This window comes from Saccopteryx leptura, chromosome 6, assembly GCF_036850995.1.
Source record: "Saccopteryx leptura isolate mSacLep1 chromosome 6, mSacLep1_pri_phased_curated, whole genome shotgun sequence".
Lineage (NCBI taxonomy): Eukaryota > Metazoa > Chordata > Mammalia > Chiroptera > Emballonuridae > Saccopteryx > Saccopteryx leptura.
The window spans coordinates 16,357,487-16,429,575 of record NC_089508.1 but is presented as its reverse complement, the minus strand read 5'-3'; positions in this window follow the sequence as shown (position 1 = coordinate 16,429,575).

Sequence of the window (72,089 nt, the reverse complement as noted above, 5' to 3'; positions counted from 1 at the left end):
ACCTAGAACAAGCCTCTGTCCTTATCTCAGCTCTTGTCTTGCGAGTATTGGCTTTCCTCGTGAGGGGCAGCTGGACCTGCTTTCAGTAACAGTGCTCATTCACCATGCCTCCGTTTATCATTGAAAAGGGAGAACCTTAAGCCATCCCCAGGTAATATCTTATCTTTTTTTTCATTATCTCTTAAATGGGGAATGCTCAGAATTAAATAAATATTTAAATATAACTAGATTAATCTTCATTAAAGAAATTTATAACATTGTTATCCATATTTGTCATATACATACATAAATGTTCAAAGTCATAGCTTAAAGACAAATGGACAAGTGATTAGCTTGGTTGCTCCTAGATTTTACAAGTCCGTGTTTGACAACCTTACCTAAAGCTTCTGAAAAAATTTCTGAACCAAAAATATTTAGCCATTCATTTATTCAAGTCATTGACTTTCCAAAACAGAACCGTGTTTCTCTGAAGTTATAGAGTTCCTCTTTCCCTCCGATGCTCATCTCCGTTATCAATCTTACTCCAAATTAAAGCATGTTTATTGCTGGCTATTATGACATAATTAAGGTTTTTAAAAAAAATTTAATTAATTTTCTGTGAAGAAGCTGAAATAGGAGAAGAGGAACAAGAAGGAGGAAATAGAGGGAAAAAAGAAAGGGAAGTCTACATGTGCTCGATAAAAAATATGGTCTTTAGCGTTTAAAGTATTGGATTTGGGGTCTATGTGGGTTCAAATCTTGGTACTGCCTGACCTGTGGTGGTGCATTGGATAAAGCATCGACCTGGAAATGCTGAGGTTGCCGGTTCAAAACCCTGGGCTTGCCTGGTCAAGGCACACATGGGAGTTGATGCTTCCTGTTCCTCCCCCCTTCTCTCTCTCTTCTCTCTCTCCCTCTCTCTCTCCTTTCTAAAATGAATAAATAAAATAAAAAATAAAAAAAATATAAAAAAATATCTTGGTACTGTTGGCTTAGAGGTAACTAAGCTTGAGAAAATTATTTATCTCAGTGTGTGGCTCATTTTATCCATATGAAAGAGTTAATTGTTTACTTTTTGAGCTTTCTGTGATAACTAGATGGATTAATTCCATACAAATTTCTTAGAACCGTGTCTGGCATATAATCCTTTCTCAGGAACTCTGAGCTCTCTAAGTAGTAATAACACCTTGATTCTTATAGCTAGCCTTGGTCAGGTTTAAATCTAAACCAAACCCAGTTCAAGCCTCTGCTTATTCCATAAGAAAACAAGCCATCCGATGTTAATGCACTTTGTTGCTTTGGAATTTGGGCTCAAGATGAAGCAATTTTAATTTACAGAGTCACATTTTAAACTCATAACAATTGAAATTTAGTTCTTGAGGTGCCTTGATGACACATCTGGAAAAAATGGAATTCTCTGGCACAGAAACCATTTCACACACAGTCATGTCTGATTCGTGGCCCTGTTGTTTGGCCTCACGGTTGATCTTGTGATAGAACAATCCAGATGTGCACGGGCCCTGTTTTCAGCGTGGTCTGGCTAATGCATAGGGGGAGGGAGCGCGTCCTGGTGATGTTATCGACGGCCAGGGCAGGAGAATGATGCAAGGCAGATGGCGGATCATATTGTGTGTTTACAGTGTGAGGGTGACCACAGAACGGCCTGCTTTGCAGCCATGTTCTGTGGCCTTTCCATGTTTTAACACAGCCAGAGTGACTCATTTCAGCAGAAGTAATCCATATCTACCAGGTTGACCTACAGGCAAGAATGAAAGGTGACTGAATCAAGAAACATTTTCAATGGGAACATGCCAGCAAGGCTTTTTGGGAAGGCTGAAATAGCAGATATCGCTGGAACTTCCTAAAAATCAAAGACTTTAGATTTTCTCCTTCAAAGTCTAGCCTGGCCATTTCCAAGCCTGTGAACTTGGAAAGGTTGCTTCAAGTCTTTCATGTTTCAGTTTTTTCTTTGGTAAAGCGGAAATGGCATTAGTCCCCTCTCAGAGAGACACTGTGAGAATCCAATGAATCCAGGTATGTAAACCACTTAGAATAATGCATGGCACATAGTAAAACCCACATCAATAACCAGAGAAGATAGAAAATACATGCATAGCATGTAGTAAAGAAGACCTAAGATCTAGCTACCCTCTGGTGTGTTCTCAGGACTTGGAGTGGTATCTGATCTGGTTCAACCTCCTCATCTCAGCTCCTCAAATCAGGATTTTTATGGGCCCTTTCCCCCATAACAAATTCTATAAAGTATATTTTATAACTAAATTGGTACATAGGCAAATACACTTCATAATATATATATTAAAACATGTTTTGGCTTAAAAGTTCATTGAGGTTTTTTTTTCCTCTCTGATTTGAAAGTAAATTAAAACATGTTTATTGGTCCCTAAAAGTATTTCAGGCTCCAGGCACTGTGCCTAATGGAGAAGTCAGCCTTGCACAGGAGACCTTTATTGCCATTAAAAATCAGAAAGGTTAGGAACTTAATGCAGATTCACATATGTACTATGTGACCTAACAAGGATGTAAACTCCAGTGTAACTCGGGAGCTCATGGTCTTCGTCCTCACTCAGTGCTTCCCATGGGGAAGCACATCTGATATGACCCAAGTCCGTCCTTCACCACTACCCCCATCCCTTTCCCAGGGCCACCTTCACCTGCTGACATTTTTTGGCTGGCATCCCTTTTCTTTCTTCCTATATTTCTCGTCTCTTCTCTAACATCTCCCAAGAATCCCCCTCCCTTATTCTTCCTGGTAGCAATACATTTATTTCCTTCTGATTATTTGCCATATTTAAAACAATCTTATAGACTATGTTTCATAAAGATATCACGTCTGACAATGCACATGTGCCCCATGTTAGAGTGTTCTGCTTTTAACAAAGGAATCCTAAAGTTGAAGATCCTTTTACGTAAAAAATTGCCTTTCTCATCTTGTTACTCTGCTTGAGCTGTGGTGACCAAGTACCACAAACTGGGTCGCCTACACAACAGAAAGTGTTTAATCTCACAGTTATGGATGCTAGAAGTCCAAAATTAAAATGTTGGTGGGTTTATTCCTGCAGAGGGTTATGAGGGTGCCCCAGTAGAGCCTGCGCTCTATGTGGATCAGGCATCTCTGATTCAACTCCCCCACACAGTGGGGCACTCCTGCTTCACAGCAGGGCTGGTGGCTTCCTAGACACTGCTCTTGAGGCAGCTATGAGGATTCTACTTAATAGTACCAAGACGAACTGCCACTGAAAGAAAAACACGACTGACACACAAGTTAGTTGCAAGTATCACACAGGCAGTTTATTACTCACAGATCCTATGGCATGCCTGGGTACAGCTTCATGGGGCCCCATTGGCATGCTCCTCTTGGCTGTCCTTGGTCAGAATGGCATGGAGACAGTCCACATTCAATATTGGAGTGTGGACGACTGACTGCAGCTGGGGCCTTCTCAATTGAAGTACCCTTTTTAGCATATGACTTCTAACAGGTGTTAATCTACGGGATTATCACACCAAGCTACTTTTGGGGAGTTTCTTGCAGGGAGCTCATTTTATCTATATATAATTTCACACACACATACTGACTGGGCCCTGCGTAGAGGGTATACTCTGCCTATCATATCTGTACACACGAGATTAGCTCCCACCCAAAGAGTGTAACCTTATTCACTTACCTTAATGGCTTTTAATATTATACACTAATTTATTTCTATATATCTTCTATATTTTTCTGTATTTCTATATATTTAATTTCTATAACATATTATTGTAACAGAGGGAAAGATTTGTTATGAGACTCTCTTTCTAGTGTGTAAATGACAATCCATTTTTACCTTGTTCCCCTTGTGTGTCTGTGAGTCCAAATTTCCCTTTTTATAAGTGGGAGTTACATTGGATTGGGGCTCACACTAATACCTCATTGTAACTTGATTACATCTATGCATACCCTACCTTCGAAAGAGGACACATTCTAACAATTGGGAGTTTAGCACTTCAACATATGAATTTTGAGTGACAACCTCAAACCATAATAATAATATTACAGACTGTGTGGAAAGTTTTTTTTTGTTTGTTTGTTTTTGTTTTTTGTATTTTTCTGAAGCTAGAAACGGGGAGAGACAGTCAGACAGACTCCCGGATGCGCCCGACCAAATCCACCCGGCATGCCCACCAGGGGGCGACGCTCTGCCCACCAGGGGGGCAATGCTCTGCCCCTCCGGGGCATCGCTCTGCTGCGACCAGAGCCACTCTAGCGCCTGGGGCAGAGGCCAAGGAGCCATCCCCAGTGCCCAGGCCATCTTTGCTCCAATGGAGCCTCGGCTGCAGGAGGGGAAGAGAGAGACAGAGAGGAAGGAGAGGGGGAGGGGTGGAGAAGCAGATGGGCGCTTCTCCTGTGTGCCCTGGCCGGGAATCGAACCCGGGACCTCTACATGCCAGGCCGACGCTCTACCACTGAGCCAACCGGCCAGGGTGTGTGGAAAGTTTTGTAAGAAGGTATTTTCAAACCTCCCTGATATCATTCTAGATAGATAGATAGATCTCCTAATTCCCATGGACTATTCATTCAGACTCATACCTTTTTTCTTTAGTCTGCTATAAAAATATTCCTTTTTGTCTTTCAACTTTCTTCAATCATCATCTCTTATAAATAAGTAAATATTAATATTATGAGACTAAAGGGTTCTAATACTTCTAAACCAGGATTTCACAACTTTGCCACTGTTGGCATTTTGGGTTAGAAATATTTTAGGTATTAAGGGTTGTCCTGTGCAGTGTAGGATATTGAGCCACATCCTTGGTCTCTGCCCGCTAGATGCCAGCAGCATCCTTTACTCCCCAATTAATGACAAATAAATGTGTCTCCAGGGGATAATTAAAAATGTCTCCAGAGGGAAATAGTGGCAAAATCACCTCCAAGTGAGAACCACTAATCTAAACAAGTATAATTAAAATGCTTGGCAACAAAGTATTAACAGTTACTTTATAGAAAAATTATGTTACTGAACAGCAATAATACAAAAACTTTAAGCTCTTTTACAACAAAGCTATATCTATATGTTTTTCTCTAAGACAAAGTTGGAGCTAAAGAAGCTTGACCAACAACACCTAGTAACCAAGGCCATGACAACTTCATGGTGATTAAACAAAAAGCTGTCTAAAATTTGTCATTGAGAGAATGGGAATTCTCTCTTAGCCATACTCCGGACATCTGACTTTGGGGCTGAGCCATGTGCTCCTATGCATCTCAAAGATCTGTTGGAAACTGTGTGTGCTTGTAACTGACAAACACAATTCATTATAATGTGTTATTTGTGTAAAGTGTCAAGGAAATAGTGCCATTTTGAAAGCCAAAGACCATAGGTCTCTTATTTCTATCCTTGCCTGTTATAATTTATGGCATGCATTTATCTTTGATTGCATCAATTTATATTTTCATTCATTCATTCATTCATTCATCCAAACACTCAAGCATTCATTCATTTGTCAAATTTCATGAATACCTCCTGAAGACCAGATTCTAGGCTAGACATCATGGAGGCAAAATTATATAGATTATAGATACATTTATTATGTGATATAATTGAGGAAAACATAGGCTATAGAGGGATATGAGTACTTGGCAACTAAAACTAGTGATGCCACAGTAATTGGTTCAGAAGAAGAATAGTAACCTAGGCTTATCAAATAAGTGGTATAGGTCAAGATTTTTTGTCTGACGACTGGAAGACAAAAATATTTGTTCCTGTTAATCATGAATGAGGATGCCAACAACCTTGGTTGTTACTGGCAGCTGTCACACCAGCACGGGGAGAGTCAGCCTTAGGTTGCGAACAGACGTGCGGAGCAGAGATGAAAGGAAACTGGGTGCTCAGTGGCATTCGTAAGTAACCAGCTCTGCCCTGTTTCCGGAAGCTTGAAATGCTATTTTCTGCTACTGTGTCAATTATTTCTTTTAAAAAATACTGTGTTGTGTATCTATAACATGCTACTAAAGGCATTCTAGTTTATCTAACCCTCCTTAGACAGAGTGCAAGTTGGAGGTGAAATACCTTGAGGTTGTTTATTTTAAGGAGGTTAAACGTTTCTTTCTGGTTGACCTGAAGGATGGAAAGTATTTTATGCCTTTCAAAGGAGAAACAACATTGATGTGCTAGACCTTTTCGGTCTTCTGTCAAAGCAGAATTCTGTGAATTCTGTCTAGTTGCATCTTATTTGTGCAAAATGAAGGTAATAGCTTTGCCTGAGAACCTCTAACAACACCATATTTTTGGTCTGACCATTCTAATGGACATCTCATTATTTCTATAATTCTTACATTTGCATCTCAACTCTCAGACCTCTGACTCCTTCTGGAAGGTGTTCATTGTTGGCCTTCTTTGGGAGCTGAGAAATAAACATATTCCTAAAAAATAAAATACATTATTTTCAGCCTGAAAACTATTGTTTCTTATGACCTGAAATGCAGAGATTTCAAGCTTTTGAGGAAATTATGATGAAAAAGGATTCCTGATCTTCCTGTATATATGACCTGCCTTATAACAGCCATGGAATTGATCCTGGTCCACGCAGGGCCCTGTGGGATCTGCATGCTTTTCAGATGCTTCCTCTTCATCTGCGTTCTGGTCTTTTATCAATTTATCTTGGGAGCCTATGAAACCATACTCCTGCAATCTTTCAGCTACCCTGATGAAAGACTTTCCAAACATTCCCATTACGCCCCCTCTACATCAATTTCAAATCAGCAAGTTCTGCAGATGGCTTATTTTGATCAAATATATCAATGTAGAAGACTGCATTTGATAAAGGAAAGTATGAATTTTTTATTCCCAATAACTATCCCATTTTTCATTGTGAATTTACCATTCCTGATAATTGTCACATTTCTATTTGTTGACAAAATGCAAATGTCCATCCATGTTGTCGTAAATGGTAAGATATTCAACCATGTTTTTTAAAATCTCTAAATATTCAGGCCTGTTTCTTATTTCCAAGAGGATCTAATAATTGAAGAGTTTGATAGTTCACTACTGGTTTCTTCTATTTATTAGCCGTTCAGTTTTATTATTGAAAGATACTCATAACTTGCATAACAAACACTTGTCTACTACTGAATAGGGAAATTTGTTGATTCTGATACCTAAATAGGCTATAATTATAATCAACCTTTGTATCATTAATGTGTCTTTTACTTCACACTGATGTGGTCAATCCTTATTTTGAAAACACTGCCACTGTTTCAAACTGGTCACACCCTAGGGAATTCTACTCTTGGCCACATGAACTGGAACTTGTTCTTTAATGAGTTATAACTCTACACACAGACACACAGACACATGCAAGATACGCACACTTTCTCACCATCCACACATACCTGTTCCTCTTCCCCTTCTCTCTGTCTACATTTTCCTTCTCTTATATGATCCCAAACCTCCCAACTGTTCACACCCAAACATCTACTTCCTGTCACAAGTTCAGATATCATTTGCTGAGCAGTTTATCCTCTGGTGTTCTCTGAGTTATTCCCTATTAAAACACTTCAGGAAGCATCATCCCATTTCATTAAAAAAGTTTCTAATAACATTGAACTTCAAAAGGAAAAAGGTTACAGAAATCATCTCTCTCCTCCCAAGAGGTTAATTTAACTTTATGCAAATATACCAGTGACTTCCCCAGGGATCAGCACTGCTACCAAGGGTCTTTAAAGAGTGACCTTCATTAGATCATAAAGTGCCTGCCTCATGATGCCTACTTATCTTGTATCAGCATAATATGGAAGAGTCCTTCAATTATTCTAGAAAGAGTAGAAAGAATCCTGGCAAGGCAGTTTTTACATTCTCAAAAACTAAATAAAGTATTTGCTGTCTTTTCAAGCTATAATATTTTAAGTTCTTCACCAGGCAAATAGGTAGCTGCTTAGAACGAGTTCTTTACAGGAATACACATTCATGGAGTCATGCAAATATACCATTCATAAGTAGAGAATAAGAAGAGTTTTTAGATAAAATCTGATTCTAGATATGCATTTTATAACAAGCAGAAGTAAATTGTGATCTCTTTATAAAGGATTTGTTTCATTTAATCTTAAATTTTGATACTTGATGGTAGAGGCTTTTCATGAAGGAAAATTTTATAAATGTCTCTTTTTCCAAGTCACTGAATGAGTGACTGAAGAAAGTTGAATATCATAACTAATTTTGAGAAACATCTCCAGAGTAATTTGGGATTATAGTTATTGCTCAAAAAAGAACTGGTTTCTAGAAGCCATTTAGACACCAGGGTTTAAAAATTACTGTTATAATCAGTATAGGATTTATCCATGTATACATATTTTATGGTTGTGAAAAGAAAAAGGCTGTAGAAGTTAGGTTTGAGAGCACTCTCTTCCTATATTTAGAGAAAAATACTTATATATTTAGGGGGAAATAATTGAATTCTCAAGTGATCCCTGGACACCATTTACAGATATATAAAATAAAACCAATAAAGACTATTTAACCCTATTGGTGACCTACAGGACTAACAATTCTGGGAACTATGGCCCAATGCCTTGGCCCACAGCCCATATAAATCTGCTTTTCATTATCAACATGAGGCATCCTTTTAAAAATAAAAATTATTGGTGTAAAATTGGTTAATAAAATTATACAGTTTCGATGCTACATCATCTGTATATTACCCTGTGTGTTTACCACCCAAAATCAAAAATCACATTTCATAACCATTTATTTGACCTCTATGTGTATAGTAGTTTAGAGAAAATACCATGCATTTCTAATTAGAAAATTCTGGATTTTACATCCGTAAAAGCCACCTAATATCTCTAAACCTCAGTTTTTCTTTCTGAAAAATATAGGTATTATAATTCCATTTGTGGCAGGATTGTGAATGTTAAACTATATCAATTTATTTACAAGTATCTAACATACTCGCTATCATACAGCTGACCTTTGATAAATTATATATTTTTCTGACTTCTTTTTTTTTTTTTTTGCCATGTATTATCTCATTTCAAAAATTCTTATTAGCTGTCTCATTTTTTTTTTTTACTTCTACTTATAGATTCTCTTGGAAAAAAGTAAAATAAAACAAAATTGAGTTTGCTGGACTACTGTCTTACCCACAAATCAGATGTTATAAGAGAAAAAAAAACTATTTAAAATTATGTTTCTTTTAGTATTTTTTTTAAAGTAAGTGTTTTTGAAAGATCATGGAGATTTCACAAGGACAGAGAAGTGTGGTCAGGGTTAAGCTAGGCTGGTCACAGCAGCCGGTACATCAGTGGCTACAGACGTCATGTTCCACCCTCACCCTGAGGCCAGCATGTTCTTTTCACTCAGACTTTCACCTGGCTGCCCAACTGGCTTCCTTCCACAAGGCCCCGCATCGTGTGGACATGCTCATGCAGAGATCGCAACTAACTCACCTGGTTGCTTCTGGACCAGATTATTGACCTGATTCACCTCTATGAGTTAAAAGTCTACCTTCAGTTCAACTCTTGGTTGAATTAGGCAGCTGGCAGGAGGTGGGGAAAGGGAAGTAGGTAGCAATGTGTTCCTCAGGACAAGACCCCACTCTGCAAGATGGTAAGTTGGACCAGTTCTCTACGAAGGGAAGTGGAGACAAGGAGAAGATGTTGATCATTCCACATAGATTTGCCTGCTGTTAAGGTGAGAGGTACGCAAGATGGCTGACAAGCACTGACTTACCTTTCTGGGAGAAATAAATTGCTATCACTTTATATGACAAATCCCTACTCTGGTGACAAGATGGTCAGAGACCCTTGGAGATATCCGTTAAGCCCATGTCTTAGTCATATTTCATCACTTTTCTCACTGTTTCTCTTTATCCAGTATTTTTTTAAGTTCAAAGCCAATTTTTTTCCTTTAATAATTAGTAAATAAAAAACAAAAACTGACTTGATCATTAAAGGTATTCACCTGAGCTCAGTGATATGTGTGGAAATTAATGAAGGATATAGAAATTCATTCCTATAATACCACACTCTGTTTCTCCCCCTAAAAATAAGTTCAAATGCCTTATCTGTATTTATATTTAAATCATGGGATATTAACATGCAGATTATGAAGTGGGAGAACTAGAGCATTCTGGACTGCACAAATCATACCTTTTTTTTTTATGTCGCCTCAAGTATTTTAATTCGAAAATCTCACCAAAGAAATTTTTTTCCTCCTTCACTTCAGTGACGAGCTAATCTATATGAAAAATGTAACAGCTGCTAGAGCCATAAAACAAATGAAAAATTAATTAGGTATTTGAAGGTCTCCTTTTGAGACAATGGAGTTTAGTCATGTCTTCAATCCTCTTACAGCTTAAACTGTGTGTTCAGTCTGGAAAAGATCTTGCCTTGTTTCCCGCTCATTGTGTTTTCAGATCATTTTCTCCTCCTTGGCTGGCCTGGGAGTTTTGGTTGGAGGAGCCGCAATGCCCTTCATTAAGTTACAAATGCTTCTTCAGCATGCAGAACGTCAGTTAAGGACATCTCTCCATCTTTAATAACTTTCTTATTCTTAAATCCTGCAGTACCAAGATAACTTATGAAAACCACATTTTTAAATTAAAAAAAAAAACATATTCAGTAAGTGTTTTTGCAAGTATGCCTATTTGCAGCTTACTTACACCTACTTTTTAAACTTCTTGCTTTCTTCTGGGTTCTCTCAATTTTAATGCATCACACTTCAAGATACTTCTTAATGCACAAGCATTTTTCAAAATAGATATATTCGATGTTTTTTAAGCAGCATATAGCATACTAGCTGCCAAAATTATGTAAATAATAATAATAAACAGTTAATGCTTTCTCAGGAGTTTGCCCAAGTAAAATTTAAAGGTATAATGTATTGATATTTTATGGAAGTTTGTTACAGTATGTGGAGCTTTTTTTTTTTCCAGGGTCACATGATTCTTTTATGGGATTTATGGAAGGTTTCAAGGGGGAGGGGACTCCTGATACACATTTGAAAAGATGGGAAGTTAACTAACTTCTCGGAGTGGGTGGGAGGTGTTCCACGTAGGAAAAGAGCATGGACAAACACCTGCACTGAGAAAGACACGATGCATTTTGAAGACAGAATTATCTGATATACTTGCGACATCAGAGTGACCACCATACAGTGACCTCACAAGCGTACACATTCACACACACACACACACTCAAGAAAAGGCATCTGAATTGTATACTGAAAGAATTTCAAAATATAGTTTAGGGCTGGAGAAGAAAAGCTCTTTTTCCTTCAGAAGTTTGCGGATGTGTCCCTCAAACTCTATGGTACTCGTTTCCTGGCACTGTTGTAACCGCAATGGCGTGCACCTCAGTGCAGCTGCTCAAGACACCACTGGACTTCCCTGAGTCCTAGAATAACCTACATTCCAAGAACTGCATGAGCCTTAGCTCCAGACACAGGAGAAGGTTGTGCAGTGACGTGGCTGCCCTGCTGTTCTCACCTTGGATTTAATCACATTCCTTGAGCTCATCTCCTGGGTCTGGCCATCATGGGAGGGATCTGGTCAAAGAACTAAAAAAATCATTACAAAATTTACTTTTTCTTTTTCTACATCTGATAACCACAAAATGGTTATCCTCAGGTTAGACTTAAAATCCCTTCCTTCCTATATTTTATCAGAAGAGTAATATGAAAAATAACTGAGTCGGCAAGGAGTGATTTTTCTATGAAGCTGGGCCTGTGAGATTTGAAGATTCTGTTTTAACTGTACATTTCTAAATAAAATGTCTTGCCCTCGTGACTGACGTGTCTTGCCAAGCCCAGAAAACTTTCAAGGTTTAGGTTTTATATATTTGACATTTGAAAAATACTGCCTTTTATGAAAATCATATGTTCTTATTAGAGAAATTTTAGGGATTATAGAAAATTACATAGAAGTAGACAATCACATAAACCTTGTGGTGTTAAACTACTTTGATATTTTGGTCTATTTTTTTATAATTTATTTCTTATGTATTAGCTCACTGGGACTGTCATAAAAAAAATGTACTACAAATAGATGGCTCAAACAATAGAAATGTAGTGTTTTGCAGTTCCAGAGGCCAAAAGTTCAAGATCAAGATGCTAGCAAAGTTCATTTCTTCTGAGGGCAGTGAGGAAGTGATCTGTGTGGCCCCTTTCCTTGGCTTGTAGATGGTGTTCTCTCCCTGTTTCTATCTTATATTCCTTCTGTCTATATCTTTGTTTCTAAATTTCCCATTTCTATAAGGGCACCAGTCATATTGGATTGGAGTCCACTCCAGCAAACTTACTTTAACTTGATTATCTCTGTAAACACCCTATCTCCAAATAAGGTCACATTCTGAGGTCCTGGCAGTTAGGATTTCCACATACAATGTTGAAAGGGATACAATTCAAACTATAGCAACTAAATTGAGATCAAAATGAAGTTTGATGTTCTGTGTTTTTGTTGAACAGTATAATGTTATATTTCTATTTTATTAACATATCTTCATTAGGACAAATTTTAAAAAAATTAAATGTTTATGATAAATTAAGTGAAAAAAACAGTTTTAGAATAATAGTATGCCAATGAAAAAGAACTTGTAAATGTATTTGGGTATGCATATAGCTTTCATGTATATATTCTCTCTTTTTAAGTGTGTGTGTGTGCATGTTTGTATGTGTGTGTGTGATAGAGAGAGAGAAAGAGACAAAGAGAGAGTGGGAGAAAAAGAAGAGAGAGACAAGAGAACTGGGGTGGAGTAAGTTTATCCAGAACAGCCTATGGACATGCAAGTGATTCTAGTCCTGGATAATTTAGAGGCCGGGTCTTACAAAATTGGGAGGAGGAGATGTATTTTCCTTGTTTGCTTATTTCCCAGCTCCAATAAGAAAGCAAAGTGGAAGGAAACAAATGCTGAGTAGAAGGTTTTTCTTCTGTACGCTCTGAGCTTTTCAGTGCAGTTCTCTCTGGGGAAGCAGAGGGATGACCGATGTCAATAGTTTGTTCTCAATTCTTCATTACAAATAAACTTAACTAGAGAAACAATCTCTTCCTATGGCATGGGGTTTTTAACCAAAATTTAACTTATAGGCCTTTTATCATATGAGTTTCATTTTATATTTAATATTTATAGATATACCAATCAGCTCTCTGTAGGTGATTCTGCAATACAAAACAATCTCCGAATTTTAGTGACTTACAACATAAATATTAATATTTATGGATCAATGCTGTAACATGTTTTTCATGTTCATGTAACTTGAATTGATATTGTCGTAACTTAGATACTGATGCTGAGGATGCAATTTCTATCTGAACACGCCATTCTTGTGCAAGAGTGAAGATGAATCCAGAGAGAGAGAGATACAGAAACACAAACAAACTAATGTAATCTTACACTTTTTAAAGTCATGCTTATGTATGTCACTTCCTATCACTCCCACTTATATGTGTTGACCAAATTTTATTGCTAAGAAAGATATCAGCAGCGTGGAAATATAGCCATCTTACAGAGATGTTGTATTTTGCATGGTGTTTGGTAAGGATATATTAATTATCCTCCCATGAGAATTGTAGAAAATGATTGAAAAATAATAAAAATAATACAATCAAACACACTTTTGGTCACAAAAATTTCTTTTGGACATAAAATACACTCATTTATTTTGAAAGGAATATGTCCAAAAGCCCTCACCCAATCATAGCATCAGGGTTGAAGTTCAGAATCTGTGCTAGTTTCTACATCAAATGCAGATAAGGATCCTGTTGGTGAAAAAAATTGATAATCCATAAAGAAAACTTACCCGTTCTCACCCCCAAAATCAACTCAATGTAGAATGTTAGATAAAAGGCAGAATAAGTATAAATAACACTCCTACTTCGAAAGCTGAATAATGGGAGGCATATCATAGCTTCTGTTCCAAAGCATTCTAAAATTCTGTCGTGGAGATGTTTGAAGGACTTTTCCATCCTGAGAATAGAGGATCCATTTTTAGGTGCTGGTTCTCCTCCATAGAAATAACAACGTAATCCATTGTACTGAACGGTTCCTGAATTAGAGAGAAATGTCAGAACCATAAGATAGCTCATAAGGTTTTTGCATATGTTACTCTTAATCTATTGCATTGGCCAAAGCAAGTCACATGGACAACCCTGGCATTAATGAGACCCAAGATAGTACTTCTCCAACAGAGAAGTTCTACAAGTCACACAACAGTAGTTCGGATGCAAGATCCTGTAGTGGGAAGGAAGGGATGAAGAAGAAAGAAAATATCAAGAAGCAGAATATGCAATACTATGCCTGTGAATATTTTAATACTATTAAGAACAATTTTGCCTTGTGTTTAATGAACTAATAACTTTTAAGTTGTTATTCCCCTCCCCAAATGGAATAAACCTATAGAATAGGGACGTAGGCAAATGTTCTTTATTTCTGAGCAGTTGATGCTATACTTTGGCTTCTCTTTCCTTACGCAGACCAAAACTATTTGTGAAAATCTAAGAGGAATGTCCATTAAAAAGTAAGCTCGATCTACTTTTACTTTTACTTTTACTGTGGATGTCAGTTAGCTATTGCAAGTCTGATAGTGATGAGTGAAAATTCAGGCAGCTGGATTTTACACAGTTTAAATGACAGCTAACACTAAAAAAAAATATTTGAAAGAAAAAGAGAAGAGATGTTTCCAAACATCACGGGTCCTCCTGTTTTGCTCAAGGGTCAGCTTCTATGCTCCTTTAGTAAGAAGTTATTTTATTAGTTGTGCCCCCAGAAGATTACAATCATTTCCTCCCATGTTCAATTTTTGTTTCCAAAATCTAGGAAGAAACATCTGAAGGTTTCTGTGTCTGTGTCTTCAAAACTTATGGCCCTACACTCAACTTTATTTTATTGTTATTCTGAAAGACAGAGCTAGGTCAATAAAAAAAACCTCAGAAAAAAAGAATTTCCTGGAAGGCTCTGTAACAAGGACACAAGGCTCTGCTGACTCATTGTATACTAGTTTTAAAACTATAGAGACTGCTGTTGGTCAGCAATAAAACTCAGAGGAAATTGGGATCAGAAGGAAAGAAACAGAAAAGAAACTCTATTATCTGATAGTAGTAAAACATAATCCCTCAAAAGATGGCATTGGAATAAGCCTTCGGATACAATCTGTCATGTTCTGAATTGAAAGGAATAGCCTTTACCCCAGAGCTTGCTAATCCTTGAACAGATGTCAGTTTATGCAGTAAGCGTACTAGGAAATACAGGAGCACTTTCTGATATTTATTTCTGCTTCTCCAAAATGAAATCCTGAAATTTCCTGATGGGGGACATTTGAAAGAAGCAGTGGCTGGAGTGAAATGATGCCTTATGAAGGTTAAAGCAAGAGTTAATTAGAGAAAGGGAATGAATATATGACTTCTTAAGAGCCATTTTCTGTGAAGCTTATCTCAGAAGAACAGATAAAACGAAGGAAGCATCTGATGCTACATATGTCACAACTGTTGTTTGCATTGTGCTATTCACATTATTTTTAAAAAAAAGTTAAATTGAGATGTAATCTACATACCATAAAATTCATCTATTTAGAGAGTACTGTGTGGGTTTTAGTACATTCGTAGAGTGACAGAACCAGCACTACACCCTAAGTAAAGAATACAAATATTTTCATCACCTGCAGAAAGACACTGTATCCATTAGCAGTCCTCCGCCCCCAGCTCAGCCCTAGACAACCAACAGTTTACTTTCTGTCTCTACATATTTGCCTGTCCTAGATATTTCCTATAAATGGAATCAAACAATATATATCCTTTTGGCATCTTTCATTTTGGCATTATGTTTCTGTGGTCCATCCATGTCGTAACATGTATGACTGTTTTATTCCTTTTTATTGTTGAATAACAGTTGGTTGAATGGATACGCCACCTTTTGTTTACCCTTTGCTCAGTCTTTGGGCACTCAGATTGTTTCTACTTTTTGGCTAATAAGAATAGTACTGCTATGAACCTCCATTTTTGTGTGGACACGTTTTGATTTCTTCTGTATATATACCTAAGTGCGGAACTGCTAGGCCACATAGAAACTTTATGTTTGGTTTTTGAAGAACTATCAAATTGTTTTTTAAAGAGGAATGCACCATTTTTGCATTTCTGCTCTCCATGTTTTCCATCTATGTTTTAAACTCTTCATTTTCCTTGCCCTAATTTAGAGCAGGTGTGCTGGAATACCAATGGACTACCTGCAGATGTGGGTCAAAACATGGTTGATGGCATAATAAAGTGAAGGTCAAATTAGATGAGCCCTGAAATCCCATAAGCCTCTTTTGAAAGTGTCAGTCAATAGTCTTCACAGTTTCCACCATAACAATAAGCTGTGTAATTATAAGCTGATATAATTACAAAGAGATTCTGGCTCTCATTAATACTTACAAAACACCCTGGAATTCAGGAAAGAAGCCTTCACACTTTTACATGTGGTAGAACAAAGTAGGTAATATGAGTCGGTCCGGTCCTAAATCTTCAGCTAGGGAGAAGCAAAGGTATTCCCAGAGCACCAGGAAACACTCCTGGGAAAAGGAGTTGCTGCCAGGGTGTGAAGGAGGTTTATTCATCACTCAGAAAGGGAGAAATGCTTTTCTTGGAACATTTGATAGCGATGGCAGGAAGGGAATCTCCTGCTATGTGGTTTGTTAGGCTTCAATAAAAACTAATTCTTTGTTCACTCTTAGAGACAGACCTAAAATTTAGAGACATGGCTTTATCCAGCTAGAGATGTAAAAGGCACACTTCAAGAGGAAATTCATTAGCATTAATGAATTAATTAGCATTTAATAAATGAACGAAACAAACACTTTTAAATATCACTATTGCTTTTAAAAATTAAATGACATTAGGAAGGGTCCCATTTAGATGTATATATTATTTGACCAGATGTTCTTCAGCAGGTGAGAGAGATAGGAAGAATGGCAGTTCAGAGGATCTACGCAGCCTTCTGCATTTTTAACTGAATTTACTGGGATGACATTGGTTTATAAAACCATAAAGGTTTCAATTATACAGCTCAATAAAACATCATTTGCACACTGCATCGTGTGTTCATCACTCCCAGCAAAATCTCTTTGGGTTTCCATCCCCCCTCCTTTGCCCATCTACACCTACCCCTACTCTCCTTTCCCTCCGGCTATCACCACAGCGTTCGCAGTGTTTATTTGTTACATGCATACATGTTCTCTGGCTAATTCATTCAACTTCTTTCATTCAGTTCCCCCACCTGCTTCCCTCTGATAGCTGTCAGTCTGCTCCATGTGTCTATGCCTCTGTTTCTATTTTGTTCATCAGTTTATTTTGTTCATTAGATTCCACATAAGAATAAAATTATATGGTACTGGTCTTTCTCTGATTGGCTTATTTCACTTAGCATAATAATCTGCAGGTCCATCATGCTGTTGCAAAAGGTAAGATTTCCTTTTTTAAACAGCCAAGTAGAATTCCATTCTGTATTTATACCACAGCTTTTTTACTCACTCATCTACAGATGGATACTTGGGCTATTTCTAGGTCTTGGTTATTGCAAATAACTCTGCAAAGAACATGGAGGAATAAATATTCTTTTGAATTAATGTTTTGGGATTCTTAGTATATATTCCCAGAAGTGGGATCACTGGGTTAAAAGGCAGTTCCATTTTTAATTTTTTGAGAAAATTTCATACTGCTTTCCAAAGTGACTGCACCAATCTGCATGCCCAACAAGAGTGCACAAGGGTACCCTTTTCTCCACATCCTCACCAGCATTTATTGTTTGCTTATTTATTGATAATAGCTATTCTGTAGTGGTGAAGTGGTATCTCATTGTGGTTATAATTTTCATTTCTTTGATGATCAGTGATATAGAAGCAATAAACATATGAAAAAAATGCTTTCTGCATTGTCAAAAGCTCTTTCTTTGTGTGCATCACAGAGAAAGAGAGAGACAGATAGGGACAGAAAGACAGGAAGGGAGAGAGATGAGAAGCATCAGTTCTTCATTGCAGCACCTTAGTTGATTATTGATTGCTTTCTCATATGTGCCTTGACTGGAAGTGTACAGCAAACCAAGTGACCGCTTGCTCAAGCCAGTGACTTTTGGGCTCAAGCCGGTGACCTCAGGATTTTGAACCTGGGTCCTCCGCATCCCAGTCCAACACTCTATCCTCTGCACCACCACCTGGTCAGACTCAAAAGCTCTTTTTTTAAAACTATGCACAACTTGTCATCCTATGTTGCACTGTGAAGAGCATAAACACTCTGTGTGTCACATGGAAATTTTGGAGCTAGTCCCAACAATTTATAGTCACAACTTTTTTTTTTTTTTTTTTTTTTTTTGTATTTTTCTGAAACTGGAAATGGGGAGAGACAGTCAGACAGACTCCCGTATGCGCCCGACCGGGATCCACCTGGCACACCCACCAGGGGCGATGCTCTGCCCCTCCGGGGCGTCGCTCTGCCACGACAAGAGCCACTCTAGCGCCTAGGGCAGAGGCCAAGGAGCCATCCCCAGTGCCCGGGCCATCCTTGCTCCAATGGAGCCTTGGCTGCGGGAGGGGAAGAGAGAGACAGCGAGGAAGAAGGGGAGGGGGGTGGAGAAGCAAATGGGTGCGTCTCCTGTGTGCCCTGGCCGGGAATCAAACCCGGGTCCCCCACACGCCAGGCTGACGCTCTACCGCTGAGCCAACCGGCCAGGTTAGTCACAACTTTTATAAATGATTTTTTGTTTTTGTTGTTGTTGGGGTTATTCTAGATTAATTGGATGTTTTTCTTATTATTATTTGGTTAATCTGTATTTTCAAGCTTATCCTCTACTATTTAGCATTCCAGACCATTGCATTTCTTCCTCCCATTTACTCTGAGTGTGAAATTTACTCACCATTGCCTTCTGTGTGGCTCCCCACAAATGAAATGGGCTTATGCAGTACAGGTGAGCCAAAGACTGGCTGTTTTTTTGTGAGTGCATTCCTGTACACCTTTCATCAAGCACTATCTACCCTTTTACTCTTTGCCATATATCACATTCCTTAAGGTGTCAATCTTAAAACACCCAGTAAAGAACAGCAAGTATTCGTTAAAAATGGCCATTAAAAATGCATCAGATTTATTTTTCTGGCGGTTATCAATTTCTCTTATAGCTTAACAGAAATAGAAGTACACATTTCTCTATCAGATGGCAGAGCTGGTATTTTATTAAAAGAATATCCCCTTTCATGCACTGAACCCTGGAGATCACAGTAGGGTTGATTCAAAAGTATTGCCTAAGTGACTGAATTTCAGTTACATGTATTTTCTTTGTAAGCATACTATAATCCATAAATAAATGAAGCTAAAAAATAAAATAATTAATGCTGTTTGATAATGGAATACAGTGGTCCCTCATCTATCGCGGGGGTTGGGTTCCAGTACCTGCAATAGGCGAAAATCCGCGAACTAGCAACCTTATTTTATTTTATTACATATATATATATATTTTTTAAGGATTAATAAACCCTCCCCACATTCTTATAAACCTTTCCCACACTATTAACATTTCCTACACTCTTATAAACACTTCCTATGCTCTTAAACACTTTCTACACTCTCAAACCTACATAACTTTAACAACATATAAAATTCTATATGGGTACCCACCAGTGAATATACTACAACTTGAATGAGGAAGATAATGATAAATTAGCTGTGCAGTACTGATGATGATGAAGGTGATGATGATGAGATGAATGCACTGCACAGCCAAGAAGAGCATTACAGACAGCTCTTCTGAAGGTGCCACTTAATAAGGTGCTTCATCAAGTGGTGCAGAATCCCTCAAAATCCCATGATACAGTGAGAAATTTGCAACACAAAATTAGATATATGCAATTAAAAAATTCACGCCCTGGCCGGTTGGCTCAGCGGTAGAGCGTCGGCCTAGCGTGCGGAGGACCCGGGTTCGATTCCCGGCCAGGGCACACAGGAGAAGCACCCATTTGCTTCTCCACCCCTCCGCCGCGCTTTCCTCACTGTCTCTCTCTTCCCCTCCCGCAGCCAAGGCTCCATTGGAGCAAAGATGGCCCGGGCGCTGGGAATGGCTCTGTGGCCTCTGCCCCAGGCGCTAGAGTGGCTCTGGTAGCAACATGGCAACGACCAGGATGGGCAGAGCATCACCCCCTGGTGGGCAGAGCATCGCCCCTGGTGGGCGTGCCAGGTGTATCTCGGTCGGGCGCATGCGGGAGTCTGTCTGACTGTCTCTCCCCGTTTCCAGCTTCAGAAAAATGAAAAAAAAAAAAAAATTCGCAATACAGTGAGAGCAAGAAAAGTGAACCTCGATATGGAGAGAAACAACTGTATAATGGACATTGTCTTCTACTTCAACCATCTGCAAATAACTTGGTGAAAAATGTTCTGTATCCTTTATCCAAATAGGCCAATCAGGTTTTAGGCTTCCTAACCATGTAAAGTTGTGTGACCTGGGTTTGTGGGCAGGGGCATTGAATTTTATTCCAACTCTACCACTAATTAATTGTTTGTAAATGAGGCATCTATTGTGATAATGGTATAGCTCAGTTTCTGCTTTTTTAAATGAACATGGACTACCTTGCCAATATTGCAAGTTCATTATAAGCTTTCAATGGACTATCTTGTCCCAGTGGGGTTATGTGTTCTGGATTTCTAGAGATATCAGAGTAACTTCACTTCTAATAGTGGGATTTTATACCAGGCTTCTTGCTCTACTTTGCTTGTAAAATTTCTGAGAAATTAAGGCCAAATCTCTTTAAGTTTATATCAGTTTTTAAAAAATATTTTAATGTAAAATATAGGTAGAAAAGAATGAATGAATTATATGCATATATTTTAAAACACAATAAATCTATCTGTCCACCACCCAGCTAAAGAAGTAGATAATTACCGGGGACTTAGAAGCACCTAAATTTTTTTAAATAATTTTTTTTGTTTCAGTTTCCAGTGCTACCATCCAGGAATGTATCATTGACTTTAATAATTTACTTTATTTAATACATTATTCTATGTATATTCTCCTGTGACATACTTCTTTTGAACAATAGATATTTTGAATTTATTCAAGTTAATGTGAATTACTACAGTGCATTTACATCTTCTACATTGACTGTATTACCATGTGTTTGTTCTTTCTGTCATTCATGGGCAATTGGATTGTTTCCAGAATTTTGTTGTGTAAAACATGTCAATGAACATATCAGTATATGATGTCAAATGCACACATACAAGAGTTTCTCTAAGATTTTTACATCATATTTTGTTAAGTCTGAGATGTCAACAATAGCAAGAGATAGACCATTGTTTTGCTCAACTAAGAAAGGCAACTTTCCATTTAAATTTGGATGGTATCACATGCTGTCTTATTAATTGTTATAAAGCATTTCAATACAGAAACAATAAACAGGCCCTGGCCGGTTGGCTCAGTAGTAGAGCGTCGGCCTGGTGTGCAGGAGTCCTGGGTTCGATTCCCAGCCAGGGCACACAGGAGAGGTGCCCATCTGCTTCTCCACCCTTCTCCCTCTCTTTCCTCTCTGTCTCTTTCTTCCCCTCCCACAGCCGAGGCTCCATTGGAGCAAAGTTGGCCTGGGCACTGAGGATGGTTCTGTGGCCTCTGCCTTAGGCACTAGAATGGCTCTGGTTGCAGCAGAGCAACTCCCTAGATGGGCAGAGCATCGCCCCCTGGTAGGCATGCCAGGTGGATCCCGGTCAGGCGCATATGAGAGTCTGTCTGACTGCCTCCCTGTTTCCAACTTCAGAAAAATACAAAAAAAAAAAAAAAAGAAACAATAAACTGTGAAAAAAATGTGGTTTAGATATCAATGAAACAGAGCAACTTGGAGTGGAATTGCTAGACCATAGAGAATGTACACCTTCAATTTTACTAAGAATCATACTATGGTTTCTGGGGTGTTTGTAAGGATTTACACATCCACCCATCAAGTATTTGTGTCCTAGTTGCTTTCTATCTTCCTTTCACTTTGTTTTTTCTCCACTCCTTCTTGTGTCAAGACAGTAACACGTTTTCTTACTAACTTTAAGCTTTACTAGTATTGCAATGGTTCTCTGAAGTACACCTAATCTGCAGTATTGTCAGAAATAAAAGCCTACACCAATAATCTTCATTGGGTCATATACCCTTTTAAGCATTTGATGAAAACCTTGTTTAGTTCATTTGCTTTCCTCAAATGTTCTCTGCTTTCACCACATAGCTAAATTCTTGGGTTATTTTATAACTTATCCCAATCTTCACCTTTTCTAGGCTTCCTTTTCAGATGCTCTCTGGAAGGATTTAGCACTAATTCCTTTGGTCACAGGAAACATATTTACCTGGTTGGATTGCATGTGTATGTTCACATATGTATTTGTGAGCCCAATAGATTGCAGCCTTTATTTGTGTGATTACCATTTGGTACAAACTATCTATTTGCCCATTACCGGCAGCCATATTTCCCTTTTAAGGAATTCATGTGGTTTAGTGACCAACACTGATTCTAGTCTGACTTTCCTAATTGGTTGTTGGCTCCAGGGTTTGATCCGATTATAACCTTTCTTCTCTAGCCTCTTCCAGGTCCAGTTTCTGTTACAAGTGTGCACAGACCCATCACTAGAGAAACTGGTGATAAGTAAGAGAAAAGAGCAGACATCACTAGGTATGGAAAGCAAACACTCATCTCCATCATCCAATTATTTATAGATGTTGCCTTCTTCATATTTCTCAAATTTGTATCATCCCTGCCATTGTGTCAGTTTAAAACATCATGAGTTTCTCCTGGATGATTGTGACAGATCTCAACTAGAGGCAAATTTTCATAAAATAGAGCCTCTTTACCTTCATGGGCTCCTTCTAAGTCCCTGGAAAAGGCCATGGCATTGTGGCCCAAGTGTTTATGTCAAATCTGCAGAAGTAATCTGTGTCAACCATAATCTATTTGATATGCTGTCTCTTTCTCCTTCAGTTGCTCTGTCACATTTTTAGTTGCTTGTGGGTGATTTTAGAACCCAGCTAGAAAGTGATTAATGCTAAATGCAGTTATCAATGCGGATAACAGAAGACACAAAAGAAACCATGATTGCAGAGACACCAAGTGTAAGGTTGGTGGATAGAGGGATAGTCACGTGGGGAACCCAGGCCCGCAAACTTTGGCTAGGACCGCCCACAGCCAAGCGTGCCAAAAGAAACTTCCTAGGGCTCCTTGGAAAAAAAGCGACTGACTTGTCAGCCAGTAAGATTTTACTATGTCATATTATCCTGACTTTCCTAGAGGGACTCCTTTTTTAAATATACCCACACAGTCTCTTTGTGCACGATTTTTTCCTGACCTCCATCTTACAGGCCAGTGAGTCTCGTCCGGGGAATGCTTTGTACTGAATAAAGCCTTTTGAACTTACCACACTTGGTGGCTCTGACACCTGTTCCTTCCTTCTCGGCGGGGAAAAATACCTTACACCAAGGACTGATCAATTAATGGGTAACAATAATTTAAAGAGTATTTAACTTCAGCCACTACACAAGAAAACTTGAGATATTAGAAAATCTTAGAACTTAAAATGTGAAATAAATTTCATGGATATTTCACCAAATTTTACACCAAATGGAAAATATTTTACTAAGCTTAAAGTAACTCTTTTGACTTATTAATTAAAAAATAAAGCAAATCAAAGTTTGATCATTTAGAGAAAAGACAAGCATTTTTCTGTTTTTTTTATATGAAAATGTGAAGTCATTCAAAAAATTTAGTAAGATTTAAGAAAAAAATATTATAGAGAAGTGTCAATGAGTTCAAATAAATAGAGTCTTTTATACATGGTCTGATGTTTGTGTATAATACATCACTTTTTAAAAATTTTACTTTGTGCCCTGGCCGGTTGGCTCAGTGGTAGAGCGTCGGCCTGACGTGTGGGGGACCCAGGTTCGATTCCTGGCCAGAGCACATAGGAGAAGCGCCCATTTGCTTCTCCACCCCCCCTCCTTCCTCTCTGTCTCTCTCTTCCCCTCCCGCAGCCAAGGCTCCGTTGGAGCAAAGATGGCCGGGGCGCTGGGGATGGCTCCTTGGCCTCTGCCCCCCCAGGTGCTAGAGTGGCTCTGGTCACGGCAGAGCGACGCCCCCTGGTGGGCAGAGCGTCGCCCCTGGTGGGCATGCCGGGTGGATTCCGGTCGGGCGCATGCGGGAGTCTGTCTGTCTCTCCCCGTTTTCAGCCTCAGAAAAATACAAAAAAAAAAAAAAATTTACTTTGTGATTTCTTTTCATAATTGTAATAAATATTTACCCATGGTCTTAGTTTTGCTTTCTTTCCTTCTTAAATTTCTCTCTCCTCTCACTTATATAAGCTTCAGGATCCATACAAGTTGGAGGGACCCTTGGTACTACTGGACTTCCAGCTGATTTCTCTTCCCATGAATTCTCAGCATGCTCCATTGACAAGCTCTGTAAAATCCCATACTCTCCTACTACATACATTGATTCACATTGTAAAAAATGCAGAAAACATTTTTGGAATTATGAAAGGAATGATTTAATTAATCAAAGTCTACTTATTCTTCAAATATTGACTCCTCCTTTGCCTTATTTACACCTGTTAGGAGTATATGCAACAACAAAATATAAATATATATTTTACAGAGAAGGTGTTCAATAAGTATTTGATGAGTTAGTGAGCTGATCAATGGATTAATAAATGTATAAGTTAGAGTTCTCTGTATGTCCCGGTTACTTCCTTTGTAAGTTCTCCTTTCACAAATTTTTTCTTCTGTCTAGAATGTTTACAGAATATTTTTACTATTATTATTTTACTCTTAATAAAGTTAAAAAATTTATGTGACATTTCTAAACAACTTGCCTCTGATAAAACGATCTAAAAATCAAACTCAAATAAGTGAAACATTAAAATTAATGGCTATTTCTCTTGTATTTTTTTCTCCTATAGCAAAAAAAACAGTGTGTTCATTATTGCTTCCCTTTACTAATGATAATTCTTTTCCCAGACAAGAATTAATAAAATTATGGAAGAGGTGAAGTTATCTGTCTTCTTGTGTAAAAAAGTAGTAAAAATCAGTTCAAAGATACTGCTCAGACTTCCTTGGAACAGAGAATAAAAGACAGTAAGTAATGATGAGGCAGCTGATTCCAAGTGGCAATAAGGTTCTGATGTCAGTAGGTGGATTTAATAGCTATTGTCTGTTGAAGGACAGAATAAAAAAATGGATTCTGTTTTTAGAAAATTTTGTTTCTTGGGAAGGTTTTTCTCCCATGAACTTACTAATAGACACAGTATGGAACCTAAAGATAAAAGTAGGAGAAATAATAATAATAAACATGAAGAACTCTATGGTGAAAACTATTTCCTTGGCCCTAGGTCGACTTTCTCTTCCCAAATAATCTAACAAAGAATCAAGGTTAGAATAAACAAAATAAAAGTTTTCTGTAGAAGAGCTCATTTTAAAGTACTTTCATATGGTAAATCCACAGTATGTATTTTAATAAGAATTTTTTGTTAAATATTTTAGTAACTAGTGTGCTGAGTAAATTGGCTTATATGGTTTCACTCCAGTGAATTATACCACCAATACATGTTAATATACAACATAAGCTCATAATAGTGTCAGGTTACTGTAGCAAAAAAGAGGAAAAGTTCTGAAAGCCTGACTAGCTCAAATGTAAACTCCACTGACACCATCCAATGAATAAATCACACAGAGGATTCTGGGAAACAGAATAGAGTCCATTTCCTTTTCTTGGATATATGGAGTAATGCCTTCCAGGAATACTTTCCTCCCTCTTCCTTTCTCTTTCTTATGTCTCATAACTAGATTTTTCTCCCTTTAAGAAATTTATAGAGTCATTTTAGAAAAAGATGGAGTTTATGCCATTTTTATAACTTAACAAATATTAAGCTTCGGGATAAGGCTTTTGATCTCAGACTGTGAGTGGTTTATTAGAAAGATTTGAAATTAAGGACTGCTAAGATTATTACTCTTCTCCAATTAGGTTATTTAAATGGAAAGGCTTATTATCTTTAAGGATTTCACAACTGAGATGATATATGTAGAGATAATTAAACTTTAAGAATATGCAAACATTAGTTATTACTGCCAACCAGATTAATTGTTACAAAAATAATGTAGAAAACATTATCATTATCCCCATTTTGCCCATGAAAAATAAATTACCAGTCCACTTTTACTAAGCTATTACATTATAAAACTAGAATTGAAAAACAGAGCCTCTTACTAATAAGCTAACCCAATTTAAAATACTAGTTGGCAACAAATTTTAAGAAAGAAGACATTTCCTATGCTAATGACATCATTATATTAAAAGACTGTCTTATATATATTTTTTAGAGATATGATCTTTCCAAATGCACTACCACTATACTTTTGGTTTTTGTTATTGTTATTGCTTTCCCTTGTTTTCCGATAACAATGCATTCACTTTTAATTCGCCCCTAGTTGGTAATATTTTTTTAGGAGATGCCATTGAATTATTTTTTCCTTTAGGAATAATGCTCTTTCATCTTGTCATTTTTTTCTTCTTTTACTAATAAGGTGGAAGTTAATAAACAGTGAAATTTGTCACTTGTCCTTTATTTTATATTTAATCTTTGTACTGCATACTTGACAAATGTCTGTCTTTTGCTGAGTTTAAAAAAAAAAAGGAAAGACTTGAGTATATTGTTCACTTATTAGCTGTCATTCAACAATGGAGGCTTTCAAACTGGTGCTAGTTTCTTTAAAGGTGTCTTCCTGTTGCAAAATAATTGTGACAGCATGTTTTACAGTAGTTTGGAAGGGCAGAACAAGAGACAATTCATGTTTCTGGAAGACAAAATTGTCTTTCCATTCTTCCCACTTTGCTTACAGATGTGGTTCTATAAATGAGAATCACAAATCCATTAACATCCAGTATATCCCTACCCAGAAAAAGTGTGCCCTAAACTCACTCTTGGACAGAAGGAACTCTGATGGAGCCAATCATGAGACAAAAATGTTCCCATTGTGTTATCCTGTAAACTGAAAAACAAATGTGGCAGACATAGGAAAGCAAAATAAAACCAATGTACACGAGAAATCTGACTCCCTGATTCTGTATGTGTGTGTGTGATAATGGTGATGTTGGAGAGTAACTGAGAACCTAAATGCATTCAGTCACCTAAATTAATGGGGGGGGGGGGGAAGAAGTACGTTTTGAAGAAAAGATATCCTTGGATCTCTTCATTTGCCCCTGTGTGCTTGCATCATATTGGTGGTAAAGGTAGTATGGCTACTTCTCCTAATGAAACACTTCCTGATTTACCCAGATAGTTCATGCTCACTAGAACACTGTAGTTATTCAAAATAGGCAATAATATTAATATTCCTAAGATATTCATATACTTGTCCAAAAAGGAGACTTCTTAAGAATAATAAAATTAATAAGTGCTCATTATGTCTGTTCGGTTTAGCTTGTGAAATACTATACATATAATGCAATGTCATATTAAAAAGCAGGCATTCCATTTTTCACTCAAATAGCAAAAAAGAAAAAAATATATTGAATATTTGTTCCCAAATGACTAAACCTCTACTGCATCTTTTCCTCAATTTTTGGTTACTACATTAATGACTCTGGAAAAATACAGGAGTGATGGGTGGTGGTGACAAGTCAGTTTTCTATATTTATGAGCTGTGAATAAGAAAAAAAAGATTGTCCAAGGAAAGAACATCTTAATTCTGTCATCTTTTCCATCCCACACACACTCTTATTACCACATGTAAGATGGTAGGCAAGTAAGAACAAAAAAGAATGAAAAGGAAAAGAAAAGTGACTCTTGTACAGAGTATTATAATCACATGATGGAGTGGGTGAGGAATTAGTAGGCTGGTGACCTTTAAGATATTGAGAAAGTGGGCTTTCAATGAATGTGGCCAATTCAATCTTTAAAAATTGTTCATCAAGTATTAGGCTATAATTCTAAATACTTTCTGGTCTGTTTCATGTAAAAACGGGTACCTGACCTCAATAAGCAAATACTCCTTGTTGGGCAGCTGGAAGATGAATAAAGCAGTGAGGGAATAATTGAGAACTTTGTTCTTCTGTCAAACACAGATATTAACTGAGTACCTACTATATGCCAAGTATTGTAACTGTGAATAAATCATGCAATGGCACCAGCAAGCTAAATCTCCTTTCTAGTTCTTTATTGTGAGACTATCTCCTTTCTGCTTTATATTTTTGTTCTTTTACTGATGTTTTAAAAGCACAGGTGTCAGAACACTTACTTTAAAAATCCCTTGAGGAGTTAATCAGATGATGAATAAATTGTCTTGCCTACTGGAAAAGTAAGGTATGATATTAGTGAGAATAAGCAATGCTAGATGCCTCTAAACACACACACACACACACACACACAATCTCAATGATATGACATAAACTGTGTAATTTTTGCTCAGACCATAGTCAGATGCAGTTTTGGTAGTTTTCTTTATCATGTAGTACTGAGATCTGAAACATGTGGCTTCTAAGGCTGTCTCAAAAGGACAAGAGAGGGGTAGCATCATCCTTAATGTTTTTATTGGCCAGTTCTGGTAGTGTTTTCCATTACTTCTATACACATTCCATTGGCTAAAATTTGTGACCTGGTTCTGACCTAACTGCAAAGGAGGCTGGGAAACATACAGACTTATCTTAAAAAGTAAAAGGCTCTGTCACAGTGTGTTCTTCTGGTCATCACGTTTTCTTTTGCTCCTTACCTCTTCTGCCCGATGTTCCAACCAGTCACTGCATCTAGTTCAAGTCATGTCTCCCCAACCTTCAGTGAAACAGTGTCTTCTCTGTTAGATTTGAATGTGAATCTTCTTCGTGTAAGGACATATAAATTAATAAAATTGATAGATAATGTACTTTTCTCTACTCATATGCACACTCAGACAGAGGATGGACATTGTGAGTGAGATCCCAGGCAAGGAGGACTTGAATCAAAGGGTTGTAGCAACCACCAAGAGTGGCAAAGAGATTTTACACTGAGTCAAGTACAGTCACACTCTACTGGGGAGTAGGCATCTAAATCCAGTGCCACACTAATTATGACATATTGGTGAAATTTCCCTGGGAAAATTCCCTAGGAAATCTTGTTGAAGACTAGGGTACTGTCTTTCAATTCAGTGAGTCCAACAGAATAAAATTTTAAGGGTTTTTCTCATATCATTGTTTCATTGGTTTATTATTAGGTGTAGTTGCTGGATTAAGATTAGGGTATGCATCAAAAATAAATGTTATCTTTGAACAGTCAAAGCCTAGCCAGCCAGCAAAGATTCTCTTCCTGTAAGAGCACCGAGGACTAACTCAGTTATGCTGTTTAGTGTGAATATATCTTCAGTAATTTAACACTTACGCTTCAGCTATTAATAAAATCTCTACCCTAAAGAGTGTTTGTTTCTTCTAAAACTTCAGTCAATAATGTCTGTTATTCATTAGCAGTTATCTCCAAACAGCAATGCAATTTGTGGGGGAAAAATCTTCAAGTTCAATTTTACCCACACTTCCCTGAAAAGAAAAAATGATGTTTTAAGCATTCTTCTGCCACATATAAGGAACCATGGAACCTGACAATAAGGAAGTGAGAAAACTGAAGTGGGTTAAGGGAAGGCAATTGGAATCTCTTAACTCAGCCTCATTCAGAGACAGAACAGCAGATGGAATGGTTTCCACATTTAAAATTTTATTTATTTTCTTTCTGTCTCTATTCACAAAGCACATATAGCTGATTTTATGTAAGTTGAGTACACATAGAATAAGACTTCATACAGATTATGTTTCCTGCTTCATAACCATTGCTATTAAGAGACAATTTTGAAACATACCATATTCTTGATGCAAAACCCATGTCACAAGTTATCTTATGATTGCATTCTGACCTACTGCAGAATTTCAGAAAATATGTGATACACAAAGAATAAAAAATATATATATAATATATATATATATATTTAATGCACACACATATATTGCTTGTTATATTTAACCATAAGCCCAACTGAATTGGAGAATGAGGGTATAATGACTTTATGGAAGAAAAGTATTATATAAATCAGAGGCTATAAATGCACTAGGTATAAAAATTCCTAGTGCAATTTTAAAACTTAGTAACTTTGGATGAAGCTATGAGAGAACCAAATGGCAAGCATCATGTGGAAGAATATTTCATAGACTCTAATGTGAATATTTAATCCCACTTTACCAGTACTTACCGGGTTCTCAGAAAGTTATGCATTATTGCCCTATTAGTTTTCATAAAAGCAGTGATCATTGTTAAACTTACCTTTGTGTAGTTTTGTAGCATTGCGTTTGTCTGGGTCTTTGATGGTGACAATTTAGTGCTTTCTTCCAGCATAAGACTGTGTTGGCCACCCTGTTTGAATACTTAACAAAAGTGGGCCATTTTGTTTTCAGAACAATTTATATGTTAACCAATTTTTTGCCATCTTATTTGTTTATTCATATGGCAATGCATCTGTTCGTCCTTTAGTAAAATTTCAGTTTGCTTATCAGGTGACACATTATTCAGCATGTGCTGATTGATATCCATTATGACTAGAAACTATACTAGATGACAAAATTGATCTTTATTGATCCTAGTTCATGGTAAATTTACATAAAGTTATTATTTTTTGTAATTTAAGCAGAAGTGAGAATCTTCTTTATTCAAACTCCTAAGTTTCTAGCAATTCCTCTGTTTTTTGTTTAGGTTTTTGCGCCTTGTCATTCAGCATGCACCAATCAATCTAATTCCTGTGGCCAGGACAAATCCCTATAGTACACTCCTTTTAACCTAACATATAAGGGGTAAAGATGAAAATGTATTAGCAAGAGGAAACAACAGGAAGATATTTCTTTTGTCTTTTCATACAAAACAATAGAACTATTATAAAGCCTACTTTACAGAGGTGTGAGTAGCATTATGAGAACACATCAAATATGGTGAACCCCCAAGGGATTAGCAACAGAGGGCAGTATTCACTACTTAAAAGCTAAAGATATAATGGAAGGCATTGAGGACCACAGTTCACTGAGAATAAAAAATGTCTAAGATGCAACTGTAGTCATGTGAGGATACAGCTAATGGAAAAATGTGACTTTGATGAAGGAACAAGGAAGAAATAATCTTCCTCTGTCTCTCCTCATCCTCCTATATTCTACTGGGGCTTTTCATTGGATGGACTCAAATCAACACCAGCCAACAAGGCTACCTGGACGATGCAGGCATCAAAGTTTGTCTTCCTGGACATTGAGCAAGGCAGACAAGTGTTGTGAAGACTCCAGCCAGAACAAAAGGAGACTTACCCTGTAACTACAGGATCCCAGGAATTATCTCTTTAGGGAGGCCTCACGTGGGTTATGTCCTTTAGGCCATTGGTCTCCTGGTTTGCAGTCAGCTTGTGGTTGGAGAACCTCAACAACACAACACCTTCTCAGACTGACCTGTCACAGGGTGAGAGTCAAAGAAGTGGCCCTTTACTTACCCTGTTTAGGACCAAATAGCATATTTTGCATAGTACTACTTTGTCAAGGTATACTCTAGTCATTATCCTTTACAAAAATGTATTCATAAGGAGTCCACTTTAGCCATTTTCTTAGCAAGGATCCACTTTTTCTTGTGTAACCTATACAAGGCCATCAGTAGTAGCTATGCATTATTGTCTTGGGGACTCTAACCACTCCATGTTGAACATTCTTTACCTTTTAAAAGGTTAGTTTCCATGACCAGTCAATAATCAATCATGCTAATCCTTGAAAATGACTGACTATGCCACTCCAAGCAAGTATCTTCCACCCCAAAGATGAGTCTCTGATCTTTGACTCATATCCAGAAATCCATGGTGAGTGACTGACTCATTGTACCACTGGCCATGCAAAGAAAAGGACACTACCCAACAATGCACACAAAAGGTCTTATGGGGGTGATGCAAACAGATAAATAGTCACAGACATTCAAGATCTCCTTGAAGTTCTGAGACACATTTATAAGAATCTGACAGAGTCAAGCATCCAATTCTAGGGAGGGATCTTGCCTTAGGCTGTTGTACATTTAAGCTGTATGGAGAGGGAAAGTATCAGTAATTGGTATAATGTGTCATGCATCTCTCTGTCATGGTAACCATGGCTATTAGAGCACCAGCTCTCTGGAATGATCAAGAGTTAGTTGCAACTGTAAACATGGCAGAACCAGTTGGCATAGGTACCACCTCATACATTATCAGAATGAACTGAACTCAGGTGTAGTCAGTTTCCAAAACAGCATTCCAATAAGCTATTAATACACTAGTTGAAGTCAGTCTTAAGAAAAGTAACCCTGAATTCTCATTTCTCAACACTCAATTTTGGGGGGAAGGTGCTTATTTATTTTTAACTTGCATTAAAAAATTTTAATTATATTTTTAAAAGTTTATAATATTCATATCTAAACTAGTACTAATATTTTATCAATGCTTATAAATATACAAAGCAATTATACTTATGCTTACTATAAAAAGATTAAATTCTATATAATACTATAATAATCATATGTGCTTACAATAATCACACGAGCCTACTTTTGAATCCCACATAGATTCATGCCTGCAAGATAGATTTTAGCTAATGGTTGTACCTACACACAGCCATTCAGTCAGCAAAGTCAATATTTTGTTATCATTCACTAGGACCCATCATTTTCTGTCAGTCAGTAATGATGTGGTTGAATCTCACCACTGTGTATATTTTATAGTTTTGTTCAATTCTTTTTCCTGAAGCTGGAAATGGGGAGGCAGTCAGACAGACTTCCGCCTGCGCCCGACCAGGATCCACCCGGCATGCCCACCAGGGGGCAATGCTCTGCCCATCTGGGGCGTTGCTCTGTTGCAACCAGAGCCATTTTAGTGCCTAAGGCAGAGGCCATGGAGCCATCCTCAGCGCCCAGGACAACTTTGCTCCAATGGAGCCTTGGCTGCGGGAGGCGAAGAGAGAGAAAGGAGAGGAGGAGTGGTGGAGAAGCAGATGGGTGCTTCTCCTGTGTGCCCTGGCCGGAATTGAACCTGGGACTCCTGCACGCCAGGCCGATGCTCTACCATTAAGCCATCTGGCCAGGGCCTGTTCAATATTTTTATAAATTTGCTGTCAGTCTAAAGCATAAGCAACCCATAGGCAATTACTCTTCATGATAGAATTATAGATATGATTTATATGTATGGACCTAATAATAGTTGCTACCCATTTAGGGATACCTCTTACATGACACTTGGTGATTATTATGGAAATGCCTGCATTTTTCCTTTGTATCATTGGATATGTGTGTATCCATTCATTTAGGATGCTTGTGTCATCTATAAAACTTTACATTAAATGCTCCATGAACTTAAGATTTAGGTAGAGTTCACACAATAACACTGCTGTCATTCTTTTATTTGATAAATGTTTATTGATCTGACGTGACAGACTGTGTCAGTTTGCCTAGACCTCAGAAGTTTCCTGAGAGATGCATCTTTCAGTGCTAACACCAGGTAAACTCCAGGCAAAGCATAATAAGTTGGTCAGCCTATGCACTTGCAGTGTGCCAACCATAAGAAAAGTCCATACTCTTGTTCCCTTCCACTATAGCCATGTGCTTGTGGAAGAAAACAGTATGTTGGATTATGATATGTTAATAATAATGCACTAGATATGAAAAGAGCTTTTAGTTTGGTTTAAGGTGGCATAAAGATTCATTAAAAAGAGAAAATTCAAAAATTTAAGTAAAACTTTGAGGAGGTGAGGTAACAAGCATACGTCTCTCTTGAGGTGAAGGTATATCTGGTGTGTTCTAGGAACATCAAAGAAGATAGCTTGAACTGACTTCAGTGACTGTGGAAATATCACCCAGAGATGAGGTTAAAAGAGTAATGAGCCAGAAAATATTCAAGCAAATGGAATATTATAAGGTCTTGGTCTTTGGAAACTTTTGAACAGAGATATAATAGGCTTTCACTTAAATTTAAGAATTATTGTGCTTCTGTATTAAGAATAGTCTATGAAAAGGGGTCAAGAATTAAAAATAGAAATCTGGGCCCTGGCTGGTTGGCTCAATGGTAGAGTGTCGGCCTGGCATGCAGGAGTCCTGGGTTCGATTCCCAGCCAGGGCACACAGGAGAAGCACCATCTGCTTCTCCACCCCTCCCCCTCTCCTTCCTCTCTGTCTCTCCCTTCCCCTCCCACAGCCAAGGCTCCATTGGAGCAAAGTTGGCCCAGGCGCTGAGGATGGCTCCATGGCCTCTGCCTCAGGTGCTAGAATGGCCCTGGTTGCAACAGAGCAATGCCCCAGATGGGCAGAGCATCGCCCCCTGGTGGCCATGCTGGGTGGATCCCAGTTGGGCGCATGCAGGAGTCTAACTGCCTCCCCGTTTCCAGCTTCAGAAAAATACAGAAAAAAAAAAAAAAAGAAATCTGCTAGGAGCTTACTGCGATAACCCAAGTAAAAGATGATGATGCCTTGTACTGGAGAGCTAAGTGAACAGGTGGTGGGAATTGGTCAGACCCTGGACATGTTCTGAAGGTAGAGTGGACAGAATTTCCTAAGAGGTTGGATGTGATATATGGAGCAAATAAAGGAATCAGAAATGACTAATATGTTATCCTAAGCAAATAAAAGAATTTTTTTTTTTTATTGTTAAGATGGGAGAACTAAGAGCAGAGGCTGAGGAACATTAGAAGTGAATTGGAGGCATATTATATTTGAAATGCCTTATAGTTCTTCAGACAGGTATGTTGAATGGGCAGATGCATTAGGCAAGCCTGAAGTTCAAGGGAAAGAGCTAACCTCGTTAGTGTTTACGATCATGAAGTCAAGCGAGTGTAGAGATTAAAGTCACAGAAACTGATTCCTGGACACTTCCAAATCTAGGAAAAAAAGAAGAAGAAAAAGCTACAGAGAAGTAGGTGGAAAACTGGCAGCAATGCTCACCTGGAAGAAAAGGAAGTATTTCAAGGAAGAGAGAGCGATCAACTTTATTGCGTGCTGTTGGTAAGGGGAGCAAAGGAAAAACTAAAGATGGCTTAACAATGTGGAGCTCAGCTTAGTGATGGGAGGTCACTGAGTACTCTGAAGAGAGCAGTTCCAGTGGGAAAGCATGATTGAAGTGAGCTCAGGGGAGGACGGGAAGAGATAAGGTAGGGAGAGTGAATATATATAAAAGCAGGAGTTTTCCTGAAAATGGAAGGTGACCATTGATGGCAGAAGCTTGATGTAGAAACTCGGCTTTTCAGAAGAAGAAGAATACCATATAATTTTACTTATGTGTGAAATCTAAAGAATAAAATAAGTGAACACAGAAAATTGAAACAGACTCATACATACAGAGAACAGACTAATGTTGCCAGTGAGGAGGGGGAGTTTGACAGGCTGGGAGAAAAAGGTAAAGGGATTGAGAAGTACAGATTGGTAGTTACAAATTATTGACAAGGATGTAAAGCATAGCACAAGAAATATGGTCAATAATATTGTAATAACTCTATGGTGTGAGATTGGCACTGGCTATATCAGGGAGAAGAACACTAGCAAAGTATACGATTGTCTAACCACTGTGCTGTATACCTTAAACTAATACAAAAATAATATTGAATGTAAACTGTGATTGAAAAATAAAATTAGTAAAAGGAAACAGTTGAAAGAGGCACTTTTTAAGATGGGAGAAACAATAGCACAGGTGTTCACTGCTGAGAAAAAATTCAGAAAAGAGGAGGAAAGATGATGGAGACACTGAAAGGAAGAAAGATTCCTTAAGCAAAGACCTTAAATGGGTGAGAAAGCCTGAGTGTTGGGGCCATGCACCAGTCAATCTTAGAAGCAGATAATAGAATTGGTCTAGTTTAAGTGAACAGGGACTTACTTACAAGAGATACAAAGACATTCACCAACTCTCTAGGTAGGATGGCAGAGGCAAAACCCAAATTATAACATAGGACTGCCCCTTTAGAGACGCCACTGCCCCTGCTCATATCCCTGTTTCAGAACCTGGGTGTGATGGCTGGAATCCTGACTACGGCGACCCACACAAAGCTGTCTACCTCTGCCACCATCTTTGTGAGAGGGGAGTCTAGTACCTGCTTCACTATTTGAAGCACCTGCTGATTGGGGAGCTGATGTAACTTACAGAGTCAAATAGCTGTAGAGGACATAAGAGACATGTGTCCGGCTTCTAATTTGAGAGATGTGGACTAGCTCTATGTGGAAAGTTTCCCATACTTCACAAGGATGTTCAAAGACATCAAGTGGTCAAAAAGGCATGTCTGTTCTAGTACAGTTCCAACATCTCAAAGCTCAAAAATTCTTTGAAATTTTGAACAAGATGAAAAAGCTAAAACATATTCCTAAAAGCCATACACATGCATATATATTATATTATATATATTTATATCTCTTTATATAGACATGTACATACATGTTATGCACCCACATATTTTCATATCTTCATGAGGCTTGAGATGAATCGGCACTCACACATGAATGACTAACTAAGGCCTTAGTCAAGTTTGATCCTGTTATTCTATATTAACAGACATAGGCAATTTTGGTTTCAAGTAAGCACATTATGTTAAATGCATTTTCAGATTCAATGTTTGTGCTTGTTTGCTTACTTTATCTCTGAATAATGATTCCTATTCCTAGAGCAATTGGAAGGCTCTGTAGTCATAGGAGCTGGTTTGCAAAAATATATATTAAAAAGAAGATTCTTTAAAACCTACATGCAACCCAAGCAATGCCAAATATCTCATTATTTTACTCAGTAATCCTTCAACATAAAATTCCTTATTTAAACTTCATTTCTATTTAAAGTCTCCATACCAGCAACTGATTTAATACATTTGCATAAAAGAATGCCTCTCTTTGGGATAATAAAACCTTATGTTTTATGTATTCAAACTTTGAAGGAGTCACCTTTTATTTTTTTTTCCTCAGCTTAAAACAAAACTCTAATTTGGATAAAAGTACAGTCATGTACCATATAATGATGTTTCTTTCAAGAACGGACCATATATAAGATGGTGGTCCCATAATATTATAATGGAGCTGAATTTTCCTGTAAGACAATGGAAAGATATGGGGTTCAGGAGGGTTTTTTTCTAATGGAATCATTATCTGTAGGACTTGGCAGTAGACTTCCTGTCACTGACAGAAGCTCAGATGAGTACAGAGATGACATTCCAGTCCATCTGCCACTAACCTTTTCCAGCATAGAGGAGCCTGTCCCCCAGTACAACACATTCAGAGGTTGCTGAAGCCCCCCCACCACCAGTTCTAGATTGATCATCTCCAGAGAATATTGCTGTAATTTTGTTTTGTTGAGGACTGATGACCTTGTGCAAGGACACAGTTCCACAGGAGCTACCTTAACAAGTATTAAGTGCCACTGACACTTCAAGTAAAAGCTTTCTGTGTTAGTGCGGAACCAGCCTGTCTCTGTACTTTAGAAATATTTTCAGGCCCTGGCTGGTTGGCTCAGTGGTAGATGTCCATCCAACATGTGGATGTCCCAGGTTTGATTTCCGGTCAGGGCACACAGGAGAAGTGACCATTTGCTCTTCCAACCCTTCCTACCCTCCCTTGTCTCTCTCTCTTCCCCTCCTTCAGCTAAGGCTCAGTAGGTTTCAGTGCATCCACCTCATGTACTAAAAATAGCTTGGTGCATCTGGAGCATGGCCCCAGATAGGCAGAGCATCGCCCCATATGGGGGTTTCTGGGTGGATCCTGCCCAGGGCACATGCAGGAGTCTGTCTGTCTATCTCCCCTCCTCTCACTTGGAAAAAGAAAAACAAGAAATATTTTTAGGTTATAATAATATAAAACAAGATAAGTTTTATTTCTTTCATCAATTCAAATCCAAAGAAAGCCTTTTGCACTGGATATAGTCAATAGAACCAAAAATATATATTTCCAATATATTGAAATTATGTAGTCCTTTTTTCTACCCCTTCTCTATGTTAAGTCCCTTTTTTTAAATGACTACCATAAAGTTCCTCAATCTGACCCCTGCTCCATTATGCAATAGCCAAAACTACATGGCCATGGCTGTCCCTATGTTCCTGTATCTCTCCATCTTGGTTTCTTATTCCTACTGACCCACAGGCCATATTTCACTCCCTCCTGGCAGTCACTGTTATGGTGATATACACCTTACCCAGCATTTTCTCTTTTATATTCTCACCCAATTCAGCCCATACTCCTGTTCATGGAGCAGTATCACTCAGCCACTTCAGTTAATTCAAATATTTCTATGCACAAGCACTTTGACACTGTATGATCAAAGGAGTCAAATTAGCTCTGTAAACTCCTGAGACCCAGTCGGTCCACATGTTTTTGGAAGTGATTTGAGAAGTATCTGTGCCCAAAGGCAATCCAACATCCAATCTCCCCTCTATCCCACAGTCTTTATGGGTTATGGTTACACTCCAAGCAGGATCATGAATCACTCTAGGAAAAGGCGTCAAGTAGCAGAAACAATTATTCCTCTCAAAAAGGGACTATTGGAAATAAATCTCAGCAGAATAAGCACACAGAAAATTGGCCTACACTGGATAAATGAATGACAAACCATGTCATTAGGATTGTGAAAAGTTTTCTAGTGTCAGCGGATGGAGAAGGGAAATTAGGCAAGAGTAGACGGGTGAAAACCTCCTAAGAACTCTGAAAATTATAAAATTGTGAAGATATGTTTGTCAGGCATCTTTGTTTCTGTATCAAGATGATGAGAGGCCCCTACAATCTCATTTTTTTCCCATTCCAGTTTACACACACAAACACAGGTACACACACATACACTCTACAAATTCAATCATTAATAATTGTGTGTGTGTTTATATCTGTATATCTTCAAAGAGATTTATGGGACCAGAGAATCAACATTTAAGTTTGTCTATCTGGTATAAGTAGTAAGTGAGTCCTATTTTATTGCTTTTGCTTTTTCATTTTTGCCACAATTTATTTATAATAATAAAGTTTACATAACTGTTAGAAATTTGGCAGAATCTTAGGAATGACAAAATAAAAAAAAAAAATACTGAGGCCTTAGAGTCAGGTAGGAATCTTGACTCCACTAGTTATTATTTAAGCAAAAGACTGAATTTCTGTGTCCAAATTCCTAATCTGAAACATTATGGACATTATACTTTACCTTGAGTGTGGGCAGAAGATAAATTTTGGATGTGTATATAATGTCACTGGAATATCACAGGTATCAAATAAAAAGATCACTATTTTTCATTTGGTTTGTCCTCAGGAAATGAAAATTGTGGGGAGGATATAAGACAAGTAAAGAAACCATATAACTGAGGCATACAATTTTCTTAAAAGAAATATGATATAAAATGGTAAAGAGGCCCTGGCCGGTTGACTCAGTGGTAGAGCGTTGGCCTGGCATGCAGAAGACCCGGGTTCGATTCCCAGCCAGGGCACACAGGAGAAGTGCCCATCTGCTTCTCCACCCCTCCCCCTCTCCTTCCTCTCTGTCTCTCTCTTCCCTTCCCGCAGCTGAGGCTCCATTGGAGCAAAGATGGCCCGGGCGCTGGGGATGGCTCCTTGGCCTCTGCCCCAGGCGCTAGAGTGGCTCTGGTCACAACAGAGCGACGCCCCGGAGGGGCAGAGCATCGCTCCCTGGTGGACAGAATGTCGCCCCTGGTGGGCTTGCTGGGTGGATCCCGGTCAGGCGCATGCGGGAGTCTGTCTGACTGTCTCTCCCCGTTTCTAGCTTCAGAAAAATACAAAAAAAAATAGTAAAGAGGTGAACAAAAGTTAGAATGACTTATTTTCCCTGAGGAGAATTTCTTTATCTATTTTTTGATACAATGAAAGCTCATTTCTAATACAAATATGAGTAGAGATCTTTCATATCTCATATCTTAAGAATGGTAGCATGTTTGTTTTAATGAAGGGTCCAAAGTACAGAAGAGAAAGGAAATAATTTTTAATTTTTTAATATTTTAAGTGAGTGGAAGAGAGATAGATAGATAGACTCCTGCATTCCTCCTGACTGAGATCTATCTGACAAACCCTGTCCGGGGCCAATACTCGAATCAACAGAGCTATCCTCAGTGCCTGGGGCCAATGCTCAAACAAATCGAAGCTCTGCCAGAATTAAAGTAACACACTAATTTTTTCATCAAAATAGTATTACTGCCAAAAATAAAAAATAAAAAAGAATAAAGAAAAATATCAACAAAATTAAATAAAGTTTATTTCTATTCTGTCACATGTCCTCGCTCCATGTCTCATTGTGGAGTGGTAGCAAAGGTTGCAGATTCGCAGTCTGTCTGTTTGCCCCATTTTGAGTAAGTAGCATAACCATAGGGGACAAGAGACAAGGGAATTTTAAGAGTGAAGAGTGGTTAGCCATGTAAAATGCTGCATCATTCAGGAAAGCTAAAGACAGCTCAGAAAATTTCACCCATTTTTGTAGACAATTCCTGTCAACTTTTCAAAGAATAGTTTGGAGAGAGAAGCAATGTTGAGTTGACAGGTTGGTTACTGAAAAGAATAAAAACATGTATGTCATTCACCTCTGTATCTTCTGCTACTTGCATGACACCTGGTGGCTGATACACATTGATTATCTGACAAGTATTAATTGAGTGTAGCAGTAAAGAAACAAGTAGGTAGCAAGTGGAGTAAACAGCAACATAGAAGTCCCAACTTTGAAGATGTGACAGCGACTAGAAGAAGGAAACACTCTTCGGCTAGAATCATGTAAGTTCTCTAAAGGCAAACATTTCTGAGTAAGGAGGCAATAGAGGAAGTGACTGAATGTCACTCCTGGAAGCTGAAAATGGAGTGGGAAGGTAAAGATGGAAATATTAGTTGAAACAGAGAGAAATGGGAAAGTTAGAAGAATGGAGTGACGTAATTACAAAATCATTGTTACTTTGCATCTGTCATTTACTAAATACACAAAAGAGTTTTAAGAAAATTGGCTGACCATGATTTCTCATAGTATCAGATAGTTTTGAAGTACACTAATAGGATAAGTATAATTATCATAACTTTACTAGTCAGAGGCAAACTGTGATCATTTCAGCCCCCACATCCATGAGCATCCCTACATTCAAACCCAGACTGGTAATCTAGAGTTGCTCAAAAAACATCTTCCAGTTTGTAGAGCAAAAGAAAGGGGTGGACCCTGAACTCCAGAGAGTGTCCTTATCCTACACGGAGCATTATGAACTTACAGGTGAGTAGTTGGAATGCCTCATTACCTTCTGAGTAATCGGTGTGTTTTATATTAAACCATCAAACTGATTCTAGGTATATTTGAAGAATACAGAGTTCAAGTTTCTGAACAAAATTAACAAGGAAAGGGTAGTTGGGAAATTAAGCCCTTGTTTGGCATTTCCCATTATACTATAGGTGACAGTGAAGTGTGTTAATAGCACTCCAGAGCCAGACTATTCAGTTTAAACCTTCAGGCTTAACCTTAGGGGACCCAGGGTATGATTTAATTTATAGAAGCTCTATAAAAAATCTATGGTAATGAGAGCGCTCACTTCATATGGTTAATGCAATTATTAAATGAGTTAATACATGTAAACACTTAAAAATTTCCGGCACATAGAATATATTCAATAAAATGTTTGCTATTCACATTGTAAACTTATAGCTACATAAAGTCAAACTGATTCTAATTAACAATTCTCCCAGAGATTAATAAAGATGTGTAGGGAAAAAAAGGCATGAATTACCAATTCCCTGATCACTTCTAAATGCTTTGGGATTTTTTGTTTATATAAGTCATTTACACCTACTTGAAGTTATTCCAAAACATGGCATATTCCCTTTTTTAATCTCCTATTTGATTTTCTGAAGATATTGACATTTACAGAGTTTTCATTAAGATTCAGTGCAGCTCTGAAGCCTGAGTCAACAACCTAGATTTCACATTATACTTATGTGCAGTAAAGAACTTGGTGTCAGAATGTTGTGAGTTGAATTCACGTGATTTTCCTTGTTTGATTTGCTTTTTTCCCCACAAGTTATGTGAGAATGGATATATGCTCTCTAATTTGATTTATTAAAGAATGTTTTTTTTTGAAAGGGGCCTTTCCACATTAGATGATATAGGCATGAAAATGGTAAGGACCTTTAATATTTTTTTAATCTCCTTTTCATTGCATTTCGAAAACAGAAAGAGAAACTGCTAGGTGGGGCAAACAGCACTCGGAGGAGGCAATGAAGGCATCATACTGTACTGTTTTCAGCTGAGAAAAGCTATCTTAAAAGATTTTGTCGTCCCTGGCTGGTTGGCTCAGTGGTAGAGCATCAGACCAACATGTGGATGTCCTGGGTTCCATTCCCAATCAGAGCACACAGGAGAGGGTCCATCTGCTTATTCACACATTCCTCTCTTGCTTTTCTCTCTCTCTTCCCCTCCTGATCCATGGCACAATTGAGCAAGTTGGACCCAGGTGCTAAAGATGGCCCCATGGCCTCTTTCTCAGGTGGTAAGGAGAGCTTCATTGCTGAGCAGTGGAGCAACTCCCAGATGGGCAGAGCATCACCCTCTAGAGAGCTTTCCCAGTGGATCCCAGATGGTGCGCATGTAGGAGTCTGTCTCTGCCTCCCTTACTCTCACTAAATAAAACACACACACACACACACACACACACACACACACACACACAAAACCACTTTGTAGAAGGAAAACTCATTTGCAGAAAATCAAGAAGATTCCATAGGTTTTATTCTGTGTAGTATCATGTTAATTAAATGAGAACAATGGACATAGTCTTGCCTTACCTGGAGAATTTAGAGTCACACATAGCCACTGTCTACAGTCTTAGCATGACAATTTTGATTAAGAATTACAAGCTATCTACCTCACCTGACCAAAGAGCTTTCTAGAAAAGAATATATGCAAAAGAAGAAAACAAAATTCACGTGCTTGAAAATATTAATTAGTACTTTGACATTACTGAGACATGGCAATGTGTTGCAAATGGAGAAAGTGAAGACAAGATATATATATATATATATATATATATATATATATATATATATATATATATATATATATATATATATTGTGATAGAGACAGAGAGAGGGACAAACAGGAAGGGAAAGAGATGAGAAGCATCAATTCTTTGTTGTGGCACCTAAGTTGTTCATTGACTGCTTTCCCATATGTGCCTTGACCGGGGGGCTACGGCAGACTAAGTGACCCCTTGCTCAAGCCAGCGACCTTGGGCTCAAGCTGGTGGGCTCAAACCAGATGAGCCCACACTCAAGCTGGCAACCTCGGGGTCTCGAATCTGGGTCCTCCATGTCCCAGTCCAATGCTCTATCCACTGTGCCACTGCCTGGTCAGGAGACAAGTTATATTAAATGACTAGCTATATCCCCACGCGTTGCTATGCCTCAGTCTGGTTAAATGGAAAAGAAAGGAAAGAGAAAGCTCACGTTTCTAATACGTTTAACTTCACAATGCTTGTGGGTATACAATATTTTTTGTTGTTCCATTGTCTGCGCAGATATAGAGATTGTCTGGTTTGCCGACTCTAGAACATACAACATAAAATTGTCCATGTGAGAAGCAATCTGTGTCTAGATCTAAACCGCACAATTCTAAAGATTGGCCCTGAGCTTTGTTGATGGTGATTGCAAACACCAATCGAATTGGGAACTGCAATCTCTTAAATTGAAATGACATATCCGTTGGAATCATAGGAATGTGAGGAATGAGAACATCTTCACCTTTGAAAGATCCTGTCAAGATTGTTGCTTCTACAACATTGCTCATTAATTTTTTTATTGCACCCAGTGTGCCATTGCGAAGCTCTGGCTGGTTGATATTGCGCAACATGATAATTGGCACGCCAATTTTCAATTGCAGTACGTGCGGTGGCATCCCTGGCCGATTGAGTGAATTCAAAAGTTCTGTTGGATAATTAATCGCTTCATCTGCTTCCACAACAGTGTCGATGGACTTGTATGTGACACCCTGGCTTTGAATGTTAGACTGAATAATAATGTTAAGTTCATAGATGTCTTTGTTCTTGGCCGCAAGAATAGCTCATTCACTCAGCCAATTATGATTCTTATAATTGGTTTAAATATTGGGAAATACTTTTTCAATCAATTCTTCTTTTGACGTCACTAAATTGCAGAAGTTATGAGGCAATGAAATTTGTTCTGAGGTCAGATCAACTGGCACCTTTCCGTTCCCAATTTTCCAGCAATTGATGTGAGAATATCTCAGCTGATCGATCATTTTGCAGCTGGACATACATATTTGTAGTTAATTTTAACATCTTTACATGTCGCCACAAAGCAGAGTATTTCAGGCAAGCATTTATTTCATCCACTGGTGTTGATATAGGAATTACAGGTAATGTTTGCCTGAAATCTCCTGCAAGCAATACTAATGCATTCCCAACTGGTGTGATGCTTCCATGCAAATCTTGCAATGATCGATCAAGAGCCTTGAGCAACTTTTTGTGCGCCATTGTGCATTCATCCCAAACAATAAGTGTGTATTTCTGCAATACTTTTCCCATGCCAGATGTTTTGGAAGTGTTGCATGTGAGTGTTTCAATGAATTGCATGTTCAATGACAATGTCAAAGCAGAATGAGCAGTTCTTCCACCCGGTAGCAATGTTGCAGCTAAGGCTCTGTCATTTTGGGATAGAACTGCTGCCAGAATCAATCTAATTGGGGATGTTTTACCAGTTCCTCCTGGCGCATCTAAGAAGTTTTCTCCAACCCCATTATTGACAGTTTGCATTATTTGATCGTAAATGCCTTTTTGCTCAAGCATTAGGTTAGGAATATTTGATTGCACATACAACAAAAGATCACCCGTGTTGTAATTTTGTTCATGACACAATTCTACATTGAATGAAGCAGCAGCAGATTGATTCGGTGATGGCATTCACAATTGATTGAGAACTTTGTTCGCAATTTCTAAGCACAAATCTTCAATCATTATCAATGCTTCGTTGTAGATTTCTGCTGTGAAATCCATGTTCATATTTGAATTTTCCTTGTGTATTCGACGGAAAATATCTTCAGCTATATGTAATTTATATTTCTCTCATAATATTGAAATGGAATTGTAAAATGTTTAGTATAGCATGTGTTGCTTTTACGTCCAAGAGATGGCACTGTTTTTCAAAAAGAGCATGTTTTTACCTGTCACAGGTATGACATCTATATAATAGTAGGTATATAAAAACATAAAAACATGTCCATATTTGAATGCAACGTTGTGTCAAAATTTCAAAGCAATCAGTGAAGAACTTTTTGAGATTTAAGATTTTGAACAAACAAATATTTACATTTTTATTTATATAAATTTACTCCAAGCCTCAAAGTTATTTTATCTAAAAAACTAGAACTAAATTCTTTTGACTCATTAACTTAAAAAATATCTTTCATGAAATTTGCATTTTATTATTTTCAGAACTACTGCCAGCTTTTTCATGCCCTGCATGGTCCGTTTGTACTTTTTTATGCATACCTCAACTACCAGGAGAATATTTTCTAGTGCTATTTTCAGGAACCATAATTAAATGGTATATTTTTTGAATGTTTGCATATCTTTTTCCCATCTTCTAAGTGAATGCCTATGTGTAAATTTCTTTTGGCTTCTTATAAAATCCTGTAGCTACTGCTTCACACATTTGCAGGGTTTCATCATTCCAAATATGATTACTCTGTAGGTATTATGTTTTACTAACTGGATGCTTGAAAGATTATTTTCTTTTACCTTAAATTCAAAAATTCTCCAGGCTATAGATTGATGGTGCTAACATTGTATTAGTATTTAATAAGATTTTTATAAATTTTTTAATCTGGTCACTTAAGCATTTCATCAGCTGGAGAAAAAATGTTTCAGTAAAATTTTGAATGATGTTTCTCTTCCAATTATCTTACTAATAAATTGATAGTTCTACCTATTAAATCCATGATTTTCTTCACATGCTAAGAGAGTTTAAGGTTTCTTTGAAAACTTCCCTTTTCCTCCTGTCTTTGGCTATTTTGGATAGAGATAAGTCTGCTAATTATTTCACTCTCATGTTTTTTTAAAAATTCCTTCAAAATAGATCCTCTAATTTCAACTCTTGTGCTGTTCTAAAATCTCCAATTTTACATAATTTTCCTGATATTAGGAAAATATTTCCTGTATATCAGGCATATATCCTCTCAAATTTACAATGATTTTCTTGAGTAAATTGTTTTCAGTGATCAGCTCTCCAGAGAAACATTTTTCGGTGGAAACATGGACAATATGTATTATTTCTTTTGTTCACTGTCATTTCAAGGACCTGGTACAACTTCTGTTTTTTGTTTACTTGTTTAGGAGTGGCATGGGATCTATTTAACAGTTGGCAGGATACAGATAATGGAATGCCCTTTAACTCTTCTTATTGTTTAGGTGAAAATAAGAAGCTTCTCTTCCTCACTTTCACTGTTTATAATAAGGCTCTAATGCCTAATAGTCACCTATTCATGTTAGCTGCCAATTGGATCTTCTTTGGTTTGAATTTTCCAGTCTTCTGACATATTGTTTTAGGCAGGTGTAGGTGTTTGTTATTCTATAGGCACTGCTCTTAGTGTGTCTCTCTCTACTCCCAACTATGATGCTTTCGTTAGCTCCTAAGAATCCAAACTTATCCGTCTTTTCTTTTTGTATGTATTGTATATTGAGAGCTATAATCTGGGGGGGAAAGGAAAGAGGTAACTTAAGTTATGCCTTCTTTTCCCCTATTGGTTGTTTATGGTATATTCTCATTATGTTAATTTATACTTTGATTATATCACAATACTATGTTTATGTATTATGTTGCTGAAATTGTTTAGCTTTACCATTAACAGTTACTTCACTCAGGCTCCTATGTCCCTTTTCTATGTCTCCAATCTTTTATTTATTTGAACACTTCTGTACTTTTTAGCAACACGATTCCCAAGGCTCATTTTGTATATTTCCAACCTTAGCGCTAGAATCAGCCATTTCTCCAAGGAGCTTAGGTTCCTTTTATTGGAAAATGCTTTTTAGAAACCCAGATACAAATGCTAGGTATAATCTTTCTTTAAAACAAAAAACTATGATAATGAGCTGATGTTTACTTTCATGAATATCTGAAATTCATGTCTGTTCAGACTCATATTTTAATTTGTTCTTCTGCTAAGCTCTAGTCAATATTAGTCTTCACAGAACAAAAATCATGAGAGGTATAGCTTCCAGTGTAATATTTTTGAGAAGAATATAATATTTTACTATTCTATCTAATTCAATTGTTAACATTCATATTGTAAGAATTTATTTGAACAAAATTAAAAATTTTTAATGTTTATACAAACTGAAATCATAGATTATACAATTTCACTTTAGAGTATTAAACCAACAGATGATTTGATATTATTTAGGAAATATATATCTTTAAAATATATTTTTTCATAGTTTTTGGATAGAATATCAGAAACTGAAGCTTTGAACTGGTAAGAGGAATGAACCTTGTTTTAATTTTGGCATTTATAGGTTGACAAGTATATCACAAAAATAATATAGCACAGCATTTTTGGTATCTCTTATAAAACCAGTAACAAAGTAACTATTAGAATTAGGCAATAAACTATAGGTTCTGAGGAAAGGAATTAAGTGGAATTAGTAGAGAAAAATACTACTTTCTCATGAAGTTTAGAAAAATACATGAATTGAAATTTTAAGAAAAATCACATTGCATTTGGAGCTTGGATATATAGGCTCAATTCTGCCTCCATAGACAGCTGCCTGTGTAACCTTCAGCCAGTTACTTAACAGATTTGCTCTGCAATTTTCTTATTGAAAAATTAAGAGAATTTCCCATCCGGTTTACCTCCGAGTATTCTTGTGAGATCAAATAACATAACGCACATGAAAGCTATTTATAAATTGCAAAATGCTATGTAAATGCAAATTACTTTTGTTATCTTAATGAATGTGCATTATGACATTATAAATAGAAACTGGAATTTTTGGCCTGAAAAGTGTAGATAATAACGTGATTTTAATGAGAAATTCATAGCTCATCTTTGTAATTCCAACAGTTAACACAGTGTAGCATCGATCCCAGTTAAATGCCTAAATAAAAGTAAAGAACATCAAAAATTGCAATTATTCTCTTTCTGTTTCTACTGCCAATACCCTCATTCAGAATAATTTACTTTGATGGTCTTCAAACCAATGGGCTTCTTTTTGTATTCTAATGATTTGATTAAAAAAGTACTACAAGAGTTATCTTTTTAAAGCCTAGAAATACCTTGCTGTTCCACTGATCGGCTCTAACCAGTGTCTCCTCATTGCTACAGAAAAAAATTTCAGCATATTAAAAACACCCGACTTACCTTTCTATGTTTATTTCCATTATTCTGTCACACAAAAGTGGTGCCTTAACTAAAACTTACTATTACTTTTCAAAATTTATTGGGTTGACATGGTTCACCAAATCATACAGGATTCAAGTGTACAACTCAATATAACGCCATCTACCCACTGCATCATGCTCCCCTCCCAGCAAAGTCTCTTTCCACCACCCATATTTCCTTCCACTTTTATCTTCCTCCCCTTACCTCCAACCCTTCTTTCCCCTGGTTATTGTCACTCTGTTGTCTGTATCTATGTGTTATGTATATTTGCTTTTGGCTAATTTCTTCACCTTCTTTGATTCAGTCCCTCTTCCTTCTTTCTTCTGACAGCTGTCGGTCTGTTCTATGTGACCCTGCCTCTGTTTCTATTTTGTTTTTCATTTTATTGTGTTCATTGGATTCCACATATAAGTGAGATCATACGGTATTTATCTCTCTCACTGCCTTATTTAACTTAGCATACTATTCTCCATCTATGCTGTTGTAAAAGATTAGATTTTCTTCTTTTTCACAGCTGCATAGTATTTCATTGTGTATATGTACCACAGTTGTTTTTTTTTTATCCACTCATCCACTGATGGACACTTGGGCTGTTTCTAGATATTGGCTATTATAAATAATGCTGCAAATAAATATGGGGTTGCATATCTTCTTTAGAATTAGTGTTTTGGGATTATTAAGATATATTCCTAGAAGTGGAATCACTGGGTCAAAAGGGAGATCCGTTTTTAATTTTTTGAAGTCCATACTGTTTTCCACAGTGGGTGCACCAGTCTGCTTTTCCACCAACAGTGCTCAAGGGTTCTCTTTTTTCCACATCCTCACCAGCACTTGTTATTTGTTGATTTGTTGATGATAGCCATTCTGGCCATTGTGAGGTGGTTACTATTTTTTTATGAATGTACACTGCTTTTACTTGCTTTGACTTAAAAAATGAGAGGTTGAGTTTATCACAAGTAACTGACAAGTATGTATTTAATTTTACATCTTGCTAAATAGCATTACATTGACCATCATTCATGAATAAAGGGAAAGAGAATTTGAGTAATATTTTCATTTTACCAATATTTGTGCTCAATCAATATGAATGACTCAGAAGCAAAAAAAAAAAATCACCAGTATTTACAGAATTTAAAGATAAATTATTGGTTTAGATTAATGTTTATTGGGATATAAAGAAAAAGATTTTTCAATATTGAGAATATACTCTCTTCAAAAGAAAAATTGGAAACTAATGGGTAAAATTATTGTGGCAGATGATATCCCACCGTTTTTATTTATTTATCCTTTCTTTTTTTTTTTCTTTTTTTTTTTTTTTTTTTTGTAGTTTTCTGAAGCTGGAAACGGGGAGAGACAGTCAGACAGACTCCCGCATGCGCCTGACCGGGATCCACCCGGCATGCCCACCAGGGGGTGACGCTCTGCCCACCAGGGGGCGATGCTCTGCCCCTCAGGGGTGTCGCTCTGTTGCGACCAGAGCCACTCTAGCGCCTGGGGCAGAGGCCAAGGAACCATCCCCAGTGCCCGGGCCATCTTTGCTCCAATGGAGCCTCCGCTGCGGGAGGGGAAGAGAGAGTCAGAGAGGAAGGAGAGGGGGAGGGGTGGAGAAGCAGATGGGCGCCTCTCCTGTGTGCCCTGGCCGGAATTGAACCTGGGACTTCTGCACGCCAGGCCGACGCTCTACCACTGAGCCAACTGGCCAGGGCCTATTTATCCTTTCATTTATTTAGTATCTTCCTGTATTTCTGATACTTTCCAGTCCACTAGAAATAAAGCAGTAAACAAATAAGACCTTCTATTGTAGTGGAGGCAGAGGGACCGAATCTGAGAGGCAAAAAATGCATTATGTCATGTAGCCCTGACTATTATGAAGAAAAATAAAGCTGAGGATGGTAGTGGAATGTGATGCGTGGTGGCAGTTTTATACAAAGAAGTCAAGGAAGACCACCACAGTGAGAAACCTGTGCTCGAGAGAGCGTGAGTCTTGTGCACACGCCTGACACCAGTCTAGAAGAGAAGAAGTGCCAACCCCCTGAGGCAGGAGCATGCTTGAATAGTTCTGGAACAGTCATGAGACTTTGCGACTACAGCAGAGAGAGCCAGGGAAAAGAGGTTATGGAATGAGGTTAAGGATGTAGCTGTGAGTGCAGACATCCTGGGCCTTAGGGCCAGCAGATGGACTCGGATGCTATTCTGGGAAAGATAGGATGTTAGTCATTGGCATTGAGCAGACAAGTAACACAAGCTGACCTGAGTTTCAATCAATCTCTCTGGCTGCTGCTGAGAATAGACCTTGAGAGGGACGAGGAGAAAGCAGGGAGCAGCGAGGGAAGCTGGGTAATATTCAGGTGAGGGAAGCTGGAGTCAGACCCCAGAAGTGATGCTGAGACGTGCCCTTCAGTGGTTTCCTGCACTTGTTCTAAAAGCCTGTGTGGTGTGATCCCCTCTTCTGTTTGCTCAATTACTAGCTTCCCTTGTTCCTGTCACTCTCCACAAGACATTTTGTGTTTAAACAGTCTTTTAATGCAGGATCTCTGTATAGGTTATTTCCTCTACCAAATAGTCTTCCTATTCTTATTCACCTAGTGGATTATACTCACCTTTTAAATTACAGTTACTCGGTTCTTCATAGGAATTCCTTCCAATGTAACTGACTGGATCAAAGTCATTAAAGTTTTTGTCACGTTATAGTTACACTACAGAGCAGTGGCCATGATTTATACATTCACTTGTATTTAGGTGACTTTTTTATTATTATCTGTCCCAACCAAATATGAATACAATTAGAGAAAGAACCATATGGTTTTTGTGCTTGTCATGAACCACTTAATTTTATTTGTTGAGAAAGAAAAAATGATCTTCAAGTAGGTAGTTGAGCCAAACTCTCCTGCAGCAAGTATTGCATCTGGCATGAGAATAAATAGGTTCATATCATTTTTTTCACATTAAAAATGAAGAACTTTGGTTTCTCTGTGTATACCATTCAGAATTTTTTGTGATAACTAAGGTAATACACTATAAGTTTTCTTCAGTTTCTTCAACTGAAGACAAATAGTATTACTACTGACAAAACATCAATTTCTTCTCTTGCTTATAGCATGATGTTTGCATAGTTCTAAGAAATTGAGTAACTGCAATTATATTTTTGTTTTTAGATTCAGAAGAATGAGTCTAAGAAACATAAGAATGCCCATTAGAATTAGAAGAGGTTACCAATTAAAATGGACATGAAACTAATTTGTTATGAAGAGCAAATTAACATAAGAAAGTTTGAGAGACGGTGGATCTCAAGAAAGTTGTGGAGACTCTACATAGATAGAGATGGAACTGGTACCTTGGTATGTTGACATGAGAAATGTGTCCTCATGAACTAGGGTTTAGTGACCCCAAAACAGTCTTTAGTGGATAGATTCTAGAGAATACTCATGAGCTAAACAAATTTTTTCAATAGTGGTCCAAAGTTAGAGCTTGAGCATACCCCTTGTGGTTTATTAGTCCCAAAGCGGAAGGTCAGTTTAGGAACTTAACATCTGCCTATTTACCAAGAAGAGGAGAATGTGTCCTCCTAGTGGTCACTGAGTGTATAAGAGTCATCCTCAAATTATGTGATTGAAGTAAAAACAGAAGAGGAAAATACACACTGCAGGTGTATATCATATTAATACACTTGAGCGTACATGTCATGCTGGTCTATGTAATGGAGGAAGGGTAATAATACTAAACAGGACAGAAAATCAGTATTTGCATCTGAATAAAATTTTGACAAGTGCCTTGGCAATGAAGGCGAAAAGAGAAAAGTACTTGTGAACACACTTGGTGATTTTTTTCTTCTCCCTATTAAAAATTTTTTAATTGCTACATTAATGTGTTCTCTAACACCATTGGGTGGAAACAAAATACCCCTCCTTTCATATACACCTATGAATTTTCTATTTAGGCAACATCACTCCTACCAATACTACTGGAAAAACGCATTGAAAACGCTTATCACATGACACCTATAATATAATATGTTTCTCTCATTTTGAGAAAGAATCAATGAGGGTGTCTGAAGGAAGACAGGAAACTAGAAGCAAGATAATTAAAGATGCATACCAATTTGTTGTGTGCCAAACTTGACAGCTAAGCTGTGCATAGGATATAGGAGTATAATGTGCATTTAAGTGCTACATTAACAATGTGATAGTTATATGAGCAGCACTTGAGTTTGGCCTGAGAGTCAGGATATAAGGATATCTGTGTATGTCTAAATAGTGGCAAATAGTCTATTTAAATAAAAGCATACGTGACAAAACAATTAACCACCTGTTTAGCTTAACTGTCAGCAGTGTTGAGAAGGCAGGTTGTTGCCCTAGAGTGTGATTAGCAAACGCTAGTTTCAAACAAACCCACTCACAGGTCTAGCATTGAAGTTTGTTTCTTTTCTTGCCCTAATTCCCAGCTTTTCTGACCAGTCACTGCTGGAAACTAAGTAGCATAAACCTTGGAAAAAATATCAGTGACATTTTTATATATATATTCAGAGGAAAAGAATCCCTTTTAAATACAACACACATTCTTTCACCTCCCGTCCATTTCCTTTTTCCTCTCTCATTCAACCCGTGGAATTTATTCAATCTACCAAATTTCCTAGCAAACAAAAACTCAATGAAATTGTCCACCTGGCAGGATAACATTTTGAACCACTAGACAACAAACCATTTTTAGTTTCCAAGCATGTACTATTTATTCTTGTCATTGATATGTTGCTATTGATAACGATAGTACTAACCACATGAAACTTCATAGAGTCCAGTACAACGGGGCAGAATAAGAGAAGGAAATGACTTTAGCTAGGGGCCAAGAAGGGCTTCCTGTGTTGTATAAGCCAGAATTGACCACATGGCACACATGTTACTGACTCTAGCCAAGGAGATGGTTGCCTGGACTATTTTTAATTAAGGTTTTATTTATGTATTTAGTAATAATAACCAAAGTAGTACAGCAGTCTTGGGTCACAGAAAAATTGAGGGGAAGGCACAGAGATTTCCCCTAGACCCCTGTCCCGATTCATGAAGAATTTCTTTCATTATCCACATCCCCTGCCAGAGTGGTACATCTGTTACAACTGATAAAACTGCAATGACACATCATTATCACCCAAAGTTCATAGTTTACATTAGGGCCCACTCTTGGTGGTGTACATTATGTGGGTTTGAATAAATGTATAGTGACATGTCTTTATTAATATCATATAAAGAGTGTTTTTCACTGTTCTAAAAATCTTCTGTGCTCCTCCTCTTAATTATTAATCCTTAATCTATTTCTGAGATGTAATTCTAAGAGTTTTTATCATGAAGGTTGGAATTTGTCCAATGCTTTTTTTCTACATGTGTTGACATAATTGTGATTTTTCTTTTCTAGCTTATTGATGCAGTGAATTACACTAATTGGTTTTTGAATGCTGAACAAGTTTTGAATACATGGAATATATTTAATTTGGCATATAATTGTTTTCATACATTGTTGAAGTCAATTTGTTAATACTGGGTGGGGCAAAGGAAGTTTACAGTTGTTTGTATAAAAATAAGAAAATAATTAATAAAGAATTATAAAGAATGAGCTTTTTTTTTGCAAATCAACAACTATTTATATACCTACTTCTGCCCCACCTTGCATTTTATTGAGGAATATTGGTCTGTAGTTTTCTTTTCATGTAATACTTTGTCTGGTTTTGGTATTAGGGTAATAATATTAGACTTATATAACGAGTTAGGAAGTATATTTTCTGCTTTTATCCTCTAAATGAGGTTGTTATAAAATTTGTATAATTTCTTTCTTAAGTGTTTAGTAGAATCCAACATTAAAAACATTTGGTGCCTTCTGATTTTTTGAAGGGTATTAACTCAGCGTCATTTTCCTTCATACGGATGTCCATTTTTTTCCAGCATCATTTGTTGAAAATACTGTATTTTCTCCATTTCGCTGCATTTGCTCCTTTGTAAAGATCAGTCGACTATGTTTGTGAGTGTGTTTCTGAGCTCTCTATTTCGTTCCATAGATCTATTTGTTTCTTCTTTTGTCAATACCACACTGTATTGATTACTTTAACTTTATAGTAAGTCTTTAAGTCATGTAGTATCTATTTTCCAACTTTGTTCTTCTCATTAAATATCGTATTGGGTATTCTGGGTCTTAACCCTCTGTATATAAACTTTAGAATCTTTGCAAATACCCACAAAATAATTTGTGAATTGGATTTGGATTACATTGGATCTTCAGATCAAGTTGAGAAGAATTGGCTTTTTGAGACTATTGGGTCTTAACTATTTATAAATTTGGACTATCTCTACATGGCTTTAGCTCTTTTGTTTATCAGAGTTTTGCCAAGTAGATCTTTTATGTATTTTATTGGAGTTATGGCTAAGTATTTCAATTTAGGGGGTACTAATTTAAAAGGTATTGTGTTTTAAATTTTCTCATATTCATTACTGGTTTATATAGGAAGATAATTAACTTTTGTGTATTAAACTTGTATCCTGCAACTTTACTACAATTGCTTATTTCTCAAGTTTTTGTTGTTGATTCTTTGGGATTTTATAGTTACTACTTTTTAATATTTAGATTTACCTAATAAATACACTTAAAGCTATACATTTTTATTTAAGTACTGCTTTATTTGTGTGCTTCTAACTTGTAGTGAGATATTACCATTGATACTGTTACACTTTTTGATTTACTTTGTAATTTTCTTTTTAACTGAACAGTGACTTGGTAATACATAATTTTTAGAGACACAAGTTAGAGCTTGCCATTATTGCCCAATGCATAATTTGTTTTTTCATAAGTGATGCATGGTGCTTAAAAACAAACTAGTATCTTTGTTGTCTGTAGTTCTTTTTCTATATTTAATAGTTTGCATTTATTCAGTGTAGTATTCAGGTCATTAATGTTTTCACTTTTGGGCTTCAACTAGTAGTTTTTGAAAAGAGTTTTTGAAAATTAAACTATAATAATTATTTTTTTCATGAGTTCACTTGCAGTTCCATCAGCTATTTTTGATATATTTACAGGTTATATTTTTAGGTGCATATAATAACTATTTTTATGACCTATTCTTTAGTTTACTAGCATGTAACAACTATCTTTTACCCTTATGTTTTTTTTCCCTTTTAATTCTATTTCGTAAGATATAACATGGTTACACTTATTCGCTTTTGATTTCTATTTTACTGAGGTGCATTTCTTTCTGACTTTAATTTTTAACCTTTTAAAATTTTATTTTATATGTGCTGTCAGTGAGAACCTCTTTCTATCTTTTAATTTCTATAACTAACCCATTTAACTGCATGAAGCATTGAAGGAAGCTGTGTGATCTGAGGGCCTGCTATGCTTGTGGTTCAGGAGCCTCTCTGCAGAAACCTATTCATGACAATTACTGAGTCTATTAATTAACTCCTGGAATAAGGAGTATTTGCCATAATAAAAGCAAAATTATAAGTTGTCATATCCAGTAATCAAGAATACACTTTGTAAAGTATTCTGCCCTTAAAATATTGTATGAGAGCTTTATAGACATATATACCTATTTTTAATAAGTGGTCGGATGGAAGAAGTTACTTAAAGAAAGGCATGGATGCAGAGAAAAAAATTTGCAGGAAATGCAAATTAATTAATATATGATATATATCAATATTTATCTATCTATGTATTATGTATGTATGTATGTATCTATCTATCTATTTATCATCTATCTATCTTTCTATCTATATAATGGATCTCCCTGCCCTCCAATTCCCTTTCTGTTAGGTACTGTCTTGTAAGTTCTTGTTCTTATAAATAAAAGTTAATAAAGATAACATCTGGTGAGGTTTTTTACACAAGTTGCTTGAATGCCACTTTCAAGACATTGAGACTGCAACTAGAGAGATTATGTAATAACCCATACTAATGGCCCTAATAAATACTTTTTCCATCCTTCCCTGATTTCTGTGGTTTCAAACACATGAACAAGAACAAGGCCCTGCATGCTCTCCTATTCTCTGCCCTTTTCCTATAAGCTGGGGCTCGATGCTATGCATTTGAGCCCACCATCACACAAGCAGTACTTAGATCTCTTTAGATATTCAAAGATTCACATTTTTGGTAGATAGTTGGTGACCCCGTTGCAATGTGTGTTACTGCATCTGGTGTGGTATAAAGGGAATGAGAGCCTTTGCCTGGTTTCTGTACTTTTTACAAGTCATTTTCCTCTCATTGTTTATCAATGACCCAAATGGTATGCTGGCCCAGAAAGGGCACACAGCTCTTGGTTTGACAAACAAAAGTCAGTCATTTAAAGATAAGTGAATATATACAAGAAAGAAATGAACAGCCTGACCAGGTGGTGGCACAGTGGATAGAACATCAGACTAAGATGCGAAGGACCCAGATTTGAAACCCTGAGGTCTCCAGCTTGTGTGCGGGCTTATCCAGCTTGAGCAGAGTGTCACTCATGAGATCATAGACATGACCGCATGGTCGCTGGTATTAGCCCAAAGGTCGCTGGCTTGAGCAAGAGGTCACTTGCTCTGCTATAGTCCCCCTGGTCAAGGCACATATGAGAAAGCAATCAACAAACAATAACTAAGATGCTGCAACAAAGAACTGATGCTTCTCATCTATCTCCCTTCCTGTCTGTTTGTCCCTATCTGTTCCTTTCTCTGTCTCTCTTACACACACACACACAGACACACACACACACACACACACACATAAATGAAGAAATGAACAATAAGGTTAGTGAATTAAGCCGAACATTTTGGGCAGGTTAAAGGTTACTGAGAAGAAATGAAAACTTTACTCAACAAGCAGTGAAAAGTTTTTAAAGATTTTTCACACAAATAAGCTATATGAATTCTGCTTTAACAATTAACTTAATGCCAATTAAGTGTTTATGAGAGGTGTTAGTTTCATATTGGTCATATTGGCATAAAACTAAACATATCAATTAAAAATAATTTGTCCAGTTACTTAATAAAAGCCTTTTTTATTAGTTAACTAGAAGAATTCAGATGCTCAGTCAACGAGCATCCTAATGGAGGTATAACCCGGAATTGATTTTAAAGGTAAACTTTTTGTTATTTATTTTTTAGTCCTGTTCCAAATATAGAATTTTAACTTTTTAGGTTTGTTTGTTTTGAAACTTGGTTCACATTCTTATCATATATAATTAAAGTGTAAATGTTACAGTATCTTTTTCAAAAAACAAATACCAATTATAGTGAGATGTGGTGGCACCAGGCACAAGCTCACTTCATTTATTACAACATGTTCTGACCTTTTCAATTTTTTTTTGGTGGTATTTAGTCTGTTTTTGCAACCAACAAGAACTCAGATGGATTATTTGATACAGCGCTCGTATTTAATGCAGAGCTCACATTCTTCCTTCTTTTACTAGAGGTCACTGCTGACTTTCTTAGCTCTCTTTCCAAGGTTTCATTAATTGATAATTTATGGATTTGTTCATTTAAATTTCAGGAAAAATCAGCAAGTTTACTGGTTTTAATTCTGTCTCTGAATTACCAATTTACTTCTATTAATGTTTGTTGTAGTATTTATTTTGCTGCAATGCTGATAGGGGTCTGCCTTTTTTATTGTGGTGTGCAAAGAAAAACGCTCTGAAGATGAACATAGATCTTATTTATCTCTCTGTTTTCAGCAGCTAGGACACTGACTGAGACAGGTAGGCATTTATTTTATTAAATTTAAAAAGGTGTGCTTATATTTGCAAACCTCCATATAACTACTTTTAGAATGTTACTGGAGGTATATATAAAGAGTAGTTATGGTTTATAAGCTACAGCCATATTGAAGTACTTTGCCTCGAATTTAAGTGAAATAAAGTTATTTAAAATAAAATTTGAGCCTGACCAGGTGGTGGCGCAGTGGATAGAGCATCGGACTGGGATGTGGAAGGACCCAGGTTCGAGACTCCGAGGTCATCAGCTTGAGTGCGGGCTCATCTGGCTTGAGCAAAAAGCTCACCAGCTTGGACCCAAGGTCACTGGCTCCAGCAAGGGGTTACTCAGTCTGCTGAAGGTCCGTGGTCAAGGCACATATGAGAAAGCAATCAATGAACAACTAAGAAGTCACAACACGCAACAAAAAACTAATGATTGATGCTTCTCATCTCTCTCTTCATTCCTGTCTGTCTGTCCCTGTCTATCTCTGCCTATGTAAAAAAAATAAATAAATAAATAAATAAATAAATAAAATAATTTTTTATTTTTCCACTATTTCTTAGCTTGATAGTGGGTATTCTTTTATACTGATTCATGTTAGTTCTTATAGAACTAGCCAGTGGGTGGTATTTTTAATGCAGCAAAAATTAACAAAACGAACAAGTATGAAACAACACTTAACAGAAACAATTATCTAGTTTCTGGGTACAGATAAAGAATTACTTCTTTGTGATTTACTGGTTAAATAATCATTGTTAATTCTAAGGAAACTTGAAAGTGGAGCCCAACGAGATCCAGGGTAATGCAGAAAATTAGTTGTGCAGAAAGTCAATACTAATTTGTGATTTCTGCATACACTATGGAGAAAAGATGGCACAGAGATTCTAAGCCAAATAGAAAGTCAGTATTGCTGAAAGAATAAAATATTCTCTAATGAATAACAAAGCCCACAGGGTACAAAATCAGTAGCTATATCTGGTAATTGTGTGTATGTGTGTCCAAAAATAAGAATCAGATTTAAATGACTATAGGACATATTAAAGATTGTACTATGGCAGAAGCTGTGAGCAATAAATGGTCAGGTCCTTATCAAATGACAGATAGGAGGTAAACAAATTGGCCCCAGAAAAAACCCACAAGGAGGGGGAAATAGCATCCGAGTTGGGAATAGAGAAACAGTCACATATGGAAAAAACAACTCTGATCAGAGTTTAAGAGGAAAATTTACAGTCATCCAGTAAATGACAACTTCCATAATCAGGGAGGAAAAACCTTGAATTGCTATATTCAGAGGTGTTTGAAAGCACAGATGTGACCTGAGAGCACCCGGAGACCCAGTGAGGGCTGTGAACCATCTGTGGCCAACAGCGTCAGAGCTGAGTGGGGCTGGAGCCCCGTTTGGCTCTCCCTCCACACTTCATCTCTCCGTGATGCCTGCGGAAACCTCTCAATATCACGTCTAGGCTCCAAACCCCTAGAATAATGGTTTTGTTCAGTTTCCTTGTTCTTTTCATCTGACTGGGGCAAATATCACAGCTCATTAAAGGAAGTGATGGGGAGGGATTGAGATCTCAGGTAAGCATCTAAACCCAGACACTGAATTTTTATTTGTCAGCCTTTACATCAACCTATTCTGAAGAAATGAATGCGAGACAAAAAATGTTGCAGTAATTCAGATTTGTGACCATATCTTGGGTTAATGAGTGAGCATTATGACATGAGTCATTTCATGATCAGCAAACTAGACTCTCCTCTTTAAGCTCAAACTCAAATGAAAACTCACCCTCATGTGGATGATGGCATTACCTTATACTGGAGTAGGCAAATAAAATAATGTTGCCAATTATTTGCATCATTTAATCATTATCCACATACATAGCTATCCACATCAAATTTGTTTTCAGATTTTCAAATAATAATTACTAAACAATTTAAATAAATAAGAAACATATTTCTTTAAAACAGGAGTTGGCAAACTTTTTTTTTTTAAAGACATAGATAGTAAATATTTTTGGCTTTGCAGCAATATAATCTCAATGGTACCTATCAATTCCACTGTTTTAGTGAGAAAGCATCTATACACAAAATGCAAAGAAATTGAAAGGTTGTGTTCAAGTAAAACTTTATTGACAGAAATAGGTGGTGAGCTGGATTTGGTCCAAGGATAGTGGTTTGGCAACCTCTTCTTAGTTACTAAAATTCCCACCGAATTCTTAAAAACCTTTTGCATTTCAGTTAACTTTACACAGTCCTGTTTTCTCTCAGACCATGTTTAGGTCAATACTCATTCTCCCAGCACCAAAGGAACTTCATGGATGATCATTTAGGCTACCTACTCCAGACCATGTATGTCTCCAAGCTTCTCCCATGACAGTAAGAAGTAGGGACATTTCACTCTGGGTCATATGAGAGAATAAGAAAGGAGAGGGTGCATCAGGATCCCAGAGTGCATTCCCATTATTTAAAAAAAAAATAAATTCATAAAAAATAAGAAATAGAGAGAGAGAACATAGAATTTTACTTAGTTGTTCCATTTAGTTGTGCACTCCTTGATTGATTCTCATACATGCCCTGACTGGGAGTTGAACTCATGACTTCTGACATGTCAAGTTGACACTTTATCCACTGAGCAATCCAGCCAGGGCCACATTCCCACTTTTAATAAGACTACTTAAATGGAGAGTATTGTATTCACTAGTCATAAATACTGGATTAAATTTCTATTAAACCTTTATCCCTTTTTAAAAATTCTTATGATATGTCTATAACATAAATAAATAATGCTTATATAACGAATTATTTGTTACATATAAATTAATTCGATATTAACAAATGAGATCTAGAGAAAAAAGTGCAGTTTGTACAAATTATCCTGAATGCTCTACTTGTTTGTTTATTAAAAGAAGCATATTAGATAAATTCACTTTAAGATATATGTTGTGTTTAACATTTAGGCAAGTACTTTGCTAAGCACTAAGTCATATAAGAGTTTGAACTCCGTAGAATTGCTGTTTTGAAGTCAAAATACAATAAAATACCAGCAATTTTATGAGCCTCAAAAAGCAGTGAAGGAAATTGGCATTGACTCTTTCCCCAGAGTGTATATAGTCAATCTTGGACAAGTAACCATAAATATCATTAATGTCACCAACAGAGAAGCATAGCATATATAGATTAGGATCTTGGAATGATAGGATTTAACTGGTTCAAGATATCAGGGAAGGCACCCCGAGTGGGCATATTTAGGTGGAGATCAAGGTCAATGAGATTTAGAAAAACCAAGATGGAGAGTGGGAGAAAGGGTGAGAAAAGCTACAGACAATGTCACAAGCCTGAGAATCAGTTATCTCCAGGTTCAGAGGCAGGATTGACAATGTGTGTGTCAGATAATGGATAACATAGTTTCAGTGAACTATGTTTCATATGTTACTGTATATTATAAAATTTATTTTTATATATTTATAATTATATATACATTTATGTATATATGTATATTTTTATTTACTAAACTATCTTAATGTTGGTAGGTGCCAAGTCCAAATGTTTGTGTTATACCCTCAGTGGGAAGAGAACTATTGATCAAAAGCAAGAATTCATAGTCCAATTTGTCTCAAAATCCATAGCCACATCAAAACCAACAGAGGAATCTGCAAGCAAATGTAGCTCCAGGGAACCCTTCCAAATACCCGCCTCTGGTTAATTGGTCCATCTCTTCAGCCCTGATCCATCATTCAAGTAAAATGAGAACTTCCTTTTGATATACATTCCACTGAGACTATGTTCATGACACATACAATGTACACTTTTCCACTCCCTGCTTGTGTGTGGTTTTTTTTTAGATCATATTCTAGTGTTCCAATTTGTTAGTGAGACTGAGGATAGAATTGGTTTCAGGACGTGTCCTTACGTGGAACACACATGCTATGAGTCCTTCCTTCTCATTTTGTAACAGTCACATGACCTCTGCATCACTGAACATAAAGCTCTCCAGGTGTGGAAACTTCCTCAAGCCTGCAGAACATCTCTTAAGAACCATTTCCATTGTATGTATTTGCTAATCATTTTCATATAATAAATGCCTCCATGCAAGATCTGAGCCTTCCTTGTACTATAACTCGCTAGCGATGTGTTTGGGAGGGGGTTTAGCTACCCTCTCACAAAATTTCTGGTAGCTACCATTTACCAAAAGTAATTTATGGGATGTGCACAAATCAATTGAGTCCAGGCCAGTTGAGAAGAGCTGGTGAATCATTCGTGATGATAACGTTCTCTTTATCAAATAGCACCTGCTTTTTATTTTGGAAAAACAAGTTAAGACAAAGAGTGTCAGTCCTTTGTAATCCTCTCAAAACCAAGCATTGTATAATATTTTAAAAGCATTTTCACTTTGGAGGAAAGAATGATCACAGCTTCTAATTTTTAATTTTCTCATTTGCAGCTTTTCTAAGCCTTTTCACTCACATTTCTGCACTTGATCCTGGCAATAGGATATGGCACTGACCTGATCTTTGCCATTAGGTTAAAGAACAAAGGTAATCTGTGGCTAATTGTTCAACTCTCCTTAACTTTTACTCCTATCCACTCCCCCAAATCTGTTTAGGAATGAGGGCTTGATTTGAGACACCTCACTCTTGGCAGCTGTCTCTATTGACACTGCATTTCTATGGCTTAAAAAAAAATCCAGGAAACCTGTCATCACCTTGCTCACTGACAAAGGGATGTGATATCTGCTCTAAGGTTAAATCAAGGGCAGCCAACATCTATTTGTTTTTAAGAAATTCAGGCATTGAGGGGGGTTGTTCCCATCCTATTCTATTTGAATCAAACACCTGCGTTCACTTGCCTTGAATAATGAGGAAAAATGGGGTCCCTTAAATATAGCCCTGTGCTATAAATAGACAATCCATCTTAAATTTAATTATTGTCATTGTCAAAGCATAAACTCAGGCAAAGCGGTGTCTCAAAATTTTTCCTTAACTGGAAGTGGACACCTGGTTCCAATCGCAGCTCTGGCATTCATTAAGCGTGTGGCCCAGGTTGATTAATTTCCCATCTTCAGGCCCCTCTGTTTTCTGTAGTATCCATTTTCTCTCCTTAATGGCTTTCAGTGTATCTTGATTTTCCAATCTTACTGGGGCTGCTTTTACGCAGGACCTCATTGTTTCTTACTTCGATTATTATAAGACGCTCCTACCTGGTTGCCATTCTTCAAGCCTCACGTCTTTATACACCCCGATCTCTGCCCAATCTATCTTTTATATTGCAGTCACCAGCAGCTTATGAAGATGTTCATCTCGTCTTATCTCTCCCTCAATTAAAATCTTTCAAGGGTCTCCAGTGATTTTCAACAGGAAGATCTGACTCTTCAGATTGTCATGAAGGGAACTATGAGAATTCGGGATGTCTGTTTATTGCCCAGAAAGTTTCCCAAAGTCTTGATCATTCCAAAACTGTTATGTTTCTCTAAAGAGGCTCATTCTGTTTAGCTCTGGGTTTTATAATTCTGTATGTTATATTACCTGCTGCCCTTCCCTATATATTTGCTTGGCTCAATTCTTCTCATATTTCACCAATAGCCTCAGACCCCTCCTTTGCCTGGAAACCTTCCCCGACTGACTTTCCCAGTCTGGATCTGGGTCCACCTATTTGCAGACACTGCATGCTGAGACCATCAAGAATAGAGCTTTGTAGTTAACATCAAGGGTGGCTATTTTCCTACCTGCCTCCAGCCACTCCTAACTGACTGTGAGCTTTCTGAGGGGAAGACTTGTGCTTGCCTATTTCTTCTGCCACGTGTCTGATGCATGGCAGGCCTGCAAATAAAAGAAGATGAATAGATAACAAGACTAGATGCTAATAGTTTACCCATTCACGACATTTCATAAACATGTAATCATTCAAAATCATTTTGCTTCTAGGAAGTCACTGGTATCGTGTTTTATCCTTCCTTTTGATGCAAAAGACAGGAGATTTGAATTAAGCAGGTAGTTGCAGAAAAGAAAGGAATGCTAAATCCTAAATCGGCACTCGATATCAAATGGCAGCCAACACCACACTCTCCAACAACCCTCCCCCTACTCCAATCAGCTAGATTAATATCCAGAAGAGTCATATTGCAAAAGATGGAGGTTCATAGATGCCAATCGATGCCGATCGCAGTTCAGTGGAGATAAAAAGTGGAGTAATGAGCTTGGGAGCAAGGACGAAAATGAGAACTGATCAATGGAAAGCACTTCAGGCTGACCAGAATTTAGATTCATGAAATACTCATTATTTTTTTCCCCTCAAAGCCAATAGCAATAAACAGAAAATTAAAGGAAAAGAAAAGAAAATGCATGACAGATGGTCCCATATTTGAATACACTCTTTGGGAAACGAGGGTGATTATGATATGATTTGTGATAAGAAGTCAGCTACACACTGGAAAATAGGAGAGAACAAGTGACACGGAAATGAAGCCAAGTGGGATCTGCTCCTACATCTATGGTGGTGGCTGGTGTGACTTCAGAACGGGTCCTCATGTCCCTGAGCTTCTTCCTGTTTGTTTTTTTCTTCTTCCTTTTCTTCTATTTTTCCTTGGTTGTGGACCAAGGGGGCTTATTATACAATTTCGATTTTCTACCAGTTTACCATTCTGTGAACCTGCAAACATCATGCAGCAGTAAACAATGAATCTAATACCCAACCTCTCTGTCCTCTCCTGAGATAGAAAAAGTCATAGAAAACCAGTCACATCACTGCTAATTTGAGGAAGAAAAATGAGAATAGAAAACACAGTTATATTGGGATGCAGAGAAACTTCTTCTAAGGAATAAAACCCTGCCAGCTTTTAAACAACGTGGGCTCGAAATTAACAAAGGAAACCAAACTGGGCATTGAACTCCATCCAATTTCTAGCAGCTCAGAAGTCATAGGCTTTTCGAGAAATCATGCATCTTCCCCTCGCCGCAAGGCAGCTGCTAAGGACTTGATAGATTGTTGAGTGCAGTTCCCTCATTTGATGTATCTGGGTCCCAAGAAGGTAAGTGAAGGCATAGTTCACTGATAATGTGGTCTGTTTTGTATGGGTGCCTTTTCTTCTGCCCTCTGTTTGCCTCTGTGGTGCTCTGTGCCCCAGACTATACCTTCCTACACATCGTACTTTTCCAATACTCCCCCCTGAAAGGGAACTAAATGAATTCTTTACTACCTGTAGGTGGCAAATTTAAAATTTAGTTTTCCCACCTTACCTATCCACCTTCCTTTGCTCATCTCTCGCTCCCCCTAAAGGTAAGAGCCAAATTATACAGCATAGTCTTCTTGAAGCAACATCCACAAGAAAGGAGTGTTTTGCTGCATTCAGCTTCTCAGCCCTTTAATGGCTATAATTTTTACATAGGAAAATCATCTTTATTTAAAGAAAGCAATAAATGATTTGATTTGAACAAGCCAAAATATTGATCTGTTTTTTGTTGTTTTTTTTTATTCCCCATGATTTTAGATAAACATTAATTATCATGTTCAGATAGAAGTATCATCGCGGTAACTGGAGTCATAGGCAGGGGAGCATCATTAGAACCTGGGTTAAATGAATTCACTTTGTGCTCCTTTTTCTTTTCTTAAGTGCTTTTTCTGCCTAGCCTTGTAAGCTTTTTGCCATCTGTGGCCTGTGTCTCCCTGAGGGTATTGTTCTCTCTCTGGTTTGCTACATTTGAGTTTTTGCATGCTGTAGGAGCTGAACAATTCTGACTTATTACCAGGCTATCATTCGGTGATAAACAGCTACAGACACAAGCTTTTGTGTGATGTTCCTTTCACTAGTGAGACATGTTTATTTTTTTTCCTTGATCTCCACTTTTTAATGAAAAATTAAATAAGAAGAAATAACACTAATATCAAATTGCTATCCTGTATTAAGCATCTACTTGAAAGAAACAGAGTTGGTGATATGGTCTATATTTGCCTTAAAATAATAAGTAAATTGAAAATAACGTCACATCCCAAATTGAAGATTACAATAAAATAAACAAAACGAAAGTGAAAAGGTAAAGGAAGAACCAAGTAAGAAGAAAGTAGAAGATGAGCATAAATAATGTGAATGAAAGCAATTCGGCCTTAATGGGTAGTGTTCATTTCTTGAATTAACCTCACTGGTGGGTTCCCTCTTTGCCTACAACATGCTTGGATCAGCAAATTTTTACTCTATTTTTCACATGTGCAAGGAAAATATAGTTGCTTTGTTTCTCCATTTTCTTGGTTATATTTGATTTCATCTCTCGGCAAACCCTTAGCACTCTATTTAGCTGAAGGCTTATACCACCCATAAGGCTGGGAGAAATGATTTGTAATTAAAGACTTAAATATTTTAACAGGTTATCCCACAGTGCTTCTCTTTTTTCCTTTTGTTTAACAAATTAGCATATATTATTTAATGTTATATTGTTAAAGGAGACAGTTATAACTATTGAAATTAGATGTAACCTTGTGATGGTTTAAGTGCAATTTCTAAATTAACCTTATTGCATATATTTACCAGAACTTAGACTGAACTTACTTTTAGCTGATTCTGAATTATTTTAATAATAAAAACCCTATTCAATTGTAAAGAACATCTTATTTTAAACTTTTCTCTGGAGGAAAGAAATCTCAGCTGCTAAGTAAGCATGGCTAGTACTGAGAATTTGTTGAGACAGACAGTAATGCTGAGGTTTGCCAATGTCTGTGATTGTCAAAAAACTTCCTTCTCAGGACATCCCTATTAAAATCATCTGACATCTTAAACTGAGTCCACAGGAAACTCATCCTTTTATTCTTTTGGGGTTGCTAAATGAAATAACAACATGATAATGTTGCAAGGGGCACATGGGAGCTAAGTTCAGGTATCAATATTGAGGAGTGTAATGAGTACATAATGTGAGTAGTTCCAAATTCCTAATATAGGACTCCTTTTTAAAGAGATCACTATACATTTGCTTATTTTGAATATTTCTTATTCATTTTTGTATGCAATTGGATGTAAGCACTGATTATATATCTTATGCTAAAGATGTTTTGTGAGAGAGTGCTGGAATGAATGCCTATGTTTAAATCTTGGTTTCACTATATTCGAGTTGTACTTTTTGTGAAGTCATTTATGTTGATAGGCATAATGGGAAATTTAAGTCCTATTCCTCCTTTGTAGGCAATTTAGTTGAGTTCCAATATATCCATCAAACTATCCTGACTAATTTTAATCCTGATCATTGTATACACAGGCTTTCACATACACCTCCTCTCTTTACCCAGTCACTACCAATTTTGTCATTGATGCACTTCAGGCTATAATGAAGGGACTGTAGACCTTCATAAGATTTTCAAAGATAGAAATGTTGACAACAACTCTGCTTCAACTTTTGTCTTCTTCAGATGTTGATGGTCTTCTCCTTCCAACCTGATTTCTTGGTTTTTATTATCAAGATACACAGAGTAGAAATAATTTTTTCGATTATATAATTTCAGATAACTACATGAATCGGAGTTATTTATGATACTTATAAAAAATATTCACATCTCTTGGTCGCTCTGCTGCAACCTGAATCAGAATCCTCAGATACTTTGAATCAGAATATTTGATGAGCTGATGTGTTTGCATTATGAACACTAAACTTAGTGGACAACTGAGATGAGGGGATGCACCTTATGGAAAAGATTTTATCAAACACCACAAAGTAGAAACTTCTACTTATATTAATGATTTAATGAGGAAATCATCAGAAGTCAGGGCTATGATGTGAGCATAAATCACAAAGTTGTAATTCCACACTTCCCCTTGGATAACTACAAAGTTGTAAATGGATAGGGTCAAGTTTTGAATTTAAAAGATTAAACTGTAATTAAATTTATTTACTGATTAGAATATGAGCAAATCAATAAAAGAATGCAATTTTTGTTGAATGAAACAAATGTATTTAAGCTATTGTTTTCATGAACTTTCAGGATGTTAATTATAATCATGTGTATAAATTTTCCATATTGTCTATGAATATAATTAAAGAGTGATATTTATTAAGCACCTACCACAGTCACTGCTCTTAGCATTTTAAATACATTATCACACTTGATTCCCCCCCAAAATCTATCCTATTATTATTATTATTATTATTATTATTATTATTATTATTATTATTAAGTGAGAGGCAGTGCAGAGACAGACTCCTGCATGTGCCCCAACAAGTTTGCATCCAGCAAGCACCTTACCAGGCGATGCTCTGCCCATCTGGGGCTGCTGCTTCATTGCTCAGCAACCGAGCAGTGTTAGGCCTGAGGCGAAGTGATGAAGCCATCCTTAGTGCCCGGGGCCAACTTGCTCAAACCATTTGAGCCATGGCTGCAGGAGGGGGAGAGAGAGAGAGGAGAATGTGAGAGGGAAGAGGAGGAGAGGAGGAGAAACAGATGGTCACTTCTCCTGTATGTCCTGACTGGTAATCAAATCCTAGACTTCTGTATGCTGGGCTAATGCTCTACTACTGAGCCAACTGGCCAGGGTTATTTCAGTTTTACATATTAAAAAACCTGAATTTTGGCAAGATCTAATAAACCATAGCTAATAAATGAAAGACCTAAGATTCTAACTCAAGTCTGCCTGTCCTGTTTCATTTTTATCAATATTAGATTATTATTTTCTCTTCAATTGGTGAATTCTTAAAAGCAGGAGTTTTGCCTTTCATAGCTTTATCTACTCATTTCATTATCAACATTAACATCACACATGCTAGACAACAGTAAAGCAAAGAAGGCAAATATTCACCAACCCCAAAAATCTACCCTGTAGGTATAATCAGATGACAATTTCAGTTATTGTGTTTTTGGATCTATAGATTTAGTCTAAGTGAACAATGGTTGCCAATCTCACATATTTTTCCTGTAAAATAATCCTGTAATAATCAAGACAGTAAGATGGAGGACAATACACAAAATTCACAAACTCACAACTTTGGCTAAATGAACTGTCAAGATAAATGTTCATAATAAAATAAAACTGAAGTCAATGGATTCAATAGTACAGTGTGTTTGTTAAGTCATGGTGCACTTTTGACTGGTCACAGGAAAGCAACAAAAGACGACAGAAATGTGAAATCTGCACCAAATAAAAGGAAAACTCTCCCAGTTTCATACCTATTCAGTGCAGTTCGATGTGGGCTCACACACAGATTCTTTAAGGCTCCTTAGGTAGCTATCTGTATAGCCTCTACAGACTCATCACTGACTGATGGCCTACCAGAATGGGATTTCTCCACCAAACTGCTGGTTTCCTTCCACTGAGTAATGTTATTCCTATGTGGTAGCATTTTGTTATAAACATGCCGATATTCACATTGCATTTTGGTCACGGATTTGAATTTAGTGAGCCACAGAACACACTGAACTTTCCTCTGTACCATCCACATCTCAACTGGCATGGCCGTGGACTGCTCCATTGTATACCCGGTGTTACGTCATCATCTGTGCATGCGCACATGCTGCCATATCATCCTTCAGAAACTAAGAGGGTTTTCCTTTTATTTGGTGCAGATTTCACATTTCTATCATCTTTCAATGCTTTCCTGTGACCGGTCAAAAGTGCAATATGACTTTACGGACACACTTTTATTTGTGAGGTTAATGCTTACAATCTAATGTGCTTTCTTTCACTTAATTTCTATGTTAATAATGTAACATCTGGAATCACATTGCTTCAACAGACAACTGATTAAAGTGACAAAGTGATTGGAAATGTATGATTAAAAATAAGAAGAAAAAATATAACTAAGCTAAATCTACCTCAGTTATAACTAGTGAGCATTTAGAAAAATTTGCCTAAAAGCAAAACTTTGCTCTATCTATTGATTCAGAGGTGGACAGGGACTCTAAAAATCAAAAGACATAGGGCTAAGCTTCCAAATGATTCAAATTACTATCAAAGACATTTATTGATCTTGGTGTTACTGATGATGATTTGATTCATTCAGTAAAATAGTGACTAAGCATGTTTTTAAGTACACAATACCTTATTATTAACTATAAGCACTGTGAGATCTACCCATTGAACAATATGCCTCTCCTCATTCCTTGATAATTGCCATTCTGTTATCTATTTCTATACTTTTCACTATTTTAGATGCTTTATATGTGAAGAATGTGCAGTATTTGGCCTTCTGTGACTGATTTATTTCACTTAGCATAATATCTTCAAGTCCACCCATGTTGTCACAAATGGTAGGAGTCCATTTATGTTAAGACATTAGCAGTCTTGGCACAAACAGGGGCTTGTAAACAATCTTGCACATTTATACTTCTTATGTCTTGCTTCTCTGCAACTACTATTGAAATTAGTTTGTTTTAGCTAGCCTGAGAACAAGCCCAAGCTAGCCAACTGGAGGATGAAAGAGCATATAAAACACAGGCACATTAGGTGAAGCCTGAGAATGTGTGAGACACAGACATGATCAGCAAAACGACCTTACCCACCGTCAGCTGATCGTAGACATCAGTTGCAATCACCTGGTCCTCGGGAAAGTAAGCAATCATAAACAGCTATTCATTTAAGCTGCTATGCTTTGGGGAGAAAGAGTAATTGATATAGGTGGAAGAGTTTTTAATAAAAGGTATTTGAATTACACTAAGTATACAATCTCTCTCTTATTTCTGAATGCAAACATGGAGGAAGTTACTAAAATGCAAAACTTAAAATTGCCCATGCTCCTAAGAGTTTGAGAAGTGTAGTAAGGGATTGTAAATCAGAACTATCACACTAACTACATTGTTGAACTGTATCCCACTTGCAGCAATCATAGATTTATATAGATTGGATTTACATATCAGGTCATAAAAATAATACTTTTTCATCAGATCTGTTCTTAAGGAAATGACAGCGTTAGAAAATATTTTTTGTATTACAAATAGGAATACACAATTAATTTAGGTTATTTCTCTGCAGATAGATACTTTCACATCATTCCTTCAGTTTTAGTAACAGAAATGATAAAAGTTTGACTGTTTTCTTTCAAAACCCTGACCTCTATTAAAAATGGTTATTGGCATTTTTTTTCTTCTGATGTTAATCCAAGTTGCAAATAGATATTTAATTATGCTTCTCCAGTTTCTATATGCTGTGGCCAAATGCAAATATGACATCAGATTTCTTATAAAGAATTTTAACCACACCTGGCAGAATTCTGTTTTATCTCAGTTAAAGATTTATAGGAAAAAAGAGCAGAAACCTGTTTGAAAGGTTTGATGAGGTCAATGATGAACTGCATGACCTTGAGCATATAACTTCATTTGTATTTGACTCCGTTTACGTACTGGGGGAAGAGAGACCAAGAACCAGTCGCCTTTCATTTCAGTGACTTTAGGAAGTAAATTATAGATTTAAAGGTGTAGAACTTAGAGACAAGCAGACCCTGTCCAAATCCCAGCTCAAACATTTGCAATGTGACATTGACCGTCTTAATCATTGAGCTTCTGCCTTCTCATGTGTAAAATGAGAATAATAGATATTTTAAGGGCTGTTGAATGGATTAAATAGAAAAACATACTCTTGTCTTCAATGTAGTGAATCTTTGGACTTCAAATGAGCCCTCAGTAAATAGCATCTCTCTTCTCTACTTAGTTCTCAACATGTTGAGATTAAAGATAAGAAATAGATATGGAAGCCAAAATATCCTTAATGTCAATGGAAAGAAGGTAATCTTGAGAGATAGCCACATTTGAGTGTCTTAAATAAAATCCAGAATTGGATAATTTTTATACCATCTGATGAAAGACAGAGCTGGAGCAGAGCAGGAGTCAACGAAGTCCAGGTAACATTTAGCACAGAATGGCGCACAAGTAAACCCATGCTTCCTGGGAGTAAATTTGTTCCCAAGCTACAGGACTGAGCCACATATGCCCACTTCACAAATTACTAATCAGATAAATAAATCACTTTGTCTCCCCTTGGTTAGGATGAGGGAAACAGCATAGAGATCAATAATTATAATGTTGATTATCTCTCCAGAAAGATCTTTGGAATGGGTTAGAAATATGGCAGCCAATATGAAGCAAC